Source organism: Vulpes lagopus, chromosome 2 (assembly GCF_018345385.1).
Source record: "Vulpes lagopus strain Blue_001 chromosome 2, ASM1834538v1, whole genome shotgun sequence".
NCBI classification, from domain to species: Eukaryota; Metazoa; Chordata; class Mammalia; order Carnivora; family Canidae; genus Vulpes; species Vulpes lagopus.
Genome location: NC_054825.1, coordinates 141,563,379 through 141,635,467, shown reverse-complemented (window position 1 = coordinate 141,635,467; position 72,089 = coordinate 141,563,379). Strand labels below are relative to the sequence as shown.

The 72,089-nt window shown below is 34.9% G+C and overlaps 1 pseudogene; it reads right to left on the bottom strand.

Moving 5' to 3' along the window:
* Positions 1-19,205: 19,205 nt before the first annotated feature.
* Positions 19,206-61,235, bottom strand: LOC121478377 (annotated as a pseudogene).
* Between the last annotated feature and the right edge of the window lie 10,854 nt (positions 61,236-72,089).

Sequence of the window (72,089 nt, the reverse complement as noted above, 5' to 3'; positions counted from 1 at the left end):
AATAAATAAATAAATAAATAAATAAATAAATACCAAGAATAAAAAGAAGAAGAGGAAGAAAACAGGGAGAAAACTCCTTGGCATTGGTCTTGGCAATAATTTTTTTGATATGACACCAAAACCAAATGCAAATCCAAAGCAAAAATCAACTAGTGGGACACCATCAAACTAAAAAGCTTCTGTGCAGCAAAAGAAATAAACAACATGATAAAGGCAACTTACAGGATGGGAGAAAATATTTGCAAATTGTACAACTAATAAGGGGTTAATATCCAAAATATATAAAGAACTCAAACAACTGAACAGTAAAAAGCAAACAAAAACACAGACAAAAACCCCAACATATTAAAAAACAGGCGAAGGAACTGAATAAACATTTTTCCAAAGAAAATACACATGTAGTCAACAGGTACACCAAAAGATAATTAACATCATTAGTTATCAAAAAAATGCAAATCAAAACCACGATGCAATATCACCTCACATCTGTTAGAATGGTTATCATTAAAACAAAACAAAACAATATTGTAAGTGTTGGTGAGAATTTGAAGAAAAACCTATACACTCTTGGTGGGAATGTAAACTGGTGCAGCCACTGTGAAAAATATTTGGGGGGGGTTCCTCAATAAATCAAAATAGAACTACCATATAATCCAACAATCCCACTTCTGGGTGTATACCCAGTAAAAATGAAATGAGGATCTCAAATAGTTACCTACACTCCCATGTTCACAATAGCTAAGAAATGTACAGAATGTAAGTTTCCATCAATGGGAATGGATAAAATAGAAACAGAGATGACAATATATCAATGTATGTGGTAATATATATTGTATAAATAATAGTAGTATATATTATTATCAATATTAATATATCAATATTTTTCAGCCATGAAAACAAATACAAAAACACTGACTGCCATTTGCAACAACACGGATGGACCTTGAGGGTATTATGCTAAATGAAATAAGTCAGGCAAAGAAAGACAAATACTGTATGATACCAGTTATATGTGGAATCTACAAAAAAACTGGATGTGAAGGAAACAGGGAGATGTTCATGGAGGGGTATAAAGTTCCATTTGCAAGATTTAAATAAGTTCTGGGGACCTAATATATGGCATGGTGATTATAATTAATAATATTGTATTATATGCTTGAAAGTTGAGAAGAGTAGATATTAAATGTTCTCACCACAAAAAAAAGAAAAAGAAACTAATTATGTGATCTGAAGGAAGTCTGTGGTGGTAATCACTTTGCAATACTTTGTGTATTAAAACAATAGATTGTACATCTTAAACTTACACAATGTTATATATTAATTATATCTCAATATAACTGGAAAAAATTAATTTCCGTATGAATTTCAGAATCAGCCCATGACTTTCCAAAGGAAAAAAATGTCTGTTAGAATTTTGATTAAAATTTCACTATGAATAAAACTAATATCTTAATATTATTGAATCTTCCAATACACCATCGAAGCTAATCCTCATTTTTCTTCTGTTTAGAGATTTTTTTAAATTACTGATTTCATCTTTTTATGTGTGATATTTATGCTCAGATTTTATATTTCAAACTGTGGCAGTTTAGATAATTTGTGTGCTCTAGAAAATTGTTCATCTGATCTGTCATCTAATTTGTTGGTGTACATTTGTTCATAGTATTCTCTTATACACCTTTTACTTCTGTAACATCTATGTTAATGCCATCACTTTCATTTCCAAATTTAGTAACTTAAGGCTTCTCTTTTTTTCTTGGTCAGTCTAGATAAAAGTTTGAGAATTTCATTGATCTTTTAGAAGAGGTAAACTTTGGTCTTGTTGATTTTTCTCTACTGAGATAAAATTGAGGAGTGCTTAGTGAGACTAGAAGAAAGAGAGAAGACTCAAATAAGTAAAATCAAAATCAGAAGAAGAAATAAAATCAGAAAATAATAAATAAAATCAGAACTGATGCTGCATAAACTATTCGTCTTTATGTCAGTAGTATAATGTTTTGTATGCCATAGTTTTTAATATATTTTGAAATCAGAAACTGTGATGCCTCCGGATAGATTTGGCCTTTTATGGTCTTTTGTGGTTCCATAAAAATGACAGATTATTTTTCCTATTTCTGCAAAAAAAAGGAATTAGGTGTTGATAGGGATTGCATTAAATCTGAGATCACTTTGGGTATTGCAATAATATTATGCCTTCTAATGCATGAATACAAGATATCCTTCCATTTGTTTCAATCCTCTTTCATCATCGTTGTATAATTTTCAGTGTACAAGTCTTTTGGTTCATTAGTTCAGTTTACTTATAAATACTTTATCCCTTTTAATGCTATTGTACATGGGATTGTTTTCCTATTTCTTTTTCAGATATCTCACTGTTAGTGTATAGAAACACAACTAATTTTTTTAAAAATATTTAAGATTTTATTTCTTTGTTTGAGAGAGAAAAAGAGGATAAGAGAGAGAGCGTAAATGGAGGAAGGGACAAAGGGAGAGGGAGATCATACTCCCCACTGAGCAGGAAGCTCAACTCTTGCTTGATCCCAGATCCCCAAGACCATGACCTAGGCAAAGGCAGATGCTTAAACCACTGAGCCACCTAGGCGCCCTGAAAGACAACTGGTTTCTGCATGTTGATTTTGAATCTTACAACTTGTTGCTATAATTTTTATTAGATTCTAGATTTCCAAAAAAGTTGACCTTGTAATTTTATATCAACTTAATGGTTGCTTCATGGAGGAGAGGCTTCTGAGAGCATCCTATTCTAGCATTTCCATGACATAATCCTTTCCAAACCATACTTTTTTGTGTCATACTTTCTTTTTTATCTAATTCAAAATATTTTCTAATTTTCCCTATAATTTCTTTTTGGACTCATGCTTTATTTAAAATTATGCTGTTTATATTTCAAAAACTACTTTTCCATATATTTTCTTATTACTAATTCCCAGTTCAATTCTGTTTCAGTCAAGGAAAATATTCCATCTGCGCCCTTTTTAATTTATTCTTATTTTTTAAAATAATTTTTTAAAGGATTTTATTTATTTATTCATGAGGGACACAGAGAGAGAAGGAGAGAGAGAGGGGAGGAGAGAGAGAGGCAGAGACACAGGCAGAGGGAGAAGCAGGCTCCATGCAGGCAGCCTGGTATGGGACTCAATCCCAGGTTTTCAGGATCACCCCTGGGCTGAAGGTGGCGCTACACCGCTGAGCCACCTGGGCTGCCCTTATTCTTATTTTTTAAAGATGTATTCATTTTAGAGAGAGGGGGAAAAGAGAGAAAGTGGGGAGAGGGAGTAGAGGGAGAGAGAGAGTCCTAAGTGTACTCCATGCTGAGCACAGAGCCCATGCAGGGCTCAATCTCAAGACCCTCTGATCACTACCTGAACTGAAACTAAGGGCTGGGTGCTTAACTGACTAGGACACCCAGGCACCCATGAACCATTTTAATATTTATTGAGACTTGTTTTATGGTCTTGAATGTGGTTTATCTCAATGACTATTTGAATGTGGTTTATCTCAATGACTATTTCCTGTGCACTTCTGTATTCTGCTGTTGTTGGGCATTGTATTCAATGAGTGCCAAATAGGTCAAGTAGGTTGAATGGATTTTTAGGTCTATTTACTTCCCATTTTTCTATCTGTTTGTTCTATTAATTATTGACAGATGAGTGCTGAATTCTTCAAATTTAATTGTGGATTTATCTATTACTTTTTAAGTATGTTTTGCTTCATTTATTTTGAAGCTTTCTAATCAGATGCACACCTTTATGGTTGCTGTGTCTTCTTTATAAGTTGATCCTTTTGTTATTATGAATTGTCTTCTTTCTGTTAATTAGACTTGTTATTTTATATTGCCTATTGTCAATACATTAATATGTATTGTTCAGTCTTTTATGATTAGTATGTGTATGGTATAGCCTTTTTATACTTTCACTTTTAACATAATCTATATTATCATGTGCATCCTTATATTTAAAGTTTATTTCTCACTGACATATTTAGATCTTTTACTTAAATAGAATATTAATAGTTTATTTTATTTTTTAAAATATTTTTTTATCTATTGAGAGACACAGATAGAGAAGCAGAGACATAGACAGAAGCAGGTTCCTCACAGGGAGCCCAATCCGGGACTTGATCTCAGGACCCCAAGATCACTCCCTGAGCTGAAGGCAGACTCTCAACTGCTGAGCCACCCACGTGTCCCTAATAGTTTATTTTATTATTTTTTTCCTAATAGTTTATTTTTTTTCTAATAGTTTATTTTAAGGCAATTATTGAATTGTTTGAACCTACTGTCTTGCTAGTTATATTCTACTTTTCCCATCTGTTACTTATTTGCTTTTTAACTGCCTTTTATTTTATTTCTATTTTATTTCTATCATTGGCTGTGGTATAGGCAGTGAGATAGTAGATAATTTTGACTCTTTCTAGAATTGTTTTTAAACTTTAGGGAATTCTTAGAGTAACCTTTATTTTAGTGAAAATTTAGTCCCACTACTAATTCCTGATCCTTATTGGGTCTCTACTGAATATTCTGACCTATCGAAAAGAACTCTTTACTATGGCTGGTTGTAACTCAAATGACTTCTAGCTCTGTGCAAGTCTTGGAGACCATCAGATTCAGTTCCAGTTACTCTTTGTTGGATCCTGTGCAGTTTTATCTTCTATGTACACTGCTGAATATTTAGCAAGGACTCAAGAGGGCTCCAGTGGATATTTCTGGAGCTTGTCTTCTACATGACTTCCTTCTTCTGGAACCCATGAGTTTTTCATCACTTCAGCCTTCCTGAACTCCAGATAAAGTCACACTCTGAGGTGCTGGGGTTGAGGACTGGGACATAGTTTCGTATGTATTATAAACTATTCTTTTTGCCAATAAAACATTTGTCATTTGTTTAGAATCTCAGTCTTCCATCCTTTTGGTACAAGGTTATCTGCAGCTTTCAGTGCCTACTGAACCATCTACCACCTCTACCCCCATAAGTCTCCATGAAGGCTGTTGTTAATTAACTAAAGTTGTATGCCATCTTTGAAAAACAGTTTGCATTCTTTTTAGAGTTCACAGTCATATTTTTTGGTATTTAATATGCTTCTGTGCTGAACAAGGTTTCTTTCATCCCATTCTTTCCTTCTGAATGTGTTTCTTTTTGTTAGCATACATTCTCCAGTGTTCTAAAACAAGGATCTATAAAAGTTAACTGATTATTCTTTGTACTTCTGAAAACATGTTTTTTTTTTTTTTTTTTTCAAATCTGAATGTACTTTAAGGGACTACAAATTTTGAGGCTAACAGTAGCCTTTATCAGCATCTTGAAGATATAAGAGAAAAAAAGTATTTTAAAATATTTTATTTATTTCTTCATGAGAGACACAGAAAGAGGCAGAGACATAGGCAGAAGGAGAAGCAGGCTCCATGCAGGAAGTCAGATGTGGGACTCGATCCTGGGACTCCAGGATCACACCCTGAGCCAAAGGCAGATGTGCTTAACTGCTGAGCCACCCAGATGTCCCCCCAAAAAAAATTTTTTTAAAAAAGGTATAAAAAGTGATGAAATACAGAAAAAATTCCGAGATAATTGACAAAAATTTAATGGTTCAGTAATTTTATGAAATATAAATAGGTTAAATACTCCAATTAAAAGATTAAATTTATTAGGTTGCATAAATACATACACACATACATCATGATATACTACTTACAAGAGAAACATAATAAGCTCACCTATGCAGAAATAAAATTTTGTAAAATTGAACACCTAATCTACAAACCTAGAAGTGGAGTTCCTAGACAGAGTAATAAGTTCTGGAGGGAAAATTAATATAACAACTGGATAAAATAAGTAAAATTTATATAGAAAGATAACTTAAAAGAATGTACAAAGTATTAGAGGCAATAGTAAATTAATCAAAGTCATAGGATACAAGTTAAAAATTAAGAAAAATTTATTGAAATTCTGTGAACTACTAACAAAGATTGAAAATAATATTTATTAGAGCCTCAAAATTAGGAATTAATCCATCAAAAGACTTTTTATACACTCTCTACACAGAAAGTCTCCATACAGAAAACTATAAAATATTACCAAGGGGAACTTACGATCTAAATAAATGGAATATTAAATGTGCTAATACGTTAAATATGTTAATGTAACATGTTCACAGATTAGAAAAAGCAGTATTGTAAAGTTTCATTTTTTCCCCAACTTGATTTATAGATTCAATGCAATACCAGTTTAAATTCCAGCAAGTGTATGTGTACATTTATAAGCCAATTCTTCTATTTATATGGAAATGAAAAGGACCAGTAAAAGCCCAGGAAATTTGAAGAATAAAGTTAGAGCAAGAGTAAAGGGGAAAGAGAGAAGAATATAATGGGACTTGATTTATTATAAAAAGACCATTGAAATGACCAGAGGAAAAAAAAAAGGAGCCAGACTTTTATGAAGTAGTTAGGGTAGTTGCATATCCATATGGAACAAAATAGCACAAAAGTCAATTCCAGATTGATGTAGGCTAAATATAAAAGATAACATCACAAATTTCCTAGAAGGTAAAATAAGATAATATTTTTATGATCTGGGGAAAGATGGCAAAGATTCGTTGAAAGAGATACCAAAAACATTTAGCATAAGAGAAAAGATTGATAAGTAGTACTCTACTCATTAAAAGGGAAAAAAAAATCCTTGCCCATCAAATGACAAGATTAAAACCATGACAGGCTATTATTTATATACCAATTCATTAACTGTATGCAAAACTATATAGGATCACTATAAACCTATAAGAGAAAGTTAGGTAACTTAAAAACAATGAAAATATTCCAAAGAAAATGAACATCAGCCAATAAGCACATGAAAGATGCATAACATCCTCAGTGACCATGGAAGAGCAGATTAAAACATTGTGTGAGTATTAACACATATGGTAAACAAAAATAAAAATTTTGATTAATAAAATGTATTTAATATGTAATGTAGTAATTACTGATTATTTAAGTAGATACATACAATGAAAATTTATACATGATAGTTCAAAATATTTAATAGTATTCCTACATTACAAAGTAAAATTTAAGATTTATTTTAAAGGCCAAATTTTCTGAGTGTTTTGCAATGAAATAGAAATAAATAACTCTAGGTTGACCAAAATATTATTGAGTTAGAAAATAAGAAATGCACAGAAGGAAAAGCCTTGTGTCTAAGATAATAACAATAGTGAATACTTTATGCCTATTAACTCACTTAGATTATACATAAACAAGGAGGTAGATGCTATAATTATTCCTTGGAAACTGAGGCGACAGGTAAGTTAAGGGAACTACTTGATGTGCTTCTTTTATTCATCAAAGTATGACGGCTGCTCTGGAGTTAACAGATCAGTGATCTGTTCTCCTGATCTCAGCCCCCTGCACCTTCAAACAGGTTCATTTGGAAGACCTCAATGTCATCACCAGATGTTACAATGTGTAGTCACTTTTTATATTTTCTTTAGCTTTGTTCTGTTTTCTACCAGTTTGAACCTATTATTACCTGTACACAGCATTTTCTTAAACATTCTATTCCAAGGCTTGTTCCCTTTCTCCTTTATGGGACTAAGGTTTTTTCCTTCCAATTTGGGGAGGCATATTTTCTGTAATTCTAAAAGAATTAGTGGAAGATTAGGTATCTCAATATGTTCATTCTTCCATTATGCGTCCTGAGGTAGAAAACACCAGAAGTATTTAAAACAGAGATGTATAGGGTATATACATCTATGCCAACAAGACTATTCAGTTTAGTTTTTTTTTTAAGCCAGTCAAAGCAGACATTTTTAATTATGTACTTGAGAAAACGGTTGTGTCTATAACTGATAGATTTTCTTCTCAATTGTAGGTGAAAACAAACAAAAAAATACACAATTTTCTTGGTGACTACTCCAATCTCTACCTCATCTAAAGCATGTTTAAAAAACAACTTTATCAGCAACCCATGTTCACACTTGTTAAATGAAATATCATTAATGGGATCTCAAGTGTGACAAAACAGCCAATAACTGCTTGGTTTTTAAGAAATGCCACCTCACAGGCTGAAATGGAGTTGTGAAGAGAAGTGTTTGTTGAGTACCTGCTATACATACTAAATTTAATAACTTTTTGAAAACATATTATGTGTTAGGTACTATGATAAGTGTGTTATATTTATTATTAGTTCACTTGCTTTTCAGAATAATCCTAAAATGAGTTTCCCCATTTTAAAAGTGGTAAGACCAAGGCTCATAAGATAAGGAGTAAACAACCTAAAAGAACTGTCTAGTCATTAATTATATAAAAGTTGGAGGGTAAATTATTCATACAGCTAGAAATGGTAAAATCAGGCAAAATATCATGTTTCTCAATCTGTTTTTTCCCATAACTGGGTTTTCTTACAATGCCAATGTCAGATTGTTGACCATGTAAACTTATTTTTCTCAGTCTTATCATTTTGATAGTTCTTCTGGAAAACTGCAAACTGCATACAGTATTTGCAACTTTGTTAAGACACTAGTTAAAGTAGAATTGGAATACATGGTTCCTAATTCTCAGGGGATTGTCTCATCATTTGACCGCATATGTTCATGATCCAATTTTAGAAACTTGGCCAACTCAAATTAAAACATTCCAGTTTGCTAATCACCCTCCAGGACTGACTGCCCAAGAGATGAGAGAACATATGTTGGTAACTGATTCAGCCTTATCTTGTTCCAACTACATTTTATTATAAACAAAATAATTTATGTGCGACAATTACAATGATTCCAACCATTATTTTCAGAACAGCTTTTCATCCACTAGGTATGAGGAATTTAATCACTTACTTTATCAAAATTACATGTCACTGGTACAGAGCTAATCTCACTTTGTAAACTCACTTGTCAGACAGTTTGCAGGTTTGATGTGTTCTGAGTGTAGAATGTGCAATCAAATAAACTAATTTGCATTTTAAAATGCACTTTTTGTTTATTTTAATTTTCTTCATGTTAATAATATTGTATTTCCTTATGGCTGATGTACCACAGGCAGTATAGAAATTACTGGATTTTATGAATATTTAACACTATGTTCTTTTTGGATGATGTAGTCTTTGTTTGATATAACAAGGGATTGCATTTGTAGACAGCATTTTTTTTGGAAATTTGTAGAGTTTTAAGTAGGTGGCTTGTACTGATTATAAGCATCTAAATGTTTGAAGGGACCTTAAAAGAATTTTATTTTCTTTAAGATACAAAACATGATATTTCCCCCTCATTTTTGAATAGAATTGCCAAATGTGTAAAAGGTCAGATAGTTGTCCAAAGTCATAAAAGAATTTTAGTCACAGAAAGTAGATGAGAACACAGGTTCCCTCTTTTCTTGTATATTTACTTATTATATTTTAAAAGTCTGATAAAGTCTTCTCCTAGTAATCTGTAGTATGATTATTTAGGATTAAATGGTGTGGAGGGGGCAACTCTGGGTATTTCTATATCATTCTTACCTAGGAGCATATAGTACAATTTACATATATAATTTTGAGGATGAACTGCTAAACACTGGATGATAAATACAAAACAATATCAAGTTTTCGGATACTGAACATTTGGAAGACATCAGTTCACTGTGCCACATAAAGCCACTAGCTTCTCATGTATATCAAAATGTCATTCTAGGACCAAAAATGATCTTAACAGAAACTTTTAATTCTATGTGTCTTAAAACAAATATAAAATTTTTGTACAATACTTATCAGTAAATTCTATTTGAAATTTTCTATGCTAGACATTTTCATAGACATTTGGTCCTTGCAACACCTTTTTCATTAAGTGAAACAATTATTACCACATTTCCATTTTATTATTTTATTTTACTCTTTCTATTTTAAAAATTAAAAAAAAAAAAAGCTGAAGGTAATTTAGTTTAAATCACTTCCTCCAAATTTTCTGCATTTGAAGCGTCAGATTTGGAAGCATCTCCCAGGTCTTAACTCAGATTATGGTTGTAATTCACCATATTCTTATGCTAATACACTTTTTATACAATGTCCTGCTTGCAAGTCAGCTGTTCTTGACTAAATTTTGTTACCTGTAGCAGGAAGAGAGCCAAATTAATTTGCTGTCAAAAACAGTGAAACTGGAACGTCCTATCAGTGAGTTATATATTGTTATCCCAAATAGTGAACCACTTGACTTGTAGCAGACAGGACTTCCAAATAGTTAGGGATGATTTAAACTCAGGCTGTGTTAATTTTTAAATAGAGAGAATAAATATAAAAAAATAAGTAAATAAATAAAAACAAAATAAATAGTGATACAGTAAACTCAGTATTATATAAAAATGGATTATTATTTTAAATTCATAATCTTGGTGAAGAAACAGGTGGTTGTAAATGATACTTGAAGGCCTGTGCAGAGTTCTGATTTATATTATGGTGATTGAAATAGAATAGCTATTTGATATAATTTTAGAAGACAGTTATTTTTCAAACGTGTAGTGTTCTTACATTTTATAAAGGTAAAAACACCAATTTTGCTTTCAAATAAAAATTTTGAAATTTCATTCATATGTAGTACCATTGTACAATATCCAGTGTTCCTCTCATTCTTTTTAACTTTTACTTGTTTTTTAGAAGATATCATAAGAAGGCTAGAACAATATTCACCTAAATAATAAATCATTATCATTTATATATTAGCTCATTTTTTTTTTACTGCAATATCAGTAAAGATTTAGTGTTTTGTATTTTCAGGAAACTTTCATTTTAAATTAAATATTTTATTCTAAATTAAAGAAAAAGGAAAGTGTTACTATAATCTCACTCAATTCCCTAGAATCCATTCTTCCAAATGTAAACTGAATGTTTGGATATGTAAATGTTCTTGTTTGTACTTGTTTGTTTTCAAAAAGGAAAAAAAAATTATTGTGTGTTATTTTTTTTAAATGACTCATTGAATGAGTGAGTCTAGTCTTTTCATTCACAAAAGGCTGATTTTCACAATTTTGGACATGGGATAAACTATTAATTTAATATTGGACTCTGAAAATTCATCATGCCTCTGCTTTTCTAGTTTTGTCCAAAGCAGCAGAGGTGGTCATTTCTGTGAGATCCTGCCACTGTCCATTAGTGATATATCTTTCTTATTCTCTAATTTCCAATCTATGTAATTAGCGACTGAATCCCTCCCCAACCCCAAATACATAAATTGAAGCCTTAAACCTACTGTGACTAACTTCTAAGGACTTCAGAAGGTAATTAAGGTTAAATGAGGTCATGAGGGTGGAACTCTAATCCAAGAGAACTGATGTCCTTATAAGAGGAAGAGACATCACAGAACTCACTCCCTGAAGCACAGAGGAAAGGTCATGTGAGGACACAGAAGAAGGCATCTTTCTGAAAATCAGTAAGAGAACTTATCTACAACCAATCCTGAAGGTGCCTTGATTTTGAACTTCTAGAAATACGAGAAAATATGTTTCTACTGTTTAAGCCATGCAGCCCGTGATATTTTGTTATGGCAGCCTGAGCACACTAATACATATTTTTAAAGAATTTTCTTAATTTTTATGACTTGTAGATTAAGCTTTTTATTTTTCTCTTTATGCTAATCTTCTCAGAAGTGCTTTTTTTGCTGCCTGGTAGCATCTTTAACATTCTACCTCCCACAGAGAGATAATATCTAAACTTATAAAATTAGAAATGACTCTAAATTCTAGGAACTATATTGGAATAAGAGTAGAAAAACTATCCATCAAAAAGTAGACTTACATGATCTCTATGAAAATCCCAATGCTATTTTTTTTGCAGAAATAAAAATAGCTATTCCAAAACTCATAAGGAATCTCAAGAGAACCAGGATAGCCAAGACAATTTTGAAAAAGAAGAATGAAGTTGGAGTTCTCACACTCCAACTTCACACACATTACTGATGACAGTAATCAAAACATTGTAGTACTGAAATAAAGACAGACATATAGATCAATGGGAAAGAACAAAGAATCCAGTAATAAACTCTCTTCTAAATAGTCAAATGATTATTTGGCAAAGGTGCCACAATCATTCAATGGGAAAAGGAGAGATTTTTAAACAAATGATATTAAGGAAATAGCCTATTCACAAGTAACATAATGAAATGGTACACTTACCTTACACCATACATAAAACTTAACTCAAAATGAATCAAAGACTTAAATGTACGAAATAATACTATAAAATTTTTAGAAGAAAAGGGGAAAATCTTCGTGATACAAGACTTGGAAATGACTCCTTTGATATGACATGAAAAGCAAGGCAACAAAAATTAAAATAGATAAGGTGAATTTTATCAAAAGTGAACATTTCTGTACATCAAAGGACATAATCAATAGAGTGAAAAGGCAGCCTACAGAAGGGAAAAATATTTGCATATCATATATTTGATAAGTGTTTAATATCCAGAATACAAAAAGAACTACAATTCAACAACAAAACAATCTAATTTAAAAAATGGTCGAAGAGTTGAATAGACATTTCTCTTTTTTTAAAAAAGATTTTATTTATTTATTTATGAGAAACACAGAGAGAGAGAGGCAGAGACATAGACAGAGGGAGAAGCAGACTCCTCACAGGGAGCCCGATCCGGGACTCTATCTCCAGACCCAGGATTATTCCCTGAGCTGAGGGTAAGACACTCAACTGCTAAGCTACCCAGGCATCCTTGAATAGACATCTCTGAGAAGATACAGAAATGGTCTGTCCTATAAGTTCATGAAAAGATGGTCAACGTTAGGAAAATGCAATTCAAAACCATGGTGAGCTACCACCTCACACCCATTATGATGGCTACTGTAAAAAAAAAATAAGTTACAAGTGTTGTGAGGGATGTGGAGAATAGAGATTCTTATGCACTATTGTTGGATGTATAAAAAGGTGCAGTTACTATGAAAAACAGTATAGAGTTTCCTCAAAAAATAAAAATAGAATTACCATATGATATAGGAATTTCACTTTTGGTTTTATACCTATTATAAATAGAATTGTGTCTCAAAATTCCTAACCCCTAGAACCTCAGAAAGTGATTATATTTGGATTTAATCTTTTTTTAAAAGATTTTATTTATTTATTTATTCATGAGAGACACACAGAGAGAGAGAGAGAGGCAGGGACAGAGGCAGGGGGAGAAGCAGGCTCCATGTAGGAGCCCAATGTGGAACTTGATCCCGGACCCCTGGATCCCGGACCTTTGGATCAAGCTCTGAGCCAAAGGCAGAGGCTCAACCACTGAGCCACCCAGATGTCCCTGGATTTAATCTTTAAAGAGATAATTAAATTTAAATAAGTTTGGCCCTAACTTAATATGACTGGTGTTTTCATAAGAAAAGAAAATTAGGGTACAAATTTACCCAGGTGAAAGACCATGTGACAACACAGGGAGAAAACGGCCATTTACAAGATAAAAAGAAGATCCTAAGAAATCAACTGCTATGGTCTAAATTATTTCGATCTTCCAATATTCAAATGTTAGAATTCTAATGCCCAATGTGATGATGTTAGGAGATGAGTTCTTCGGCAGGTGAATAGATTAAGGTTGGATCTTCATGAATGGGATTAGTGGTCTTATAAAAAAGATCCCACAGTAATGCTCAGTTCCTTTTAGAGGAGGGCACATGAGAAGTCTGCCTCTTGGAAGAACCCTCACCCAACCAACTGTGAGAAATACATTTCTGTTCTTTATAAGCTACCCAGGTAGTGGATCTTTGTTATTGCAGCTTGAAGAGATTAAGACACTAACTCTGAAGCATTTTTTGTAATAATCAAAAAAGGTGAAAGCAACGCAAGTATCCATTGACAGGTGAATAGAAAACAGAAGTGGAATACTATTCAGCCTTTTAAAAAGGTAGGAAATTCTGAAACTTGCTACATGGATAAATCTTGAGGATACTCTGGTTAGTGAAATAAGCCAATAACATAAAACCCCAAATACTGCATGATTCCATTTATAAGAGGTCTCTAGAGTAGTCAAATTCAGAGACAGGAGTAGAATGCTGATTGACAAGGGCTAGAGTGAAGGGGAAATGACAAGTTATTCAATGGGTATGGAACTTCAGTTTTGCAAGATGAAGAGTTCTGGAGATTGGTGGCACAACGGGAATGCACTTAACACTACTGAACTATATACTTAAAAACGATTAAGGCAATTGGGATCCTTGGGTGGCTCGGTGGTTTAGTGCCTGCCTTTCGCCCAGGGTGTGATCCTGGAGTCCTGGGATCGAGTCCCACATTGGGCTCCTTGCATGGAGCCTGCTTCTCCCTCTGCCTGTGTCTCTGCCTCTCTCTATTTGTGTGTGTCTCTCATGAATAAATAAAAAAATCTTAAAAAAATGATTAAGGCAGTAAATTTTATGTTATATGAGTTTTATCACAATATTAAAAACACATCAATGAAATGTGATGATTCTGTGTAGCTGTTAGTGGTTGTTACTGCTTTGAATATCAATATGAAAATTGATTTGGCTATTGTATTAGATACACAAAAATTAGTTGCCAGGTAAAGCGCAAGATACCTAGTTAAATTTGAAGTCAGATAAAAATAGATAATTGTTAGTATATATGTATCCCAAGTATTGCAAGGCACATACTTCTACTAAAAACAGTATTTGCTCTTTACCTGAAAAGTAAATATAACTGGGTACTCTTTGTTTTTATTTGCTATATCTGGTGACTCTAATACAAATGTACATTTTCATGTTGCCTTCCTATAAAGAGTACATACTAATCTATGTAGAAGAAATTCAGTATTTAGTATTTGAGTATTTAGATTATAAAGTAAGGGTACATCTGAAATGTCAAGTGACACTCTGAGTACCATAGGTGGCCCTGGTAAAGGAGTTCCTTTTATAAATAATTCCAACCTCTAATTTTTACTCTAGTTTTTTAGTCACTGTGGTATGGCACTTGAAATATTTCTACATTTACACCTATTTGTCTCATTTTGAAATATGATTTTTTTTTGGTAGGGGTAATATCAAAAGCATATGCTGAAAAAAAATTCCTAAGATGTAAAGTAATTACTTTACACACACACATACATGTACACACATATTTATTTCTGTGACCAAATAAATCTATTAAGTGGTGAGTCAAATCAGTTAAACCATGAAAAATTCTCTATTGATTCTTAATCATTGTCATCCTAACTCAGATTAGTCAATCAAACAAAACAGTCATATACAAATAAGGGACAGCAGAAAAAAACATGAAATTTATAATTATTAAGTCTGTGTTTGAATATAGGATGTGCTATTTTTTGGCTTGGTTCCTGGACAGATCATATAGCATCTTTAGTAACACAGATGTAATAATAATACCTATTTCTCAGGGTCATTGTGAAAATTGAAATAGTAGCAACCTATCTCAGGATAGGTAAACATGTAGAAAGGTATCAGGACATGACTTATTTGAGAGGAGTAAATAAAGGTGGGGTTGACAAGAGGCTGAAGTGATGCCACTGGAGAATTGGAAGAAGTAGAGAGAGGGTTCTCAGGAAGCAAAGAAGAGAAATAGACATTAAAAGGTAGAAATGCATGAAAGTGATGATCCAGACAAATCATGGACTTCCTACATATTTCTTGGTCTTTCTCACTATTGACAAAACACGTTAACAGAGGAAAAAGAACCAGTTGTTGTGAATAAAGGAATTGAGGGGTGCCTGGGTGGCTCAGTCAGTTAAGCATCACATTCTTTATTTCTGCTGAAGTCATGATCTTAGGGTCCTGAGGTTGAGCCCCCATGCTAGGCTCCATGCTTAAGTGTAGAATCTTCTTGAGATTCTCTCTCTCCCTCTCTCTCTGCTGATCCCCACTCCTTGTGGGCTCTCTAAATAAATAAATAAATAAATATATTTTTTAAAAAACCAAAAGAATAAAGGAATTGAGTAGAGGAGAGATTCTGGATTTCTTTCCTTTTCTTATTTTACAGATTAATATCCTGAATATACTCTGGAACAAAATGGAAAAAAAGGAAATAATATATAGAACAATTAATAGTAGCCATGTATTTTATTAAATTTTTAACACACTAACACTATTGAGTACTTAAAATGATACAGCTATTGTTATATCTTTCTTAGAGATAAGGAAATTCAGATGCAATGCACTTAAGAAGCCTAAGACCATACAGCTCATTAAGTGACACAACATAGATTCAAATCTAGACTATCTAAACAAAGTGCATGCTTTTATGTATGACACACATAACCATCCTGAATTTTATGTTCTTTCTTTCTATTGTGTCCAAAGAACAAGTAGACATACACATTTAATAAGCTCAAATTTCACAAAGCTCATTGGTGCCTAGCCCTGGGAGACACAGAAGAATATTACACAACATACACACACACGCACACACACATACAAATATATAAAAATATGTATGCATACATAATACACACATATAAAAACACACCTATATATGGCAAGGATAGTTAAAATACTGGTGGAAATGAGTGATTTCATGGTTTTTTAAAGGATGAAATACAGATATGGCTGACATACTGATAAGTTCATTTTCCATACACATCAAAATCAGAAGAAATCTAGTCATAAAGCAAGGAGACAGAATTCATGACTCCATCTTCACACTTATTTGCTTTAGTACATTAGAGAACAAGCAAATTTAAATGAACAAATACTTTAAAAACTTTTTAAGCATTGTGTTTTTGGGTGCTATAGTATCTTGAATACCTTGTCAAAATAATAAAGTTAATTCAACAATTGTGGTAGAAGTAGTCAATGAGTAAATACTAACATATTTAATATTCAGTGCTGAAATAGCAATGCATGTATCTAGGAGGAATTAAAAATGGATCCCTGTCTTACACTACTCACAAAAATTAACACCAGTTGAATTAAAATGCTGATTGTATTCTTGCCATAGTGCAAGAAAGTCTAGACAGTTCATGTACAATGTTAAACACCTAGAGTATTTAGAAACTCAGAATTTACCAAATGAAATTTAAACCATTTGTATGCAAATATATATATATATATATATATATATATATATATATATATATATATCAAGCAAGACCAATAGATATACAATACATCTGGGAAAAATGAAAATGCGTAACATGCCATGAGTTCATTTCAGTAATACACAAAAAGTTCTTACAAATTGACAGGAAAAATACAAAACACACAGTATAAAAATGAACAAAGATATGAATATACAATGCACCAAGAGCCAATCCAAATGACTAACACACTTGGGAAAAAGGAAGTTGACTAGTTATTAGGGAAACAGAAATCAATATGATTTAACCTTGAGAGAAAGTTTAAATGCTCTAAAACCTAGTGTTGATGTGGACATGAGAAGAAAGGGTAGTCTCAGATTCCTGGTTGAAATGTACTGTGATTTAACTTTGTTCAGCCTTCTGATGCAGGAGCCTCAGTATTATTAACCTGTAAAATGAAAATATGACAATATCTACTAAGAAAAAAAAATCTTATTGTGCCCAAGATTGCGAATCCGAGAAACCACCAAGGAGCCAACACCGATGCAAGCGCACAAGGGTTTATTAGCAAGCTCGAGCTTGGGTCCGAGTATACCTGACACAGTGGAGCAGGGACTTGGACCCCGAAGTGGGTTACAGCTGGGTTTTTTATAGGCTGGTCTAGGGGATTTTCAGAAGGGGTGGAGGAATTTCTCAAGTTCTGTTTACATTCTGATATGGGGCTTTCAAGGACATTGAGCTCTGTTCTCATTCTAATATGGGACTTTCTACCATGGGTGTGGGTTCTGTTGTCTTTCTGATATGGGATCCCCTGCCGAGGACATTCTGCAGTTTTTCCTGTAAAGTTCAGCTCTTATTCACAGGGGCCTAAGATGGCTGTACTTGTGCTAATGCTAAACTTGAGGTGGAATGGCCTTAGTTTTTCTCGGCCTCCACATTTCCCCCTCTCAGAGGAACCTAAGGAAGGACCCAATCATGGGTCCAGATTGGTCTCAGAGTGAGCCAGTGGGAATGACTAAACCATGATTCAAACCAACCTTGTTGCTGTTCTCGCTCCCGTTTACGTCTAGCCAAACCTTTTCTGACTTTTGCCATAGATTCCCGGACTATTCCTGAGTGATCAGTAAAGAAGCAACACTCCTCATTTGGGGCAACACATAACCTCCCCCCCCCCCCACTTGCTTGCAAAAGCCTCTCTACAGTTAAGATGGTCCCATCTTTTTAAACCTTAAAAGACTTTAAAAGCAAGGCTGAATTGGGTGCACATTTTAAAATGGCTAATGGGGATTGGTTCTGGCATGAAGAGGACAGAGCATAAGCAACATTAGTGGGGTAAGTGAGAACGGCGCAGTCTTAACAAAGTCCTTGAGAACAGCATGTGGGTCTGCTGGCTGGACATGGGTGTAGTGGACCCAGGGAGTAATCCTGCTGAACTTGAGAGCGGTGGGAGTGGTCAGGATCACGATGTAGGGTCCCTTCCAGCGAGATTGAAGTGTCTGGTGTTGGTATCTCTGCACGTGCACCCAGTCACCTGGCTGGTATCAATGGGGGCCTGGGGGTGGCCCAGTCTCTTAGAGGGCCCTCAGCTTAGGCCACACCTGCTCATGGGTTTGTTTTAACATTTGGAGGGAGAAAAGGAGTTGGTAATCATCAAACTCAGCAAGCACCTCAGGTTTTAAATTGGGGATAATAGGTGGAGGAATACCAACCATGATCTCGTAGGGAGTCGGTCCATCTTATATGGGAAGTTCCTCACCCTATAAAGGGCGAAGGGGAGGAGAGTCACCCAGTCCCCACCAGTCTCCAGGGCTAATTTAGTTAAGGTCTCCTTTAATGTTCTGTTCATCCTCTCTACCTGTCCTGAGCTTTGAGGCCTATATGCACAAGGTAATTTCCAATCTGTCCCAAGTACTAGTGCCACTCCCTGTGTTACCTTAGAGACGAATCCTGGGCCATTGTCTGATCCAGTCTTAACAGGAAAACCATACCTCGGTAAGATGTCTTCCAGCAGTTTCTTGGTCACGGTCTGTGCTGTTTCATGTTTGGTGGGAAATGCCTCTGTCCATCCTGGAGGACAGTTTGCGACTGTGGGATCCTTAAGACGGTTTCTTTCCGTGCATCTGTCAACCATCTTTGTCCATCCTTTAATTTGTACCCAAGGTAGCTCACCTCTGCTCTGCAGATCTGGGCTCTTTTAGCTGAGGCCCGGTATCCTAGAGCCGCTATGGTTTGGAGCAAGTCCCTGGTGCTTCGCAGGCATGTGTCCTGGCCCTCCACCACCAACAGGATATCAAATGAGCGTGCTCGGAACGGAACTCACCCAAGTCGTCATGTAAGGCCTCATCAAAGATGGTCGGTGAATTTTTGAATCTTTGTGGTAGTCGAGTTCAGGTGAGCTGGCCATTAATGCCTTTCTCAGGGTTCGTTCATTCAAAGGTGAAGAGGTCTCGGCTCTTGGGTGCTAAAGGCAGGCTGAAAAAGGCATCTTTTAAATAGAGGAGGGTGTATGGGTTTGGAACCGTAGGGTGCATATCCTCTACTCGCCGGTTGACTTCCCTTAAGTCCTGGATTGGCCTGTAATCGTTAGAGTGCGGTTTCCGAACCGACAGCAAGTTGTGTTCCATGCCAATTGGCAAGGCCTCAATATGCCCGAGTCCAGTAGTTGCTGTATGTGGGGTGTGATTCCTGTACGCGCTACGAGAGGCATGGGGTATTGGCGAACCCTGAAAGGGTGTGCCCCCGGCTTTAGTTCTATGTATATGGCTGGTTGGTGCCGGGCCTGCCCAATTCCCCCAGTTTTTGCCCACACTTGGGGAAATTCCCGCAGCCAATGGTCAATGTCAGTCATTGGGGCTGAGGGCAATTTGATGGAGATGATATTCGTTTTCTAAACTCAGGACAAGCACCTGAATAGGGTGCCCCTCCTTGTTTAGGATTTTTGCCCCTTTGGGGTGGAAGCGAATTTGTGCCCCCATCTTGGTGAGCAAGTCCCGACCTAACAACGGGTAGGGACACTCAGGGATGACCATGAAGGAATGGGATACCCGGCCCATGCCGAGATCCGCAGTTCTTCAGGTAGTCCAGGAGTACTATTTGGTGCCCGTGGCCCTTTGCACCCATGATGTCTTGTTTCCCAATTTCTCTTGGGGTTGTAATAAAACCGAATGTTGTGCCCCAGTGTCCACTAGGAATTCAACAGGTTGCCCCTCCACTCTGAGAGTTACCCTGGGCTCGGGGAGGGGTGTCGAACCCCGACTTCCCTAGTCCTCCAGATCCTCCATCTCCAAGATCTTGGCAGGGGCCTTAGGTCTTTTGTTAAGACAGTCTTTCACCCAGTGGCCCTCTTCTTTGCAATAAGCACATTGGTTTTTGTTCAGCTTGGGGCGCTCCCGACGGGGACCAGGGAGCCTCTTTACCTGTCCCTGAAGCCAGATTCTTGAGGTGCCTCCATCTTTCCTGTGGGTCATCCATGGTTGTGGCCAGCAGGATCTTGGCCAGGTTTTGGGTCTGCCAGTCACTTAGTTTGGTTTGTTGCTCTTCCTGACTTTATTATTATAGACTCTTTCTGCTACTATAAATCCTGCAAGCTCTTCTCTCCTAGTATTCTCTCTAAGAAGGCTGCTGGACTCTCATCCTTACCCTGTCTTACATAACCGTACCTCGGCCAGATTGGTAGGCTTGCATGCGGCAGCCTGGAGACCTGCCATTGGAGTCTGGAGGTGGACCCGGAGTCTCTCCTTACCTTCAGCCAAGTTCAGCTTTGGGGGGTAAAAATGGTTTTAACCAAGGAGGGGAATTCTCAATCGTGTCCTGCCAGACCAGGATGTAGGCACCTGGTCAGGGTGGCCGTTCGGTTTGTCCCTTTAGATCATGGCCTTAACCTATAAGATAATAGGTAAGTGGAGAGCTCCTTCTTGGGGCCATCCCACGCCAAAGGTTGGCCATTTTGACATGCAGTAAGTTTGAAATTTCCCTCTCCTTATGTAAACAGTTATGACAGTTAACAAAGATACAGTAATACAGACAAATGCACAGTTAACAAGGACATAGTAACACAGACAAATGTTCCCGTGCAGCTGCATAGACAAAACAGAAAGTAACTCGAAGGGCTGGCAGCCGGTCCTCCTTACAGATGAGGACCTCCGTCCCCCTTACAGATGAGGACCCTGTCCTCCTTACAGATGAGGACCCCCATCCTCCTTACAGATGAAGACCTCCATCCCCCTTACAGATGAGGACCCCCGTCCCCCTTACAGATGAGGACCCCATCCCCCTTACAGATGAGGACCCCGTCCTCCTTACAGATGAGGACCTCCGTCCTTCTTACAGATGAGGACCTTGTCCTCCAGGTGGGGGCAAGGGACGTCTCCTCAAGACCCCCGGTCAACGGCCCGCCAGTACATCCGCCTAAGCCAATACAGATTGGAATTCCTACAGGTAAAAGTACAGTTTAGAGCTCTCAGAGAATATGCGCGCAAAAGGTGGAAAAAGTTGAGTGCACTCACCACGCATGAAAACCTCTGGATAGGGTCCTGGAGGTCTCGGATTCCGGACGAGCCCCCAAATGTTGTGCCCAAGATTGCGTATCCGAGAAACCACCAAGGAGCCAACACCGATGCAAGCACATGAGGGTTTATTAGCAAGCTCGAGCTTGGGTCAAGTATACTCCATACAGCAGAGCCCAAAGTGGGTTACAGCTGGGTTTTTTTATAGGCTGGTCTAGGGGATTTTCAGAAGGGGTGGAGGAATTTCTCAAGTTCTGTTTACATTCTGATATGGGGCTTTCAAGGGCATTGAGCTCTGTTCTCATTCTAATATGGGACTTTCTGTCACTAGCTTGGGCTCTGTTCTTATTCTGATATGGGATTCTCTGCCGAGGGCAATTCTGAGCTCTGCTGTCTTTCTGATATGGGATTCCCTGCCGAGGACATTCTACAGGTTTTCCTGTAAAGTTCAGCTCTTATTCACAGGGGCCTAAGATGGCTGTACTTGTGCTAATGCTAAACTTGAGGTGGAATGGCCTTAATTTTTCTCAGCCTCCACAATCTATTACTTTCCTAGAAAGCTATTCTGTAGAGCCAAAGGTACCAATTTATAAGAGCTTATATATAACGATAACTTTTATAGAGTTGTTCAAGGTAATGAAAAACAAAAATAATAACAGGAACAAAAACCCAACTCTCATATGTGTGTATGAATACATATATTAATACTTATCTACATATTTTTATGTAGTCTATAAAAGATTATTAAAATGTGGAGGAAAATATGTACAAATACACACTGAGTTTTTAATATTGAGTTATCTAAGGGAGAGGGGTTGTTGCAATCAGAGAAAAGAAAGGGAGGAATGAAAAAAAGGTGTCTTTCCTAAAACAATGTATGTCATTCCACTTACAAGGAAGAAAAAATCATGTGATTAAATATACTCCTCATTATAGCAGTGGGAATTAAGTTTTTTTTTGTTTTGTATTATTTTGTTTTTACCTATTTTGGGTCAAGTAGAAAGATAATAGATCAGTATTTAGAGAATTCCTATTTCTGATATGATAATGAACTAAAAATCAAATTAATGAAGCCACATCATAATTAGGTTATTTAATAAAAAAAAATACACTGCATGTAGAATCAGTGAGCTAGAAATGTTTTTTTTTTTTTTAAAGCTCATTAAAAAGAAGTCCAACTATATTGAATAAAATAAATGTAATAATGTTTTTGGAAATTAAGTTAGCCACTTATATCTTCTCATAATGGAGCCTTTACATTATTTGAAATAGGATGAAAGCCAGGAAACTTTCTAGTCAAAAATTAATCTATTGATAGTGAATGATTTAGAAATCTGTTCATTTAAATTAGTCTGTGATAAGTCTTAAAAGAAAACTAGAAACTTGAAGTAAAATTGTTTTTAAAGTTATTCTTTTTTCTTCTTTCTTTCTTTCTTTCTTTCTTTCTTTCTTTCTTTCTTTCTTTCTTTCTTTCTTTCTCTTGATAGTTTGCTTCACTTCAGTTCAAACTGCTGGAAGCTGATCCTTTTTATGTCCATGTTTTAGGAAGTGCTGAAGGTCAGATCACTCAAAGCCAACCCCATCAGACATCCTACCAAGATAATCTCTAAAGAGGTCAGAGGTGGGAATGACACAGAGAAGTGGCAGATATTACCAGTCCAGTTCAAGGGATTTCTCACTGTTCTCATAGGGGACCTTGTTTCAGTGGAAAGATAAAGGGTTGCAATGAGAAAGTAATGGAAGTTCCTCCATTTTATGCAGATTTGTTTTTTCATTAGATAAAAGTAAGAAAACATTTATGTTACTTGTAGAGAATATAGTGTTTTGCCAAAGGCAGATTATTTATTTGGGGTTTATAGTGCTCCACTGAATTGTGCCTCAATTCATATGTTCAAGCCCTAACCCCCAGAGTGACTGTACTTGGAGATAGGGCTAGTGACAATGTGATAAAGGTTAAATAAGACCATAAGAGTAAGGTCTTAATTCAGCAGGGATGGTGTCCTTTTAAAAGAAGAGATACCCCCTGTGAAGAGAAGGTTGCCATGTGCAAGCCAGCAAGAGAACTCCCACCAGAAACTGAATGTTGCTGGCACCTTGATCTTGAACTTGCAGTCATCAGAACTGTGAGAAAATTTCTCTTGTTATTTTTATTATGGCAACTTGAGCAGACTAAAACAACTAACTAATAAAACAATGTGCTTGTTTGTTTTCAGTTTCATCTATGGTTGCCTTGATCCTTTTGATCTCTGACAAAGGTGATGAATATTCATTTCAGTCAACAGTTTCATTATAATCATTTTTTTTTAAACAAGAGTGCACTTACTATCAAATTCATTGTGTTTGAAAGCTCCCATAATTTTATGTAACAATTTATTTTCACGTGGTTAGTATTTGGGAAATAAATTTGTCATTTTCAGTTTTTTATATTTAAACATCATATTTACACAATTTTTCCAATGTGGGATTTGAGATGATGATGGATAAAGCTTACCCGATACAAAATTCAGTTCCTTCATTATGCTTAAAATTAGATGTTTAAAATTTAGTACCTGGGCTTCAGTACTTCAGACTTATAAGTATAAAGAGTTTGTTGAATATCTACTGCAATATATTTACTATACAAATGAAAGCACTGACTAAAGGGAATTTAAAGAACATACCCTCAATTGTAAATTTTATCAGTAGCGAGAAAGGAAAAAAATTGCTGGCATAGTGGCAGTGAAAATTGAAACACAGACCACAACTTACAAAGTGTACCCTGAATCACAAAATAGATAAAAGGTGCCAGAGAAAGTATGTTTATCACACACTAAACTCATTCTTTTAGCACCAGTTTATTTAGACCAATCTGGTTTAGATAAGACCACACACAAAAGTGATTTCATATGGACTCACAAATCCTAAAGATAAAGACCTCTGACAGTTCCAGCAACCTTTGCATTTACATAGTCTGATGACATCCTATGACTCCAGCACCCAAAACTCCATTTCTCCTTCCCTGACTACACTCTCTTTCTTTCTTCTTTTCTTTTTTTTTTTTTTTTAATTTTTATTTATTTATGATAGTCACAGAGAGAGATAAAGAGAGGCAGAGACACAGGCAGAGGGAGAAGGCAGGCTCCATGCACCGGGAGCCTGATGTGGGATTTGATCCGGGGTCTCCAGGATCTGCCCTGGAGGCCGGCGCCAAACCGCTGTGCCACCCAGGGATCCCCTCTTTCTTTTGAGGTACCCTATGAATTCCCATGGTGTGAAGTCTCTCTGGCTGCATCAAGTAATAACTTTTGATCACAGGTGTGTACTTGGTGGCCTTTGGTTGATGGAAATTAATATTAGTCAAACCAAGAGTAAGAAATCATAGAATTCTTTGTATTGTATATCAGAAAGACTTCCACTTCCTCTTTTCCATTTTATCCTGGCAAAAGCCCACTCCATTTTTTCAAATCAGATTTCTGGTTAAAAGAAATCCTATCTTTCTACTTTGGCCTTTATTTATTTCCCATTTTGAAGATTATAGTGGGAGAGCATCTTAAAGAATATTAGTTTCTGAATTCAGTACCAATGGCAAAAATTATATATAATCAAAATACTCTAGAAAAGCTATCTTAAATTTTTAACTAAAAATAATATATATTGTTTTGTACAGGCACATTTATTTAATACAGTAAAATTATATTTGATATAATTATATATCATATTGTAATATAATGGACAAAATTACACTTCGCACATACTGATGATATTCATGTTAAAATTTGATAGGGGAATTTAAATTGTTATTGTTAATTCTTTTTCTATTTGATTTTCATAAGCTTCCATAGATGTATTCTCATTATTTAAAATTCACAAGTGATATAACTATACTGTAACACTGACAATCCAGAGCCTACTTATATATTTCAATATATGTGTTTGTTTCATTTGAAATCATAATAGTTTTCAGGCAATATGTAGTTATTTTTTTAAAGGTTATACCACGTGAGAATGTGAAAGATCTATAAAAGCTACAATGCTGGGTAAGTCCAGTCACTACTAGCAAGTAACCAACTAGTTAGCTTTAAAGAACTCCAAATATGGGGATCCCTAGGTGGCTCAGCGGTTTAGCACCTACCTTTGGCCCAGGGTGCGATCCTGGAGTCCCAGGATCGAGTCCCGCGTCGGGCTACCGCATGGAGCCTGCTTCTCCCTCCTCCTGTGTCTCTGCCTCTCTCTCTCTCTCTCTATGTCTATCATGAATAAATAAATAAATATTAAAAAAAAAAAAAGAACTCTAAATATGGGGCAGCCCCTATGGCCCAGTGGTTTGGTGCTGCCTTCAGCCTGCGGTATGATCCTGGAGACCCAGGATGGAGTCTCATGTCAGGCTCCCTACAGGGAGTCTGATTCTCTCTCTGCCTCTTTTTTTCTCTGTGTCTGTCATGAATAAATAAATAAAATCATAAGACAAAATAAAGAACTCCAAATATGTATTTTCAAATTATCTTGAAATCACATAAAAATTAGAAATAATTTTTTAAAAAGTGTACAATAAAAATTAGAAAAGCATAAAACAAAATGTACATTACTTATATACTTGGGAACATTAGATTTTTCTCAAAATGTAAATATCAGAAGAGATATTTAGTATATACTTGGTTATCTAATGAAAATACCTAACAATATAGTAGAATAACATCTGATGTTTGAATCTGAAAATAGTTATTTGAATTTCCCTATTTCAGATATTTGAAGTATTATTATGGGTAAGTCATTTAAACTCTCTGAGATGATGTTTTATCATATAATAGATGCTCTGTCTGCCTTTCAGGTTTATTCTGAAGTTCAACAGGAATGATGCAGACATGGAATATTGAACCTACATATATATTCCGTTAAAGTTAGAGGTTCTAAAATCACATAACAAAATAAGTGATATATTTTTAAGAATGAAAATATTTCATGAAAGAAGTGTCTTTTTCATGAAAATAATTTTTTTTGTCATTTCTTCACTATTATGTCAGATTAAAATTGCTTGGCAAAATATAATGAAAAACACATTTCTACCACATGGGAGCTAAACGACCTTAATATAACCACTTAGCTTCTCTGAGCCTTAGTTTTCTCATCTGCAAGTTTGAGATAGAGAAATAAAGAGCAGAAAATTGCAATCAGATTAGGGTAAGGTTCATGGTTACTGAAATGGCAAAATAGTGCCCGATCCCTTCTATTTTTCCATTCGGCTAGTTTATCAATGTTTCCCCATTCTGTATTTTTTTTTTTTTAATGATTTTGTTTATTTTTTTGAGAGGAACAAAGAGAGAGTGTGTGTATGAGCCTGGGGGAGGGGCAGAGACGTAGACGCCCCGCTGAGCAGGGATCCAGAAATGGAGCTCCATCCCAAAACCCTTGGATCTTGACCTGAACCTAAGGCAGATGCTTAACTGCCTGAGCCTCCTAGGTACCCAATCCCAATTCTCTTCCTGTGCCTTCCCTCTTTTCCGCATGAATCACCCCCCCCCCCCCCCCCACTTTTCCATGTCAAGGCTAGAACTCAAAACAAAACAAAACAAAAAATCAAGTTACTCCCTGGGATTCTAGGTGAATTCTCATTACTCTTTCAATATAGTTCAGCCTGGGCATATTTATGTTCCTATATAATCTGTTCCATCTAATAAAGAATTATCATCAGCCTTTACTTGCTATGTAAACTAATTAAAGGTAGAAAAACAGAGGACATAAAGAGATGACTTAACTTTAAAAAATAGAATCTTGGGCAGCCCTGGTGGCTCAGTGGTTTAGTGCAGCCTACAGCCCAGGGTGTGATCCTGTAGACCTGGGATCGAGTCCCATGTCGGGCTCCCTGCATGGAGCCTGCTTCTCCCTCTGCCTGGGTCTCTGCCTCTCTCTCTCGATCTCTCTCTGTGTGTATCTCTCATGAATAAATAAATAAAATCTTTAAAAAAAAATAAAATCTTCCCTTGATTTTTTTTTTTTTTTTTTAATTTATGATAGTCACACACAGAGAGAGAGGCAGAAACACAGGCAGAGGGAGGAGCAGGCTCCATGCACCGGGAGCCCGATGTGGGATTCGATCCCGGGTCTCCAGGATCGGGCCCTGGGCCAAAGGCAGGCGCTAAACCGCTGCACCACCCAGGGATCCCTTCCCTTGATTTTTAATACATGCCTCTCACCAAATGTTTTTGTTTATTCCTGGGACGATTATAAGATGCTATGACTATGTCTTTTCACAATAACTTTCTATTCATTTTTATTCAAATGAGATGTTCCTTCTACTTAATGTGATGTTGACTTTTGGAAGGTAACTCAATGTGATAAACCAGGGTAAGCACGTTGTTTCCTTACCTGAGAGTCAAATGAATTTTCTGCATCATTGTTGATTTTTTTTTAAGATTTCATTTATTTATTCATGAGAGACACAGAGAGGAAGAGAGGCAGAGACAGAGGCAGAGGGAGAAGCAGGCTCTCTGCAGGGACCCTTGGATCACTCCCTGAGCCAAAGGCAGATGCTCAACTGCAGAGCCACCCAGGCGTCCCATCATTGTTGATATAATGGAGATTTTTGTATTGCCATGTTTTACTCAGAAATCAGGTGTGTTATCATCACACAGGACAAACTAACATTTAGTATGAAATTACAAATTGTAGGGCATCCCGGGTGGCTCAGTGGTTTAGCACTGCTTTCAGCCCAGGGCGTGATCCTAGAGACCCGGGATTGAGTCCACATCAGGCTCCCTGCATGGAGCCTGCTTCTCCCTCTGCCTGTGTCTCTGTCTCTCTCTTTCTCTCTGTCTTTCATGAATAAATAAATAAAATAAAATAAAATAAAATAAAATAAAATAAAATAATAAAATAAAATAATAAAATAAAAAGAAATTACAAATTGTAAAAACATGCCTTTTAGTTTTTTAAAAAATTATGGCTAGTATGAAGTACTTTTACTTTTCTTTAATAAATTTTAATAAAACTGACCGAAACATGTCTTAATAACTTACCTATTTTAAAAAATACCCAATTAAAAAGAGTTAAGAAGCATAAGCCCTGAGTTGACAAAAATAAAGCCAGAGAATATTTAATTATATGATGAATTCAGATTATGTAGGCAATATTGAAAATTATGAGAAAGAAATCCTAAAATATTTTTCCCCTTTTAGTGGCAGAATTTTTAAGTTGTGAATTAATGAGATTGTGTTTTTAGCTTTCTACTTCATATTGCCTTATTTTAAATCTCCATAAAGCATGTCTAATTTTTTAGCCAAAAATGAATGAAATGACAAAAGCTTTTAATAATTCATAAAGCAGTAAAAGAAACAACCTAAAATTGTGTTCAGAAAGCAAAGACAGAAACTCTGTGATTTTTTTTATTGATACGCACATTTTCATAGTAATTATAAAATAAAACATATCTCTATTTTACTTAGATTATTTGGCATCAAGTATTTCATACAGACTGATTCTGTGCAGACATGTAGAACTGAAGTTCAGATTTGTACTAGGAAAAATCTAACAGTACTGCATGTTTTGATTGGAATGAGTGGTTGAATTTTAATAATTTTGGTTTATTTATATTTATATTTTATGAATACAATGAAGATTTTTGGGGAATTCATTTACTCCTTGGTTTCAAGTGAAACTGTAAGAATATTTGTATAGTCATTACTTTTGAATCTTAAAAACAGGCTATGCCATGTTTAGCCTTAGAACTACAGGAAAGTAATTAAGAAATTGTACTAGTTTTAAGGAAAACTGCATATCAGTCTCCTAACCCAGGGTTGTTGTTGATGGCTCCCTAAGTCTAACTGAATTAAATCCGAAATCTCTTACTGCATTGACAGTTTTCCACTTTGGGAATTGTTACAGACTAAACTGTCTACCTTCAAAATCCATATGTTGAAGCCCTAAGCCCATGTGACTATATTTAGAAATAAAGCCTTAAAGGTGGTAATTAAAGTTAAATGTTATCGTAAGTGGGGCCCTAACCCTATAGAATAGGTACCATTATAAGAAGAGATAGAATCACCAGAGCTTTCTCCCTCCCCACGTGTGCATAAGGACATAGAAAGGAAGGAGGTCCATCAACAGACTAGTAAGAGAGGTCTCAGTAGAAGCTAACCTTAATGGAGACCTTGATCTTGGTTTTCTAGCCTCTAGAAGTGTGAAAAAATCAGTTATACTTTAAGAAAAGCCATTGCAGGTATTTTGTTATGGCAGCCCAAACTGACTAATACAGGGATCTAGTCTCCCTTTTGAGTCTTATCTCTTCCTTCTGTTGCAACTATATTCATTTTAACAGCTTTCACTTATCATCTTTTTCTTCTTACTTATGTCTCATATTTACCTGATAGGATTCTACCTAAATGCTGAAGTCTGTGTCAAATCCACCTTGAAAATAGTTTTCTTCTTTCCCATATGTTCCTCTCCCCCAACCGTTTGGAGTCCCATTAACACTTTGCATATCTCCAGTGTAAACATGATATATTGTCTCATATTTTATCTCTTTGGTCATCTGTCTTACCTTCTCTAACGTATAAAGTAGTTAACATATATAAAGTAGTTATATATGTTAACAACATATAAAGTAGTTAACTCTTTTGGAGTGCCTGAGAACCTAGTATGTTCCAATTTATGATTACCACTTGCTAGGTGTTTTTTATTGTTGCTATTGTTAAATGAAAACTAGAAAAAGGAAAATAATAATAATAATAATAATAATAATAATAATAATAAATAGAGAAAGGCAAATTTAAAGTCAATATAAGTTCTTTCTCACAATCATAGGTGTTAGAAAGTAAGCAATAGTATCTCAGCATCACAATAGGATTTCAAACAGGATATTTAAGATAGAAGTGTTTTATGAGGAAAGATGGGATCAGATTACCTCCATATTTCCTTTAAATTATTGTATACAGGGACTTGAATACAGATGTATTAAGTAATTTTTTTAAAAGTAATTTTTAGTTCTATTTATTTGAGTTCGTTGTGTATCAGGTTAGGTAACTAGCTGCAATCCCTATGCAGTTATCAACAAAAAGCAAGATATGTAACTAAACAAAGGTAAGCAACACAAACTAATTTATATCTCACTACAGTGTATGGCTTACTTTATGCTGGAATCCTTTATGTGGAACTCATTTGAGTTCACTATTGAATTTGTGGGGATAAGAATCAATTCTTTCATTTAGAAAGAAGAAGCTATGTAAAATTTTGCCCCAGATTCTTGACTTAAAATAGTTCCCAGTACAGAACATTTTCTTTCTATTTTTCTTCTCACTCCAGCTGCCTAAAAATCTTTTTTTTCTCTCTTGCTATCATTTTATGAATTATTCTGTATCTGGCCTTAACATAAGATTTCATGAAAAAAATAGAGATATCTCTGTCTCTGTAGGTATACCTATATTCTGATGGAGATTTTGGAATGCAGAGTAAAACAGAAGTAGGCTGAGAAGTACTGTCCTGAAGATAATTTTTATGGTATTTATTTTAAAAATTAAGTTGAAACATAACATACATTTCAGGTAACCTACTTGACATATCATTTTAAGTTAATAACTAGTTATTTTTATCTTTTAAAGCATATGTAAAAAAAAATCACAACATTTTATAAAGCTATTTTTCCCCTACATGAGGTTTGCATCTTCATTTATTTGGTTTTTTAAAGATTTATTTATTTATTTTAGAAAGAGAGATTGCATGAGTAGGAGGGGCAGAGGGACAGAGTGAAGGAGAGAAGCAGACTCCCCAGTGAGTGTGGAGCCTGATGCAGGGCTTGATCTCACAACCCTGAGATCATGACCTAAGCCGAAATCAAGAGTCAGATGCTCAAACAACCGAGTCACCCAGATGCCCCTAGGTTTGCATCTTTAAGAGAAAATATATTTTGAAGGGTGCCTGGGTGGCTCAGTAGATTAAGCATCTGCCTTCAGCTCAGGTCATGATCCCAGGACCCTAGGATGGAGCCCCTGTTTGGCTCCCTGCTCAGCGGGAATCTGCTTTTCCCTCTCCCTCTGCCTCACCCTCTGTGCTTTCTCTCAAATAAACAAAATCTTTTAAAAAAATAAAATACATTTTGACAATTCTCTATTTCAGAATATATATATCAAATCATATCAGGTTTCTTCCAAATTAACCTAGAGCCTGAGAATTTTCTGATTATTATAGTAAAACTTTCAAATTTATTCACTCCCTCCTTTGAAAGATATCAATGACTTTTGCCATGTAATTTGTCTGCCTTGTACAAAAGCAGTATACTTCTCCATTCAATTGACTTTCAGCTTGGCCATATTACTTGCCTTGGCCAAGAAAACATGAGCTAAAGCAACAGCATATCAGTTCTGAGCAGAAACTTTAATAGTCATTGCATATGTTTGTTAGTTTTTTTATTCCTGACCTTTCCATGAAAGAACAGCATATATTCAGAGAATTTCTCTGTTAGCCTTAGTTCCAGAATGAGAAAACATCAGGAGCAGACCTACAGTCCTAAATCAGAAAATCCGAGTTTGATACACAGCCTTAAGTAGAACTATAGATGACCTGAAGACCATTTTGAAGGAGAGACAGAAGTTTGCTACTATAAACCACTGCAATTTGGGATTATTTGACTAATACAAAGAATTTAGATTAAAATGGCCTTATTAAGTATCTACCAAAGATAATCTTCACTACCTAAGACCTGGCAAATAACTGACTGGGGTTCAAAAGACATCCAAGTATAGCTTATATTGATAAATTTTTCTCTGGTTAGAATATTTAAAAAACCAACAGCCTATGTTTTTAGGCTTATAGACTTTAAAATTTCCCTGGGGACTTCCAGGAATGGAATGACATGAAGATGGAATAGACATACTTCTCTCCATTTTTCCCATTAAATACAACTGAAAAGCCTGCCATTCTATATGAAACAAATATATGAAGATTCTAAAAGATGGAAAGAAAAAGGTAAGATTGTTTAGGGGGCTCAGAAACCGATGATCAACAGTGTTTAGTACTCTAGGTTTCCCTTTTTGCCTCATATATTCCATACTTTGAAGCTAAGGAGATAGCCAACGAGGAAATACTAAAGAGCACAGGCAAAAAAATTCACAATTAATGACTCTTTTCTCCAGTCAAAGGTACAGCCTAGCAAGACTGAACTTTTACATAATAACTGCTTTAATCCAGCTAAACACCACATAAAAATTGTGGCCCTACTCCAACCTCACCAGTAAATGCTAAGTGGGGAACCTAGATGTCTACACCTGAAGCTGTCATGAAACAACCCAACATGTCCAATGGGATGATGTCAGACTGCCAAACAGGGAGGTGGAAGTTTCCCTGCTCCTGGATGGTAACAAAGAGGCCACTTTGCCACTTCTCTACTAGAATAGTGTCTCTCTAGAGGAGAGTCAAAAGGTTTACCATTACCCATTGTAATGAGGTCACTTTCACCAGTGTCAGTGGAGCCCACAAGAAGATCACCATGCCTAGCAGTAACAAAAAATACCATCCCTGCCCTAAATGCCATCACAAATATAACAGTATAAGGTGGTTGAAATTGGAATAGGAAAAAGACATTCAATGAAAACACTTAGCAAAGGAAAGCAGGAGTGACTATATTAATATTGTATAAAATAGACTTTAGATCAAAGAAAATTACAAGAGACAGACAAGGATATTATATAATGATAAAAGTTTCTATCTACTGCAGCAAGAAGATACAGCCATCATAATTGTGCGTGCACCAAACTGTTTTTTGAGCTGCAAAATATGTAAAACAAAACCTTAGAGAACTAAAAGGAAGAAACAGAGATGTTCACAATTCTAATTGGAGACCTCAACACCCCCTTTTCAACTACAACTAGAAAGAAAATCAGCAGTTAGAAGATTTTAATAACACCATTAATAGAATCTAATTGGCATTTATAGAACATTCCACCTGATAATAGTAGAGAACATGTGCCTTCAAGTTTCCATGAAATATATACCAAATATACCACTATCTTGGGTCATGAAATGAATCTCAACAAATTTTAAAACTTGAAATCCTACAGAGTGTTCTCTCTAACCACAATAGAATCAAACTAGAAATAACAGAAAGATAATAAAACTTGAAACATTTGAAAATTAAATCACACATTTTAAATAATCCATAAACTAAAAAAGAAATTTTAAAGGAAATTTTAAAAAGCTCATTGAATTAAATGAAAATACAACACATCAAATTTTGTGACTCACAGGTAAAGCAGTGCCAATAGGAAAATTTATAGCACTAAAAATACACATTAGAGAAGAACAAAAATCTCAATACAACAATCTGAGCATCCACCTCAAGAACATAGAAAAAGAAGAGCAAAATAAACTTGATGACAACTGAAAAATATTTTTTAATGAAGGTAAGAGAATAAATCAATAAAGTGAAAACAAGAAAATTGAGAAAAATCAATGAAACTATAGGCTAGATCTTTCTAAAGTCCAATCAAATCAACAGATCTCTAGCAATAATAACAAAGAGAAAAATAGAGATGACATGCAATTAAATATTATAGGATATTATTACAGACTTGTAGACTTCAAAAGGATAAAGGGAGTATATTTGGAGTATGACAATCTACATAAATGTAATATGTGTGACAATGAAATGACGATTTACACAAAATGGACCAATTCCTCAAAGAACATAAATGTTCTTGAGAACATAACAATTCACCTGATATGAAATAGATAAATTGAATATCCTTATAACTACTGAGAAAATTTAAATTATAATTTAAAAACTCCCAGAAAAGAAATTTCAAGGCCAGACAGCTTTATTGGAAAACTCCACAAACATTTAAAGAAGAATTAACATGAATTCTACAATCTTTTTATAGAAAATAGAAAAAAAAAAAGAACACTTCCTATTCTTTTCATGATACTGGTGTTACCCTGATACCAAAACCAGACAAAGAAAGTAGACAGACAACAGGGCAGAATTAGGAGAACTAAAGACCAATAGGTCTCATAAATATAAACACAAAAATCTTTAAAATATTAGCAAATAAAATTGAGAAAATATAAAAAAGCATTATACGCCATGGCCAAGTATCATAGGATAGCAGTCTAGTTCCGTATTTGAAAATCAATCAACACAATCCATCATATTCCCAGGCTAGGGAAGACAAATTGCAACATCATATCATCCAATCCAGAAACAAAAAGACAAATTGTAACACCTATGCATAATAAAAGCTCTCAGAAAACTAGAAATGGAAGGGGAAATTCCTCAATTGGTTAAAAAAGAAACACAGCTATCATTATACTTAATGGTGAAAGATAATGTTTTCTTCCTAAAATTTGGAACAAAGTGAGGATTTCTGCTCTCACCATTTTCTTTCAGCACTACTGGAAGTTCTAACAAGTACAAAAAAGGCAAAAAATGGAAATAAAAACAGAAAAGGAAGAAACAAAACTGACCTTATTTGCAGATGACATGATTTGCCCCATAAAAATCTTAAGGAATCTAAATTTTACTCTACAATGAATACTTTATTATCTTATTGGTCCTATAACAATAGGTTTCATGAGAATATGCTATGAAAATGTTAACAAAAGCCATGGTACTTCAAAGGTTTCAATTATCTTCACTGTTTTGTTCCTACCATATTCAATCCTATTTGGATAGGATATGTAATGTTATAGTTCTTTGAAATTATAAGAGATTATTTAGATCCCTCCACTGTTGAGTGTCGGGGTTGAGTTCCTGTGCTTAAGACCAGACAGTGATCCACAGAAAGGGTAAGAAAAAGAAGGATGGATGGTTGGACGCATTCAAGACAACTTTCTAAGAATTGAAAGACCACCCAATGAGAAATGTATGTAAAGTCTGGGCTGTGAAATTTGAGCATCTCTTGAAACCCAAGCTTGTTTATTATCAGCTATTCATTTTACCTGATAGCTGATTATCTTGGCACACCCTTTGAGATGCTGTTCAGAACAGTGCAAGATCGTAAAAATAAAACTTTAAGAAATATAGAATGGGAGTTAAATTTTGCTGCTTCCCATCCTTTCATTCCAAAGAAAAATTTCATCCCATAGCTTCAAACTTTGACATTCTGACTTAACTTACTTTCTTTTGACTGAAGTTATGATGTTCTCTTAAGTTATATCCCTGGGATATATCGTCTGGGAGTAGGACTTGTTTTCTTTCTTCCAACTAACATTATGCTGGGCCAAAAGTATACTGTGTAAATAAAACAAGTTTCTGCTTATAACATGTAAAAAAGGTTTTATACAAAAGTGCTCTGCCCAAATCTAGAATGTCCATTTCTTTCTTATTACACATTTGTACCTAAAAAACAACTTAGACACTTAGTGTGATTTGAATATATTTAGAAATCACATTTATATATTCTCACTGTGATATCTATGACTATTGGTTGAGTATAAGTCTAAGGTGGGGAACGAAATTATTTAGTATGCTACATCAATTAGCCAAGGCTAATTAAAAAAAAAAAAGTTTGTTTTAGATAATGTCCAAAGTAAATGGGAAATGATAACTCATTAATTGAAGTCCCCTTGGAATCTTGGTAATAATCTCTTCATTAAAGAGCTGTTTTATATCATACGTACATACATATATATGTATATTTATATAAGGCGAGATAGAGCAAATGAGAGAAAGAGAATACCAACAACCATTTTACTTTATTTTTTTTTTTTTTTAAGATTTTGCTTATTTCCTTGAGAGAGAGAGTGTATGTGAGAGAGAGCATGAGCCGAGGGAAGGGGCAGAGGAAGAAGCAGACTCTCCGCCAAGCAAAGAGCCCAATGCAGGACTCAATCCCAAGACCTTGGAATCCTGACCTGAGCTAAAGGCAGCCTTTTAACCAACTAAGCCACCTATGGGTGCCCACCAACAACACTTTTAAATATAAAATGAGGGGACCTCTGGGTGTCTCAGTGGTTTCGCGCCTGCCTTTGGCCCAGGGCGCGATCCTGGAGTCCCGGGATTGAGTCCTGCCTCGGGCTCCCAACACGGAGCCTGCTTCTCCCTCTGTCTGTGTCTCTGCCTCTCTCTCTCTCTCTCTCTGTCTATCATAAATAAATAAAAATAAATCTTTAAAAAATATATATAAAATAATAATATTTAAAATCATCTTGGTAAAATGTTGGTGAAGGGTACATGGAAAAGTCCCTTCTACTACATTTGCAAATTTTAAGTTTAAAGTTATTTATTGAAAATAAAACTTCATGAAACTTCTCCCAAATTTATTCAGGGACAAAGGTGATAGTAGCTATCACTAATGGTGCATAAATAAATAGACTACTGTTTATGTTGTTAATACTTATTCACATTTAAAGATAGTTTCATAAATATTAAACTTTGAAGCATTTTACTGGTAGGGACAATCTTCCCTATAGATTACCAAAAAACAATAGAATTACTAGCAGAGTAGAAATATCATGCTTAAGAATAATACAAGATACATTAAAAAGCTGGGGAACAAAGGTAGTGTTGCAATGGCATTTCATCCTTTCTATCCATTCAAGAACAGAGAATATATGAATCACTTTGACATAACATCAAGTCTTTTTGTCTTCTGCAGTGACTTTCTCACATGTGTATAAGTAATGCTATTTTTGTAAGGAGAAAATGGATATCCCAATAAATAAAAACCGGGTTATAAAATGCATAATGCATAACTGACATTGATTTAAAAAAAATAGGTATCTATAACATGTGTCCTGAAAATGAGAAATCTTAGTTCCTAAACCAGTTCAGGAAAATTTTAACAAATGAAAACAATAATTAATTCTATGGGCTTGTCCATTTTAAAATTCAAATATAAGCCAAATAAGGAAAAATGAAATGTAAGGGTTGGGATTTTTATAGATTCTGATTTTTAAGGAAAATTTGTGAACTAGTAAACAAATGACCTTTGATTATGTCTCCACAACCTGAACATAGGTCACCAATTTTGTTTTTGGATTTTGGAGAGTAATAGGAAATGCTGGAAAAGTTTCCAATTTGTTTTAGTTGGTTTACTTTTTATCACAACTCCCTACTGTATTCAGAAAATTAAGATCATTAACTCCAAGAAGTTCAAAAGAGATTAGAATTAAATGAATTATCAGAATGAAATAAACACTTTCCACAGAACAGTTACTCTATTATGTAAGGTTTAGACCCTGAACACAATAGGTAGAAGCGTAAACTGAAACCTGCAAATAAGAATCATTTTAATAATGTTTTAGTCTCTTACATACTGATTGAGTTTGGAGCATTTTAATTTAATTTTTAACAGTTTTCTTGTTTTTCTAAAATTTATCTTACCAGCAATTAAATCTGTCCCTCTTCATCTTTATCAGAAGCCATTTCCATGTTAAACTGGTTAAATTATTTCCATTCCAGACTTTAATATGTAGCTTTGTTCCAACTTAAAAAAAAAAAAAATCCTAACCTACAATAAACTGGACCACCCCATAACCTTGATTTATGTTTCAAGCTTTAAACAAAAAGTTTGCATCTGTTACCCTTAAAGTCTGTAATTAGTAGTTGAACCACCACAAAGAATTAACATGATGTCATGTCTAGACAACATGTAAATTAATATGAAAGCAATTGATTTACAAACTCTATACTAATACAAATTAATCTGAATTAAGTTTAATCCCCAGTTATTAACTGATTAAGTGTGGCTGTTGGTAGCTACAGAATGGTGATTTCCATCTGTGAATTTTAGGGACACAACTTAATCATTGATTCTGTATGGAGAAATAAAGCATAGACCATGACTGCTCCTAGCACAGAAGAGCTAGAGAAGCAAAACTGAAATATACAATTTAAAAACATGTAGGAAGCTTTTCTTAAGTGTCATAATTAACTTTTGGCAAAGGGGATGTTTCAGGCGTGTTGACTCTGGCTGTGACTGGCACACCATCCCTCTTATAAAGTGCATTCATCTGTTCTGAAGGAGAATTTGCTCTTGCTTTGAGCAAACATGAAATCAAAATTGCCAATATGTTCTTTCTTTTTTAGCAGAATTATTACAATTTACTGTGGACAGAAAACACATCATTATTAAGTACTGATCCCTGTGAAAGATATTTGGTCTTTGGGATAATCATAATCCCAAGTCTTTAGAGCAAATCAACAGGTGTGTACTCTCAAACCAGAGGAGGTTATTATTCAACCATCTAATATGTTTTGGGAGTGCCAGAAAAATGTTTTATTTGTCCTATTTACCAAAAACATTTATTTTTCTTTACATATTATGGATCTTCCTCCAGTTTTTTTTTTTAAGAATTGCTTTTGTTTTGTTTAGTTTTGCTATTTTGTTAAAGAAATATCTGTTCAAGTAAAATTAGCTTTTACTCATTTAGGAGTGCTAAAAATTCAACATGATTATCAGAATATAACAAAAATGTTGGTTTTTGCTTCCATTAGCCAGTTCCCATAATTGCATTCATAGTATTTTTCAGATAATTGGAAGCCAAGAACAATCCTATCAAATTATGAAAAATATTTTCCTCTTTTTGATTTGGTGGTCATTCACTTAGTTTGTCAGAAAACTCTCCAGCTTATGTTGGAACAAAATTCAGGAGTATTTTATGACTATAATATATATGTTTGATAATTAAAAAGCAACTATGTAATATCAAAACGAGGGTCATTGTATTTATATAGACTCTTTTATAGACATCCTACTCATTGTCATAATAACTGAGGCTGTCATGACCATAGTCTGTGCCTCACATGAAGCCCTAAACAATTCTGACAGGCTGCAGCTCATTAAGGGACAGTCATTTTGTTGAAATGTCTATCAGCTCGCAGGGATGCACCAAGATGAATAGGCCCAAAACAACAGGCCCATTTGTTAGAGCAGTAGCTTCTCTAATACATGATGAGACAATCAAGCCAAGCTGCCTTCGGCACAAAGACATAATTAATCAAATGGACAAATGGTTCAAAAATTGCTCTAGTATATTCTGTAGTGGACAGAGGTTTCCATGGAAACATTGGCGTTTGCATCACAGTTAATGACCATTCTGTACAATGAAGGCTCCCCCTTCACACACACTTCTTTACTCCCTCTCCACTACGCCTGCTCTCCCCACTGTTCCAACCATTAAGAAACACAACCTGGAGAAAAACAAACAAAACAGGGAGAACGAAGAAGCATAAAGGAGAACCTTGAGTACCTGATTTTCCTATCAGAAAATCTAATAGTTCTATTTCAGGATTTATAAAAGTAATTGTGAATTTACTATCATGATTTCATTACTTCGACATATAAATATATAGGAAACCAACTTTAAACCATGACTTTTAATGGTATTAAATAACATTAGTGGTTTCATTGTAGTGTTTATAGATACAGCTTAGGTTATGGCAGTGACTTAAACTGTATTTAAAAAAATTACATTGCAACATCTCTAAAATGTTAAATGAAAATTTAGGAAACTCTTGTGAGAAAGGAAGATTTTATCTTCAATCTCTGGAGAATGACACATAAGTATTAGGTATAAGTGTGATTGCTCTTTACGATGTGTTCTGAAACATCATTGAGTAATATCTAATCAGGCTATGGGCAACCACTACTTTGTACCTAAAACATATTCTCTATAGGTAACTGAATCAATTTGTTTTTGAAGGTAGTTTCTTGTTATTTTATGGTGGCTTTTGAGTTTTTAATCATTGCTCTCCATTTTCCCCCCAAAAAGATAGCTTATCAAAATATTCTTTCCAATCACAAAAAGTACAGTCTTTCAGAAGTGTCCTGATAAATGCAATATTCTTAATCTTGATAGTTTAAAAAGCACAAAAATAGCTAATTTCACGTGTGTTAGAGGGTCCAGTGAAGTACTTGAAATAAGAGTTTGATTCTTTGGAAAATATATAACAGGTAATTTATTGAATTTTTTTCCTCTAATGTAGTTTTCCCTTTCTCTTATATATATATATTTTTTTAAATCTCTGTACAGGAGCTGGATACCTTTGTAGTGTCCCTTGAAGACATGTTCTTTTCCTGATATTTAAGTTTTTATTTTTAAAAGCCTATGACAATGGAATCCTTTGCTGGTGAGAAGCATGAAGAGAGAATTTCAAGGCTTTTGGAGTGATGGTGGCCTAGGGGACAAGCACAGCAAGAGAGCTGGTGATATATTTAAGACTTGAAAGGAGAAAGTAGTTTCCCAGGCCTGAAAAATTGAAGAGCCCAGACCAATATACTGGAAGTGATGGTTAGTTTTATGTGTCAACTTAACTGGGCTAAGAAATGCCCAGTTATCTGAGAGTTAGTAAGACATTATATCTGAGTGCATCTGTTAGAGGTTCTTGAACAGATTAGCTTTTGAATTGGTGGCCCGAATGAAAAAGATCCCCCTTACCAATGCAGATGGGCATCATTCAATTTCCTATGAGCCTGGATAGAAATAAAGGCAGAGTGGTTACTTTAGGTGGAGTAATAATTGGCAGAGTGAGATAGGAAGCTCTTTATTCTTGAGCTGCTGGGACATCCATTTTTTTTTCCTGTCTTCAGACATGGGCACTCCTTGTTCTCAGACCTTCTGGTTCTCAGGCCTTTGTGTATGGACTGAATTATACAAGTGGCTTCCTTGGTTCTCTAGCCTGCAGAGAGCAGATCATGGGACTTCTCAGGCTCCTGAATTGTGTGAGCCAACTCCCATATTAAATCTCAACCTCTCTCTCTCTCTTTCTTCTCTAGATAGATAAATAGATGATAGATAGATAGATAGATACATACATACATACATACATACACACATACATATACTATTATATCTATACAGAGTTATATAAATATATATTTCCTGTCATAAATATATCCTATTAGTTCTGTTTATCTAGATAACACTGACATACACTGGACAACACAGAAAGAAAACTGCCAAACTCAAAGAAGACTGGCTATATGGTACACTTAGGGAGGTTGTAACTAAAGACAACCTGTCTGGGTACAGATTTCTTTGTGCAGACTCTGTCGGAAGCCTACTTTCAGAGAGCTATGTAAGGTTGAACCCTGAGCATGTCTGTAGTTACCAAGATGTATGGAAGGAAGCCCATGGACCTTAACATGACTTTCCTGTATCAAATTGGTATTCCATATTCTTGTACCATCCTAGAATCAAAAGAAATCAAATCACTACCTAACTTATATACCAAAAATTGGTATCTCTTGCACATCTAAGTTTGTAAATTTTATTTTTGTGCCAAGGGTTTTTTTTTTAAGATTTTATTTCTTTATTCAGAAGAGATACACAGAGAGAGACAGAGACATAGGCAGAGAGAGAAGTAGGCTTCTAGCAGGGAGTCGGATGTGGGACTCGATCCCAGGACTCTGGGATCGTGACCTGGGCCAAAGGCAGATGTTCAACCACTGAGCCATGCTGGAGTCCCGTGTGCCAAGGTTTGGCTATAGAGAAGAATGAATGAGAACACTCTTCTTGTTACTTACTAAGGTAAAGAAAAGGACATGGACATGGACAGGTGTTCAGTTAAACTATCCAGTAAGGGTTTAAGCCATGTAATATTTTTCTGTAAACATTTTATTGAATTCTAAGATACACACAGAAAAAGTACACAACACATACATAGAATCCAGCTCAAGAAACAGAACACTAAAAAAAATAAAAATTAAAAAAAAAGAAACAACATTACCAATATTCTGGAAACTTCCTGTTTCACACTGCCGATTATTACTCAAACAAGGGTAACCACTATTTAGACTTCTACTGCCAAAATTTTTTTTAAGATTTTATTTATTCATGAAAGACACACACATATTGAGAGAGAGAGAGAGAGAGAAAGGCAGAGACACAGGCAGAGGAAGAAGCAGGCTCCATGCAGGGAGCCCGATACAGGACTCAATCCCAGGTCTCCAGGATCACACCCTGGGCCAAAGGCAGGTGCTAAACCGCTGAGCCACCCAGGGATCCCCTACTGCCAGAATTTAATTCTGCCTGTTTCAAGTTGTGGATACTATATTTTTGAGTTGATAGGTACTCTAGGCATTCAGGCTGGAATGACTACGTAAATACAAAATTAATAAAGTGATAACAGAAATAAATGAAAAGAACAGGAAAATACATAAATTTGGAGAGTTACTTGACATTACATGGCCAGTTTCTGTCAGTGAAGCAATTTGATACAATATCTACCCAGTTTGCTTACATGAAGCAGTGCCCTGGTTCACCTTACTCCATAGCAACAAGACTACCTCTATATATGGATTCATCACTGAATGGTGCTATTTATATGAGGAAGACAGTCTCTTTAGGACCCAATTTCTTTAACTGTAAGAGGAATGGTAACATGATAATGTTATTAGAAAAATAATAAAATGACCTATCACAAAATACTTTGAAAATTTTAGGATCCTCACAGTGAAGCTATGAATAAACAGGTGTCCATTATATTTTTGGTGGGAATGAAAAATAATCCTACCATTGTGCTAAGGAGGGTGGAAATATCCACCACAATTACAGTTGTATTCACTCTTTGATCCAGCAGTCCTAATTCAGGAAATATATCCCAAAGAAATACTTTCCCATGCATGAGATAACATATACTATATATAAGGTTATCCACAGCATATTATTTTTATTAGATTAGAAATTCAACAGTCCAAAGGATTAAGCTACCCACGAGTCCAAATTTTTGCTTGAATAAACTATGGTGTATCCACACAGTGGAATTCTATGCAATTGTGAGAATGAATGAGAAGACTTCAATGAAGCAATTTCTAGGATATATTTTAAGTAAATAAACTGATATTTAGGATTGTATATATAGTATGCTACTGGCATGTAAGAAAGGCAAAATAAGCATACATTGACATTTCTTTGCATTTGCATAAATCATCACTGAAACGATAAACATAAAGCTGAGAATGAGGGAAGAATAGAGTTGATAGAAATGGAGCTGAGGTGGACTTTTTAAATATCTTTTAACAAATTATTTTGAAATAACTTAGGCTTACAGAAAAGTTGAAAAATAATAAACAGAGTACCATATACCTTTCTCCATGCTTCCTTAAATCTCAGCATCTCATATAGCTAAAAAAATAAATAAATACATTAGTAAATACTATTCATTGAAATACAGATTTTATTCAGATGATTTTATTCAGTATTTCAAATCTTCATTTTCTGTTTTAGAATCCAACCAAGAATTCTCTTGCATGTATTTGTTATGATCCTCAGTCTTTCCTAGAAGTCTGACAGTTCTTCATTATTCCCCTGATTTGATGACACTTTGAAAGGTATTTTGAAGAATGTACCTTAACTGGGTTTGCATTATGTTTTCTCACAATGATCTTGAGGGTATGCATGTTGGGGAAGAAGATCACGGACAATGGACCTTCTCTACTGCATGATGATCAGGGGGCTCATGTGATGTCTCATTTCCATTGGTATTAATCTTGATCACTAAAATAAGGTGGTGTCTGAAGGTTTCTTCATTGTAAAGTCGCTATTTTTCCTTTGTAAATACTGTTTTGAGAAATATAATCTGAGATGAGACTATGTAAAAATCTGTCTCTTCTTATACTTTGCCAAACAATTTTAGCATTCACCCATCAATCTTAACCACAGCAATTATTACTGTGGTTTTCTAATGGTGGCTTTTAATTTCCCTCAGTCATTCTGTGTTTATTAATTCAAATTCTCTTATTAGGAGGAGTTGTCCCTTCTCAGCCTCTTACTTATTTGATAACTTATTTATATCAGTATAAACTCACTGTATTTTGTATGATTTAATTTTAATTCCTTTTTGTTCTATCATTTAAACTTCCTCTTCAAAAAAAAAACCCCTTTTTTTAGTGGTTTTACTAGTGTTTACAATATACATGTTAAAATTGTCTAAGTACATCTTTACATAACAATATACTGTTTTATGTATAGTACAAATACACTATAACCTAGTATCCCAAATCTTCCCTTTCTCTTGTGACATTGCTGTTATTTGTTTCATTTATCCACATAAAGATAAAATATTACTATCATTGCCCCAAATCATTGTCCTTTAGGTCAGTTAAGAATAAGACAAATGAAAGAATTTCTTTTACCTTCATTTATTCCTTCTCTGATGCTCTCCTTTCTTTTATGTAAATGCAAGTGTCTGATCTATATCTCTTTCCTTATGCTTGAAAATCTTCTTTTAACATTTCTTGCAGGGCAAGTCTGCTGTCTGGGAATTCTCCCAGTTTTTGTTTATCTGAGAAAGTATTTCTTTTTTACTTTGGAAGGATAATCTCAATGGATATAGAATTCATGGATGCAGTCTTTGTTTTCAACATTTTAAAGATCTCACTCCACTCTGGCTTGCTTTTTTTTTTTTTTTTTTTTTTTTAATGAGAAGTCTGCTGTAATTTTTATCTTGTTCTTTCGCATGGAAAGTATTCCCCAATCCTTGGATTCCATCAATATTTTCTCTTTATCTTCATTTTTCTGCAGTTTAACTCTGTGATGTGTCTATGCATATTTTGAGTATCCTATTCTCTAAACTTCTGGTTCTATGGCTTGGTATCTATCATTAATTTGGAAAGCTCTCAACCATTATTATTTCTGCAAACATTTCTTCTGTTCCTTTCTCTCTTTCTTCTCTGATATTCTAGTTACACGCATTTCACAACTTTTTATATTGTCCTCCAGTTCTTGGATGTTCTACTCTATTCCACTCCATTTCATTCCATCCTATACTTTTTCCCCCATTTTTTTTGTCCTTTAGCATTGTAGTATGAGAATTTTCTATTTACTTATGTTCAAGTTCAGGGATTCTTTCCTCAGCCGTGTCAAGTCTACTGACTGATGCACCCATCAAAAGCAGTCTTCATTTCCAAATCTGTTTTTCATTTCTAGCATTTCTTTTTTCTCCTTTCTTATAGTTCCCATCTCTCTGCTGACATTCCATCTGGTCTTGCACATTGTCTACTTTTTCCTGAAGAGCTATGACCATATTAGTCATTGTTACTTAAAATTTCCTGAGATAATTCCAACATCTTTTTTATATTTGAGTCTGGTTCTGATACGGCTTTGTCTCTTCAGATGGTGTTTATTCCTGCCTTTTGGCATGCCTTGTGAATTTTGTTGAGACCAGACACATTACACAAAGTAATAGTAACTGAGGTAAATAGGCCATTAGCATGAGGATGTGTGTTAATCTGTCTAGGAGTTTAGGTACACTTAATGTTCATTTTAACTTGTAAGCACCAGAGGCTTTGCATTTCTCTAGCGATCTTGTTTTTCACTCCTCTTGGCTTTCAGTTTCCTTTTGTCCTGTTTTTAGAGAGAGTGCATGTCTTGAAGCCCTTTTTCTATAGTCCACCTTTATTACTTCTGGAGGTTTGTTAGTTTTATGATAGGTTATGGAGAAAAAAGGGTGTACTCTAATCTTCTGATTAAATGTGCATCTTTTAAAAAAATATTTTATTTATTTATTCATGAGAGACACACAGAGAGAGAAGCAGAGACATAGGCAGAGAGAGAAGCAGGCTCCATGCAGGGAGCCTGATGCAGGACTGGATCCTGGGACTCCAGGATCACACCCTGGGCCGAAGGCAGGTGCTCAACCACTGAGCCACCCAGGTGTCCCAAGTGTGCTTCGTTTAATAGGCCATCTTGGGGATTTGGCCAATGAAGTATTTCTGCTTCTCTTCAAAGGGTAGAGCTTTGGTCACTCGTATCCACTAGTCTCTCTGGCCCTAGTATTTCTAGTATATTTTCTTGAAGCCATCTTCCTTGTTGACTAGGGCTCCCCCCATCCCACACCTTAGGTGACATGGGAAGATAGAATCTCTCTAGAGTGTATTTTCTTTCCCCAAATTGGGATATGTTTCCAGATTCATCCTCAAGTGATGTCTTCCATCCTAGAGATTAGGAAGGGTCTGTGAGAGTTTCACAATACCTACTGCTCTCTTTTCCTATCAGAACCAGGGAAATGAATGGAATGGAATGGAATGGAATGGAATGGAATGGAATAGAATGGAATGGGTTAGAGGAAAATATCTAAGAACAGTGGAAGAACCAGGACCAGCTCCTTAGGAGCTTTCTCAGATCTCCCAGTGAAAACCTGACGGTGTTCCTGGAGGAAAAGCCTGGGAAGAGGATCCCGTCTACATGCAACCTCTAGGAGCTTCTCACAGCCCATAGTCTCTATGCAACCTGGTAATTCCTAATGTACACTGCACAAATGATCCTTGATTGGCAATTCTTGCTCCAGGTAAGCCAATCTCAGGAACTTTCTCTCCCTGGATGCACCTGACTCTCCAGTTTTTGGGAATGTAGTTTGTCCTGCAACCTTAGTTCTCTTGCCTAAGAAAGTCATTGATTTTCGGTTTGTCTAGCTTTGTCTTCTCAATTTAAGGTTAAGAGTATTGATTTCCAATCATTTTACATGTTGGGCTAAAAACTGAAGTCTTCAGATTCATGGATATATATTTTATTTGGGGGTTATAATCTAATATCATTACTATTTATTTTGTTGCTCAAATTATTCCAGCCCTTGGTCACTGAGAGCTGTTTAATTTGACCTTTGTGTCCCCCTTTCTTTCTCTAATAGTGAGATCCTGACTCATTATCTAAAACTTATTTATTTATTTTAAAGATTTTGTTTATTAATTCGTGAGAGATACAGAGAGAGGCAGAGACATAGAGGGAGAAGCAGATTCCCGTCAGGGAGCCTGATGTGGGACTCCATCCCAGGACCTCAGGATCACGACCGAGCCAAAGGTAGACACTCAACCACTGAGCCAGCCAGGTACCCCTAAAATGTATTTATTTGTTCAAGCCTAGTATTCATATAAAGCAGTTTGATAATATGTCCCATAGGTGCATGTGAAATAAGTCTACCAACTAAAATGCAATATCCCTCTAGTTCTTTTAGCCTTAAGCCTTGTACGATCCAGTCAAAACACTATTTTCTGGTTACTTAGGTTGGCTTTTTCTTCCCCACTCACTTCATTGTGTTTTTTTCATTCATCTGTAGGCTCCTTAATCACAGTCTGCATTCTGTCCTGGGTGACTTCTGTACACCTGTCTTCCAGTAAATGGATTCTGTCCTTGGCTGTACCCAGTTTACTATTGAGCCTATTGAAGACATTTTTTTGTGACTGTGTGATGCATTTTTGGGATTTTCATCTGAATCTTTATTATAATTTCTAAATTTAACCACCTGTCTTGCATGCTGTCTACTTTTTCCTTAAGAGCCTTTTACATTATAATCATAGTTATTTTAAATTCCTTCTCAGGTACTTTTAACATCTCTATCATATTTGAGTTTGGTTTTAATGACTGCTCTGTTTTTTAGGAATGTGCTGGTTTTTCTTACTTTTTTGGTATGCTTTCTAGTTTATTCCTGAATATTTTCTTGAAGCCATCTTCCTTGTTGACTATGGCTCCCCCCTACCTGCTGCCTTAGGGGAGCAATTTGTTTAACCCATTAAACCTGTTTTTTTTTTTCAGATTTGCTGTTGCTATGGTTACTCTCAGGTTACCACAGGTTTCAAATTCTAATACTACCATGTGTTTAGGGTAGGGGTTTTCAGAAGGCTTTTTATTTCAGTGCTTGCTCCATGCCAATCTTACTAGTTCTCTTCATATTGGACCTCAGTGAAGGTCTGTCTTTTACAAATTACTTATTACTTAATGATTCTTTTCCTGGGGTGTGTGCTTGAGAATGGGGGCCACAGGTGTAGTTGGTCTCTATTCTGATTAACTGTTTGACATAGGCACTATATATCTGCTTCTTTGTCCTGGAGCTTGCTTTGGAGTTCTGAGTCCATTAGACCTTTATGCCCATCCTCCAGGTTTCAAGTTTCTTTTTTCCTATTTCCTTCTCCTAGCTGCAGTGGGTTTTCACCAGTGACCCATGAGCACCAGTGTGCTGACCATCCCCCCTACAGGTTTAGGTTTTTTAGTTTTATAGGGGAGATAGAGGAGAAATGTCTCCGTTGAAACTTGTATGTCTCCCCCACCTCTATAGAAGCTACTGACTGTTTCCCTCCTCTAGTTCTGTACCACAAGGGAGACTTTCTCAGAAACTGACCAACACTTTCTATGAGGTCTCAGTTGCCAGACCTCCTGGTATTTGCAGTTCCCAGGGTTTTCACCACTTCCCATGCACATTCATTCTCCACCAATTTTCCAATAACCCCAGCTGATTTGCCAATAAGGAGCATATAACCCCTTCTTGCTGTCCAGCTGCATCCTGTCCTGGTAAGCCACGTTCTTATCTTGTGTTTTCCTGAAGGCTCCAGTCTTTTCTTAGATTTTTTTTGGACCAGTTGACTGCCTTGCAACTTCAGCACTCCAATGGATTCCAGAAAAGTTGTGAACTTGCTGTTGTGTGTATACCTTTTTATATCACTGTGAATTTTGAATCATGTAAATGTATATTCACAAATTTTAAAAAGAAAGAAGTGCAAAACAAAGTAGTACCTACTCAAAACTCTTGCATGTGAGAAGCAATCTGTTCAAAAAAGTTTAGTAGTAGATCTTGATAGATTATTAATATATGTAACCACGCCTAACTATAGAGGAAAAACTAATACTAAAATTCTCCATGCCTGAACTCAAACTCTAAAAACCTTACTTTTGCTAAAAGTAAGAACAACAAATAATCAGTGGAGCCCATATTCAGATTAAAAGAGATGCAATGATACAATTGTTGCCATGTACTAATGGAATTTTATGATGGCCTTTGCTTTCAAATTTGAATTAAGCTGCACTTCTGTACTGAAACTTCATTTTTATTTATGACATAGTTATGCACTAATAGCCTTCCTACCTTTGGTGGTAATCTTATTTGCCTGGCTATATAAATTGTTCTGTTTATTTTTTGATTTTTATTACTTTGAAGATCCTTTCATTCAACTTAGTAACTATTTTATTTATAACAAATTTGTTTTCCTACTAGGAATTTATTCTTCTCTATACACATTCACACACAATTGCAGATGCTTTTATTGAAATGAGTTTATATCTGTATATATATTTATATATATGTAAAATATATTGCATATTTTTCCTACTTATGATACATTTTAGCCACCCTGAAATGAACATCTATATATTTTAATATATTTATATATATCCCTTAATAAAATTGATTGTGCTCAACTCATTGTAGATGCTGGAAATTTGATAAATTTCTCTTATTTTATAAATGGTAAACATAAGTTTACCGTAAGTTAGGTATGAAGGAAGTATTTTATTCCATATTTACTCATTTGATTGCTTGGGAGCTAAAATTAGAATACAAACATTTAATGAATAACTTCTGCAGTTTTCCTCTTGTCAAGGAACCAAGTGACACACATTCTGAAAAGCACCCTTCTCTGAGCTCTACTAATTTACCTTTTGTGTTAGACTAATATATTTAATTCATAATAAAAGAAATTTTGTTAGCCCTGTGACATCCAGGATACTGTTTAATTCCTATATAAAAAAACAAACATGCAAGATAGAATTAGCAGTCCTTGTCTATCAAGAGCTTACAATCAAGTGGGCGAAGCCTAACAAGAGCAACATCCTGTGTATCAGACCTGTTTGTGACTCCTTGTGACATTCTAACTTCTGAAATTGCCTGGAGTAGAACAAAATTCTTTTCAATGGGCTGAAGATTCTGTATTGTTAGGCAAGCCTGGTATGAGTAAAATTTACGCTGTCACTAAGAAGAAAGTGAGCTTATTTCCAGATTCCATGGAATACTCTACAGTCTCTTTGACCTTGGCTCTTAGACATCAAGCACAAACAAGTCTCAGAGCTTACCAGCTGATGAGGAAATAGTCACCTGGGGGCACCTGGGTGGCTCACTTGGTCGGACAACTGCCTTCTGCTCAAGTCATGATCCCAGAGGCCTGAGTCTGAGCCCCATGTTGGGTTTCCTACTCAGCGGGGGGCCTGTTTCTCCCTCTCCTTCTGCTGCTCTCTCTCCCTCTCAAATAAATAAAATCTTAAAAAAAAAAAAAGAATAGAACCTTTCAAGATGGGGCTCCTTTATGTACAAGCCAGAAAATGAGAGTTAAACACTACTGAGAGATGGTTTAAATAGGAAGTTAAAGAAATATAAACATTGCTTTGTTGAACACTTAGATGATTTTTTTTTGAGGTATAAGAGAAAGCAAAAAACAAAACAAAAGTAACATTCACAGAGGGATAGAAAGATCAAACTAGCTTAGGTATGTCAAGAAGGGAAGTTTCAACTAGAAAACAATATTCAGTATTACAAACAGAGCAGAATGATTGGGATAGATAGATAATATAAAAGGGCCTTTCTATTGTAGTAGCATGGTATAGATTCCAAATTTTAAATGAATAGAGTTCTCTTCCAATTTACTGATAAGGGGCAAGGTACAGTTACCTTAGGGTTGAGTAGGGTTGACAAGAAAATATTGCCCACCCTTCCACTCCCCACCATTAGTGAAAGAAGCAATAGACAGTGAGCTTTGGACCCAAGTCGCCAGGGTTAAAGCTCAGTTCAGCTACCTATAAGCTGTGTATCCTTAAATATTTAACCTCTCTACCACTCACTGTTAAATGGTAATAATATGAGTATCTATCTCATAGTACTATTTTGAAGATTATAAAAAAAATACTATTAATAAGTGTTTACTTTAATAGGTTCTTTATATGAAATCCTGAGTCATAGATACCATGGAATTCAGAATTTGAAGTAACAATGATCATATACTTTATGTCACATAATACCTATCATGGGTTCTGAGGAAGCACACATGAATAATTCTGCGGCAAAAATATATGAATTTTAATACTAAATGGAATAAAGAATATAAACAGATTCTTATGAGTCCATTTCAGGTGTTGATGACAAATGAAATCAACCACAATTAAAGTTCTCCCAAACGTTTAGTTTTTTAGAATTTTCTAGATAGAAGATTCGTCTATAAAAGATCATAAGCAGCAGAAGCAACATCACTATCTAAAACTATAGGATGGTATCAGGTGTCAAGTTTACTCTTGACAAGAAAGTGTCTTTACTTAGACACCTGAAAGCATTTGGAGTCATCACAATGATGTGGAGACCCCCTGCTTTGGTACGTTTTATTTTTGTATCTTGTAATGTTAGCCAAGACTTCTAATACAAGGTTAATAATTGTTGGTAATAGCAGCATCTGTCTTTTTCCAGATCTTAGGAGGAATATGTGAACTGGTTAAAGTTCCAGAAAGCTTGATACAAATTCAGCATATTAGGTAATTTGGTTTATAAGAATCACAAAATACCCATTCAAGTACCTTTTTTTCTATTAGTGGCTCTATATAATTTTGACAAGCTTATAACTATTTCTGTGTTTTCTGAATTATTTTATACAAGAAACTAGGTGGACTTCTGGTTTTTCAGTTGTACATGAAAGGAGCATGGAAGTTGCCACTCCTTGCTAACAACCACAAAGAGAACAGACTGAGAACCTAACCAATCTTAAATCTGTAAGAGTGAGGAGGACACAGGGCAAATCATTGCTGTCCAGACTGAAGAGGCAGACAGGTGAATACAGGGAGGTGGGTGTTACTAGAGCAGAGATTAGGAGAGGAATAGCCCTCGATACTTGTGCTGGGATAGGAAAATATGAAACATAATTGAGGAATTGCTAGAGGCTCAGTGTAGACAAGTCTGAGAGTTAAAATCTTCATGGGAAGATGGGGAAATAGAGAGGTCCCTACAGTTTTGTGAGATTGACCAGAATCTCACAATAAATGTCAGAGAAAATTCCCCTTGTGCTTCTGGCAGTGAGAAGGAAAAGTTTGAAATACTCCAAGACATTCTGGTCTTTGAATGAGGCCTTTCCATAGGGCAAGCTGGTTAACTGAAGCCTAAGATCCCAGTTTGTTATCAGCCTAACTGACCTGGGGATGGGAAATACCAAAATCCAGCTCACTCTGCTAGCCTCTCCCACGTTAGGGGTGAGAAAAACCTGAGAAACACTCATGACGTTCACATTCCCGAGGCACAGACTCACTAAAAGACTAGAACCTAACCATGGAGTATGCTTCCATTCCCCCTACCTAACCACCATATTGTCAATGGCCTATTTTCAGCAGTTCATTCAACCTGTTACATCATGGAGAGTTATCAAAAAAAAAAAAAAAAAAAAAAAAAAAGAAAAAGATAATAATGTATACCTAATGGTAAAAACACCATTTGAAGTTACAGAGCAAGCATAAGAACCAGACATGGCAAGGATGTTGGAATTATCAGATCAGGAATTTAAAACAACTAATTAATATGTTAAGGGCTCTATGGATAAAGTAAACCATATGTAAGAACAGATGGGCAATGTAAACTGAGATTTGGAAATTTTAAGAAAGAATCAAAAAGCGATGCTAGAGATAAAACAACAAAAACAACAACAACAAAACCCAAAAACCTCTCTAACAGAAATACAGAATGACTTTGATGAGCTTATTATAGACAAGACACTAATACATCTGACTAAAGAATCTCTGAGTTTGAGGATAACAGAATAAAAACTTCCAAAACTGAAAAAGCAAAGAGAAAAAGACTGAAAACAAACAAATAAACAAACCGACAAACAAAAAAACACACATCAGAATATCTACAGACTGTGGAATAAATTACAAGAGGTATACCATATAAGTACTGGAAATACCAGAAGAGACAGGAATAGAAGAAATACTTGAAACCATGAAAACTTCCCCAAATTAATGCCAGATACCAAATCACAAATCTAGAAAGCTCAAAGAACATGAAGCAGGGGAACCTGAGTCGCGCAGTCAGTTAAGCAGCCAACTCTTGGTTTTGGCTCAGGTCATGATCTCAAGACTGTGAGATTGAGCCCTTCCTCAGGCTCTCCACTCAGCATGGAGTCTGCTTGAGATTCTCTCTTCCTCTCCTTCTGCCCCTCTCACTCATGTTCTCTATTTCTCTCTCAAATAAATAAATCTTAAAAAAAAAAAAAAGAACATGAAGCAGGATAAATGCCAAAAAACTACATCAAAGCATATCATATTCAAATTACAGAAAATCAAAGATATAGAAAAAGTTCTGAAAAGAGCCAGAAGGAAAAAAAAAATCTTAACCCATAGAGAGAAAAGATAAGAATTACATGTAAGTTCTCAGAAAACCATGCTAATAAGAGAGGGAACGAAATGTTTCAAGTATTGTGGGGGAGAAAAAAACCATCAATCTATAATTCTGTTCCCTACAAAATTATATCTTAAATGTGAAGAAATACTTTATCAAACAAAAATTAAAGAAATTCTTTGCCAGCGAACCTGCTTGGCAAGAAATAGTAAAAGTTTTTTTAGGGAACTTGGTATTTCCCCAAACAAGTTTTAAACAAGTTTAAAACAATGCCTACAGAACAACTTATATACAAATGTATAGCAGTATTGTTCATAATTATCAGACTTGATAGCAACTAAGATATCCTTCAGAAGGTGAATAGATAAACTGTGATACAACCAGAGACCAGAATATTTACTAGAAAAAGATCAGTGGCTTCTAGAAGTTAGGGGGGAGGGAAAGGTAAATACACACAACAGGGATTATTTTAGGCAGTGAAACTATTTTGTATGATACTATAATGGTGGATATATACATACACCTACATAAGTATAACAGTGGATATTATACATTAGTACAAAATCACAGAATACACAATACCAAGAGTGAACCATAAAGGGTGGACTTTGAGTGATAGTGATGTGCCGATGTAGATTCATAGATTGAAACAAATATACCACTCCAGTGGGCAAATGCTTATAACGAGGGAGGGGATGAGGGTATGTGGGAAATCTGTACCACTCCTCAATTTTGCTATGAACCTAAACTGCTCTGTATTACAAAGTTTAATTTTAAAAAGCACAAAGTATTTTTTTTTAAACTGTCAAGTTCAACACTTTCAAGATCAGGAACTATTGTTCTGAAAAATACACTGATAAGAAAATAAAAGGCTAACCACAGTTTGGAAGAAAATATTTGCAAACCATATATCCAAAGAGGATTCATATCTAGAATATGTAAAGAATCCTTCTAACACAATATTAAGATAACACAATTTAAATTGGTCAGAAGACTTGAAAGACAAAAATATGCGGATGATAAAATATGCTCAACAGTATTAGTAATTAGGGAAATGCAAATTTAAATCATGAGACAATACCACAAAATTGCTAGAATGATTAAAGTTTAAAAGAATGATAACATGAAGTGAGAATGTGGATCTATAGGAAATCTCAAACATTATTGATGGGAATATAAAATGATGCCATCATTTATGAAAAAAATTGTTTTTGATAGTTTAATTTGTATGTAACACATATAAGTAATTTAAAAAAATAAAAAAATATACTTTCATCCAACATCTTCTCTCTGAAGTTTTAAAGAACTTTATTCATAATAGCTCAAACTAAAAATACCCCAAATGCTCATTAAATATTTAATGGATTAACAAATTGTGGCATATTCATACAGCAAATACTACTTGTAGTAAAAGAATACAAACATAAGGGAATGATATATCTACTGATATATACAATATTACAAATTAATTATTTTTAGATTTTTATTTATTTATTCATATGAGAGAAACAGAAACATAGAGAGAAAAGCAGGCTCCCTGAGGGGAGCGTGATGCAGGACTCTATTCCAGGACCCCAGGATCATGACCTGAGCCAAAGACAGATGCTGAACAGGTGCCAAAGAAGGTGCCAAAGACAGGAGCCACTCAGGTGCCCCCACAAATTAATTTTAAAGCATTATGCTAAATAAAAGAAGCAGCTATAAAGCTGGTTTCACACATATTGTATGATTCCATGAACTACGGGGTAATATGTCAAAAGAAATGACTATCTAAGGGCTGAACTGAAGCAAAAGCAGGTAGATATTATAGATAAGTCAATATTTGGTAAAAGATCTAAGACTTCTGAAGACTGAAGCAAAGCAAGCAGTTGTTATAGATAAGTCAATATTTGGTAGAAGATCCATTTCAAAAAAAATATTTGGTAGAAGAGGACAATCGTAGGTAAGCTTCCTGGTTTTATCACTCATAGCCTGAAGGCAGACATCATTAGTGCAATGCTGTACAAGTAACATATGAAAGTGATAAAACTTTCTCATTGGACTGATGAGCAAAAAAGGCAGAATCTGGGACAACTACATAGCTGGAAAATTAAGAGGGGTCAGAGTCAAATGGGGAGAGGATCTTTAAAAAGAGATAAGGTAAAAACACATTATACCTAAATATCTGACTGAACTTGCCATGCACCACCTAGAAAAAATGGCAATTTAGTTCTGCCAAGATAACCACTCAAAAAAAAAAAAAAATCAATCAATCAATCAATCAATCAATCAATCTTCTTTGGAAGTATATAACATAATCTAGAATCTCAACAATGTATAATTCACAACATCCAGAACCAAAATCCAAATTATTCAAATTTCAGAGAAACAGAAAAATACCACACTCAATGGAAAAAATAATCCATGAGGACAAAACTAAAGCTGATCAATAGTTTGGAATCAAGACAGATTTTAAAGCAACGGCTGTAATTATCTCCATGGATATGGAGATACATTGATGATGAATATAAGAAATCTCAGCAAAGGAATAGAAGCTATTGGAGAATATAAAAGAAAAAAGTGAAAAATGCAATCCAAAATAAAAAGTGCATCTAATGGGATTAACAGCATATTGAATATAAAGTGAATGAAATCTAAGACAGATCAATATAAATTAGCTACACTGGATAACAGAGACAATAAGATGCAAAATATGAACAGACTCAGAGAGACTACGACAACTGAAGATGGTCTAACATATATGCAATTACAGTTCCAGGAAAGAAAAAGATAAAGGGACAAAATAAATATATGAAGAAATGTAGCGTAAAATTTCTCTAATTTGGTGAGAAACATAAATTTCAGATTCAAAGTTATTGGAACACAAGGATGGTAAATGCAAAGTAAATAGCACCTAGGGACATACAGTCAAATTTATGATTAATTTGAAAGTTTTGAAAGCAGCTAGAAAAAAACAACATATTACATGCAGAAGAACAAAATTTACTTGAGTTCAGTCAAGGTAACTCTTACATCTCTACTAAGTAACACAGAGATATTAGGAATATTAGAAATTTAGTAGATATTTAATAAACAAATAAGAGATTTATTGAGATGTCCAAATGAAGCAATAATTATTTGAGCGAGCGAGTGGAAAAATACTATACTTGGGGTAGAAAAGAGCATTTAAAGTTCACATCGACCATCAATTTGCTGAGATTCTGAACAAGTTCCTTAGTCTCTATAAATCTAATCTTTACAAAGTAATTTTGAAGATGACATTAAGACAATCCATGTGAAAATGTCTGTTTCTTAACATATAGAAAATGTAATACTTAGTTGAATCTAAATGATGTTTCATGTTTTAATGTTTCTTACAAAGATACTGTTGATTTTCTGCAAGGAAAGGCCATATTTGTTGTGCTTTCTTCTGTACAAATGGTTTATGGACTAAAAATAATTGCCAGTCATAAAGGCAAATTACTTGTTGACATCTGAAAAACTACTTCAATCTTTTAAAATCTTGTCCATATATCCTCTTGAGCCCTAGTATGATGATAGAAATTTTAACTTAACGCTTCTAGTTATTGATTTTCTACAACTGGCCATCCTCCAGAATTGCCTTAAGTGAGTTTTAAAAAATATTTGTTATATTAAGATTTCTAATAAATAAACTGAAATTAAAGAATTTTCCTAAAAATTATTTATTAAAATTTTATTTTGTACTTGCCAATGAATCTCATTAAATACTACTATCTAATATCTATCTCCAAATAGCTACTAATATTTTTAACATTTGCACCACAATAAAGTTTGATGGTTTAACAGCTGTAAAAGTATACTGCACTGTTTAGCTGCACTCTCATTGCATATACAATCAGGACTTATTTAAAGCATATCAAATATACATAAATGTAAGTTTTTTATCTAGTAAAATTGAACTTGCCCAAGGTTGGCTGATATGTATACCTCAAACATATAGGAATGTGCTTTCCTTTTTTATGGACTAATGTTTCCCAAAGAAATTTCTTTGACAAGGTTTCTGAAACAAACTATGATCTCCTACAAAACTGAAGAAGTGGTGAAAATGAGAAAATATTACTAAATCATGGACAATACTATGTTTTTACTTCCCTGGAATCTGGAGATTAAGAAAAAAATATGCTCTACTCCAAACCATGTTAGGTTGGGATTATTATCCTAATACTATGAAGACAATTTTTCATTAAGTCACAGATTTTTATGTGTGAAGTACAAGCAGAGAATTATCTTTATGAAATGGGAGAAAATTGCAACTACTTTTCAAATGTAACCTTGACATTTTGAAAAGTGCAGTAATGGATCTGTCCCCATGGAGACAAATATTTTACTCTTCATTTCTGCGCCAAAATTCAGCACATTATACCCAGATTTGATCTAGTCTCTATGGTCCGTCTTGGGGGGTTATATAGTTATGAAGACATATCTGAATTAACAGCAAAGATTCACTGAATATTTCTGTTCTTCAGAAATTGATATTGACGTTGTCTTTTTTTTAAACTTCCAAGTTTTTCAAGATAAAATCTGTTTTTATGCAGTAAAATAGATGATGCAATCAAAAGAAGAAGTTTGTCAGAACTTAAAATGGGACTGAGAACTGGATCCTATGGCCCCATTGTCCCAGTAGGACACATTTATAGAAATAAGTGTCACTTAAAAACACCCAGATTTTGCCTTCATTTTACTCCTTATTAATACTAAGTGGAAGAAATGCTTAGATTTACAAAAATTCACTGATATGTGTGCTATTATTTTATTTTTTCTCCTCTTTGCATTGAGGTAATATGCAAAAGTGGTTTACCTGGTACCTAAAAAAATTAGTTGTCCAATAATGTGTTCATTTTGGTCTTTTAGTTGTTTTGTTTCATTCATTTTCCCCTTCATACTTGAAAACATACTAATTAAAACATTCTAATCAATACAAACAGCAGACCTCATGTTTATTATTTGCAGAACTTCCTAATCTTTAGAACAAAAATAAAACTTTTTAATGAATCTCATAATTAGCCTATTTTTATTAGTAATTTCATACATGTGGCTCATCAAAATGTTGACTCTGTGTGTGTGTGTGTGTGTGTGTGTGTGTGTGTTGAGGAATAGGAGAACTTAGATTTTTGTCATCACACCAATGTGCTTGACTTGGCATTATCTCTTCTTATATTTCAATGTTGTTGTCTATCTCGGTGTCTAAGGACCTAGCCTTTGAAAACTCTATAGAACTTGCTAAGATTTCAATGCAAACACAGTAATTTCACTTGAACACCCTATCACAAGATATCTAAAATCACATAGTTAACCCAATTTACTTCAATGGCTTACTTATTTCAGGGTTTTGTTTTTTCTTAGTCACTTTATGTTTTTACTCTCCAAATGGAATTTTGCCTTTGTGCACCTTCATTTCCATAGGCATATCAAACTTAACATAGTTCATTTGCAAAGGCAGAACTTCATAATTCATTTCATGCATTATTGTTTTTAACTTAATTGATTTTTCCTCATGGAAAACTTTAACATGTAAAATTACTTAATGAATTTCTTTGTTTACCTATTTGCTGTCTCTCTTCTACACTAGAATATCAAGTCTATGAGGACAAGAACTGTATTTCTTTGCTGCTATATCTTCACTCAATGTAGTACCTACCATACATCAGATATACAATAAATATTTGTTGAATGAATGAGCAAATAAAAGTATGGTAAATATCCACCTGTACTTGTTCAATCCTATGGAGGGTCAGATATTTATAATTTTAGGTGGGACAGGATGGCTCGAATGGAATGGAATTAAGTATTTTGCTTCCCTGATGTCATTTAGGCTCTGTTAAAAGCCCAGAAGATTAGGCTGTGGTTAAATCCTCCTGAGGGCTGATATTAAAAACAATGCACTGATGTATTTCAAAATAATTTCTGTGAGAACCTGGTAAAACTTCGAGATAAAACACGTAAAATGTATGTGGCTGGTGGCGGTGGGGGGGTTGCTGTGACTGGTCCCTATGGGGTTTTTGCCTCTTAGACTTGTCCACATTGAGCTTCCAGAACGTTGTCAAAGTTCACTTTTCCCTCCCCCAGAACTGCTCCTGCAGAGTGTTCTGCTAGTGGATTTCCATCACTCGAATTCATCTGTCTTTCCAATTCTAGGGATAGTAGTTTTCATGTAACCTCACTTCTCTTAAAGATCTGAGAAGAGCTGTTGACTTTTTAGTTTGTTCACTTTTTACTTGTTAGAATACAGTGGTGACTTCCAAACTTTTTATATGGTGGACTGGAAATTGGAAGTCCAATTCTGTGTGTTCTTTGTCCTCTTTAAGAAATCTTTGCCAAACTGAAAATCAATTTCTCCTAATTTTTTTTCTAAAAGTTTTATAATTGGGGGTTTACATTTAGGTCTATGATTCATTTTGAGTTAGTTTTTATGATCCCCCTTAAAAATACTTTAAGTGATTTTTTTGTGTTAAAAATTTTTTAAAATCATTTTTGTGCAAAAAGTATGTATGTCCCACCCTCAGAGATAATGCACTTTTAAGTGAGGAAAATGCTACTGCTAGCAGTTTGTTGTAAAAATTAAAGTTCATTTCATTATTTGTATTTGGCTATGCCATATATTTCCAGCACAATTTGTTGAAAAGATTATCTCTACCCCCATTGAATTGCCTTGGTAACTATGTCAAATGGCAATTGGCTTTATGTATATGGTTCTATTTCTGGTCTCTCTAGTCTGGTCCCTTTATATATACGGACCAGTTATATATATATATATATGTCCAGTTTTATATATATATATATATATATATATATATATATATAATTTTTAAATAATCACCACACCCACCATAGGGCTTGAACTCTATGGACCAGTTCAACTGGTCTATATATGGACCAGTTATATATATATATATATATATATATATATATATATATATGTCCAGTTATATATATATATATATATAATTTTTAAATAATCACCAGGCCCACCACAGGGCTTGAACTCAGAACTCTGAGGTCAAGAGTCACATGATCCACAGACCAAGCCCGCCTTGGACCCCTCATTCACTTCTCTTTTATCTTTATGCTAATGCTACATTGTTATGACTTTTGACCTTTATCATGAATCTTGAATTTAAGTGGTGCAAATCTCCAAAGTTGCCCTTATTTTTCAAAATTATTTTGGTTATTCAAAGTTCTTTGCATTTCCACATGTATTTAGAAATGTACTTTTCAGTTCCTACAAAGTGTCTGATGGGAATTTGATTGAGATTGATTTAATCTATAGGTAAATTTGGAGATGATGTACATTTTAGCTTTGATTATCTTGGTCCATTTGTCACTTGTTTTTAGGCTTTGTTAGGGAAGGTCTAAAATAGCCTTTACTCTATGGTAGTTCATCTCTGCTACGAAGCATTTTATAAGTCTGCTCTGAATACTCCAGTTATCCAAATGACTTCTAGACCTGTGTGATCTCTGAATTATCCAGCATAGAGCTTCCTAGAATTTTCACCTGCTTAGCCTGATGGAGGTTACTCCTTTGTGTGCAGTTTAACATGCAGCCAATATTCAAAAGGATCCCTCTGCCTACGTCCATTCTTTACAGTATGCTGCCTTGCATGACCAGCTGGCATAGGCTTCCCCAACAGTAATTTCTGTTTTCTCAATCCAACAAGACAACCCTGCTCCCCTTGGGTTTCTCCTTCCAGCGCCATGGCCCAGGAAGTGCTTTTAGACAGAAAATGAGGTAACCTTGGCTTCCATCTCCATTTTCTTGCCTTAAGTGTCATATTCCAGTGCTGTATGTTCCAATATCTGAAAAACAACTCTTATTTCTGCTATCTAGTTTTTAATAGCAAAAAGAGATATATTTGGTTCCAGTTACTCCAACATGGAGAAAACTTGAACTTGTGAACCTTTTAAACAGAATTCTCTTTTCTGCTTCTTGCTTATACAATAACACATATGAACATTGGTTTGTATGGCGGCTTTGTAAAATATTCATACATGGAAACTTTTTTCTTTTGTTTTTTCTTTTTCTTTCTTTTGTATTTCTCCCACAGAAACAGAAATCTTTTTAAATCATATTCTTCATGCCACCCCATCATCCTCCTGTTGAGAGTAATTATTGCTAGGTACTCTAACGACGTAACATCTCACTAGCTTAACAGCTTAAATGATTATTTCTCACTAGTCAACAGTCCAATGTGATGAGCCAGGCAGACTCTATGTGGTAACTCAGGTATCCAAGATCTTTTCATCTGTGATGCTGCTGAATTCAGAAGAGCAAGAAAAGAGAACAGAGGGTGATTATGTACAAGGTATAATGATCAGGCCTAAAAGTGCTATTTTTCATTTCTACTACATTTCATCATCCGGAACTCACTCTCATGGTTGCAAACTACTCATATGGAGTCTAAAAGATATAGTATTTCATTGCGTTCAGTAGAAGGCAATGGTGTGGGTAAATGACTTGGTCTTTACTACAAATGCTAACTCATACACAATTTCTTTATTATTTTATTTTATGTCATTTCTTCCTCTGTATCTCTGATTCCAAGGCCCATTATCAATCCATCATCATAGGCAATTACTTTGTTAGGTTTTTTTTTTTTTTTAATTTTTATTTATTTATGATAGTCACAGAGAGACAGAGAGAGAGGCAGAGACATAGGCAGAGGGAGAAGCAGGCTCCATGCACCGGGAGCCTGACGTGGGATTCGATCCCGGGTCTCCAGGATCGCGCCCTGGGCCAAAGGCAAGCGCCAAACCACTGCGCCACCCAGGGATCCCTTGTTAGTTTTTTTTATATGATTTTTATTCAAAACTTTGAGTTGTTTAGACATACAAATTTAGATATAATTTATTTAATTTATATTGTGCCTAAGAATTGTTTTGAAATAACATGTTTTAAAACATATTTCTGTCATCATATGTATCTCCATAGAATACTGGAGATTTAAAATTTTTAATCACTTAGTATCATAATTTGAGATTCTGATTTAGTATTTATAAGGCAAGGTATGAACACTCAAAAAAGGAAAGAAATCAAAACACTAAAACAAGCAAAGATAAAATAAAATAAAACAAAACAAAATAAAAAAAAACGCAAAAAAAAAGCTGTCAATAGAACTGAAATTCATAGCCATGATAAAGACATAATGACTTAGTTTTCACAACTTATTAGAAACTATATTAAGAACTGTCATTGTTATTTGTAATCTCAAGGACCCCAAATTATGCTAGTTTCTTCCATTTGTATCTTTCTTCCCCCAAATTGCTTTATAGGGATCTATCTGATCTATTGATCAGAGATGAATACTCTATATCAGAAATATCCTACTAGACTCTATATTCTTAATACTTCTAATAATGCTCTGATAATAAAATAAAAAAGTACTCATAAACAACATTTGAGAATCATATAATTTTATTTTTTTAAAAGATTTTATTTATTCATGAGAGACACAGAGAGAGAGAGGCAGAGACATAGGCAGAAGGACAAGCAGGATCCCTGCAGGGAGCCCAATGTGGGACTTGATTGATTTGATCCCGGGACTCTGGGATCACGCCCTGAGCCAAAGGCAGATGCTCAACTGCTGAGCCACCCAGGCGTCCCAGGAGGTGGTGTCCTTAATCTTAATCTTCTCAGGTCAGTTGTCTCTTTTCTATGATTAATCTCCGCCCCCATCTTTCCATTTCTAAGTTATGCCAAATAATCATTGTAGCATCAGAGAATTAATTTATGGCATGCACAGCTTGTACTGAATTACTTATTTTGCAGATTTTTTTTGTATATTTTTTTTATTGGAGTTCAACATATAGTATAACACCCAGTGCTCATCCCATCAAGTGCCCTGCTCAGTGCCCGTCACCCAGTCACACCATCCCCCTTCCCACCCCCCTTTCCACTACCCTTGGTTCGTTTCCCAGAGTTAGGAGTCTCGCATTTTTTGTCACCCTCTCTGATGAGAATCATATAATTTTGATGCTGAAAAGTGTCTTCCTAGACATTTCCCTATGCACATGATACGTGCACATACACATACAGCACATATTCATATTCTTGTAAAAACAAGAATATAAAATGCATACACAAATTGAGAAACAAACCATGAAGATAGTTTACAAATAAGGAATTGTTCAAATCAATTTAAAATGTTCAGTTTTTCATAAATTTTCTGTAGGCTCATTAGCAAATTGGAGATTATTTTGAATGACTATCTTCTTGGAAAGTATATAACTCTTCTAGCCTCAAAAAGTAACAGACATGACCAAAAGAGGGAATATTATTGATTGAATAGTATCAATGAGTTCTGAGTTCCAAGGCTGGAAAGTAAACTAGAGCGTTCCAAATGTGGAATTCCTGACAAGTCAGAGAAGCAAGTTAAATAAAAAAGCAACCAGCAAGGGATGTAATATCCTAAAATTTGTTCATTACATATATGATATCTTTAAATATACAGGTTTTGTTGTGCTAGAAAAGCACTTCTATGCCTAGTGTTTTAAAAGTTTGTAATCACAGAAATTGTTGAACTTTATAAGTGTTGTTATAGGGCTCTTGGGTGACTCATTAAGTTAAGCATCTGCATTTGACTCAGGTCATGATCTCAGGGTCCTGAGATCGAGCTCTGTGGTGGGTTCTCCACTCAGTGGGGAATAGCTTCTCCATCTACCTCTGCCCCTATTCTGACTTGTGCTCTCTTTTTCTCCCTTTCAAATAAATAAATAAATAAATAAATAAATAAATAAAATCTTTTAAAAAATGTTGTTATGACATCTCTCAAGATATGTGCTTTTTTCTTAAGTACAGTGACACATTGCCTGACATTCTAATGATAAATCATCCTTGAATGTTTGGATTAAATCTTTCTTTAATAGAATGTCATTGTCACGTATTTTACATAGTAAATGTATTATTGAAAGTATTTTACTTACCTTACTTTTCCTTTATTCCAATTTTTTTGGTTACCTTTTTATTGTTGGACTAATTTCATTGTATAGGCTACCTCAAATCATTTTTCAGATCAGGTGGGATATAAATAATCACACATTTACAACACTGAAGTGTAAACAAAAGAGCAACTTCACTTCTCATGTTTCCTTCATTGAAATGATAGTTATATTTGTATATATACATAAATATGTAATTATATATATATTTGTACCCATATGAGATGTTACTATCAGTCTATTGAGCAGCAATTCTCAATCACTCCTTAGGGCATGCCTCCCTGTTCTATTGATGTGACACAATTATGTACTAAGAACACTGAAGGTAAGAAAACACAAAATTGAGAAATACTGGCTTAAAGGTAATTGATCTTCAAGGTTAATGTGAATAGCAAGATGATTTAGTATGAAGGAGGTAGAAGTTGAATGGCTAAGCTCCTCAATTCTCTTTCATGCTATATGCAATGGAGTTTAGTATAATTTCTATTTCAAATTTAATTTCTAAATGCTATCTTTATTAAAATATCAAATAATCAGGGTCACACAAAAAGTGAAAACAGTACAGATACTTAGCTATGTTTTAACTTCTCTATACATATATATTTCTGTTACTAAAGGCTCTAGACTATTGCTTCAGTATAGAGAGACCTAGCCCTAGAAACAGGAGTTGTAACACCAGAATCATACAGTAGCAATGCTATTAAGTAAAAGTGTGGGAAATAATTCTAATTGAGAATATCTTCTACCTTTCTATCAGCTGAAAACCTCAACTGTTAGCCTAGCATCTTACGCACTAAAAACACCAGGTACGCAAGATCAAATAGTATTACTGCTTGTATAATTTTTCTATTCTTATGGCTGCCAATCAGGAAAATAGTTCTCAGCCTATCTGTACATTTTAACACAGATTTAATTCTTAATCTGGGGATAAGATAAATGATTGACCCATCTGACTCAACAGTAGTATCAATTTGTCTCCTAGTAACCATACTCATATATGAGTATATGGGGGGGGGGGGTACCCACTTAAATTATTTTGTATTCTTTGTTATGGACTGAACTTTGTTCCCTACACCCTACAAAAAAAAAAAAAAGTATGTTTAGTCATAATTCTCAGCATCTCAGAATGTGATTCTATTTTAGAAATAGGATCTTTACAGAAAATTAATCAAGTTAAAATGAGACCATTAGGGTGGGCCCTAATTGAATGGAATTGTTATTCATACAAAAAGAGGAAATTTAAATAGAGAAACAGACACACGTAGAGGAAAGACAATATTAAGAGACATAGGGAGAAGACAGCAATTGACAAGCCAAGGAGAGAAGCCTACAACAGATTCTTACCTCATAACCCTTGAAAGGAACCAGTCCTGCCAGCACCTTGATTTTAGACTACCAGTTTAAACTCTGAAACAGTATTTTTCTTTTGTCTAAGCCATGCAATTTGTGGCACTTTGTTCTGGCATCCCTAGCAAGTAATACACCCTTGTATCAATGCCAAGTGGGGTTATTAGTCAGCACAGGAAGTCCAAAGTGAATTCATCCAGTCTTTCCTATTGCCTTTCCATACCAGGAAACCTTATACTCATGACCCTTGATATGGCAATGTGATGGCTTTGGGTGTGGTGGTAGGATCTATGAAATTTTGTCATGTATATGCTCCTTGTCATTGATGTCACTTGCCTATATACTTCTTAATTACCTAAATACTTCTCAAAGTAGTCTATGCCAGGGTGTAAGTTCTAATATGAGCTACTTGAGGCAGTTAGGAGTCATAAACACAGAAGTCTCAGTATTTCAATATGAGAACTTAGCCAATAGAAAGACCAAGTCTGAATAGTAAACCCAGGAAGCAAGTCACTGAGAATAGGCAGCCCTCAAAGTTATGCAGATCTCTATGATGGGTGATGGGAGTTGGATGACAATAGGAAGTGGTTCCAGAGAACAGGGACTAACCCATTTTGTCTCCATGGGTGAAGTTTGATTATGAAACACATCTTTTGTGTCAACATTTGAAAAGCATATGAAAGGTTAAATATCCTCCCCTCAATAAAACACTAGAGAAACACAAAGATAATATTGAATCTGTTGCAAAGAACATCAAAATGGGAAATGAGAAGCTTGAGATTATAGCTTATGTGACTTGGGACTGCCAATGTAAGAATCATCCAGACCCAGGCCTACAGGTGAAGGAAAAACTCTCCAACTGTATTCCATCATCAAGAAGAGTAGTACTCCTACCCCTGAAACTAATAATACACTAAATGCTTACCTACCTGAATTTAAATAAAATAAAAAGACTTCCATTCATGAAAGAAGATGTTAGTTGAAAGATGCTTTCAAAAAAAGGAAGGAAAAAAGAAGAAAGAAAGAAAGAAAGAAAGAAAGAAAGAAAGAAAGAAAGAAAGAAGAAAGAAAGAAAGAAAGAAAGAAAGAAGAAAGAAAGAAGAAAGAAAGAAAGAAAGAAAGAAAGAAAGAAAGAAAGAAAGAAAGAAAGAAAGAAAGAAAGCAAAGAAAAAGAAAGAAGGGTAGCACTGAGAGACTCTATTAAATAATATTCATCAGGCTTAGGGCACTGAGTGTATCTTTTTTGTAGGTAATGCCAGCCAGAAGACCTGGTATGTAAAAGTCTCAGGAAAAGCATCTATGACTCCTGATACTATTAACTCATAATATTCTTTAAATGTTATGACCTTTCAAGTCTGAAGATTCCATAAATGCCTGAGACTGCACCAACCATTCTAGAGTGATCACCAGAACCCTACGAAGAAGACCCGGAGAACCTGCAGTCTTGAGGCTGATAAAGAACTCTCTAAGACCCTCTGAAAGGTTTTTTATTTTTTTCTGACACAGAACACTTGATACCCAGAAAAAAAATCTCATGACTCATATTCTTGTTAAGTTTTTATCCAATACGTCAAGTTATTTGTAAACTAGTTTGAAATGTCAGAATATAAACATGCAGAAGACAGTGTAATGGAGGTCAGTGGTCTAAATTTTCTTCCATTTCTACAGTTTCCTGCCTAATATCAGAAGCCATTATGATCTGTAAAAGGACTGTAGCAATAATAAAGATATAGAACCAGAAGTTTACTTGAGGTTGAGTGGCAGACACAAGATTTGAAACAAGGTCAAGGTTGTTTGGGAGTGAGAACAAACAGCAGGCACAGAGAAATTGAGGCAAGTCCAGGGAATTGCTGTAATCAACCAGGAAAACCTACCCTTTATTTTTCTAATTCACTGTTAAGATATTTGGGGTTCACTTAAACAAATTAGAGTAAGGGCAGACATTTATATAGGATAATATTTCATTTTATGTAGCTTCTCTTGCATTCCCAGTTACTGTGTTTGTATGAGAAGATAGCTGGACTTGATGCTTCTCTAAAGAGTAGTAGGTTCTGGTGAGGGAGGGTAGTTAATAAATACCCTTGTCCATGTATATAACTCCAGAAATAAGTACCTAGGAATTCTATGAAAGACATAGAAATATGGCATAGGATGCAGTCTTCCAGAATTGAGTTTACTGATTCAGTCGACTGTCATTGTGCAGGTGATGGACACAGGTTGGAAGAAGGCAGGTGAGAAAAATTTTTGTATAGTGTTCTTCAGAGTCAGGATATGAACTGAGAGCACTTTCAGAGACTTAGTGTAGTGAAGGCTAAAAGCTCAGTCTGAGAGTAGACTGTCTGTAGTGGAACTCACTACAGAAGAAATTAAACAAATTCAAACAAAAAATAATATTCTGTTGAAAGGAATATAACACAACTTATTTATCTATTACATGTTGATAGGCAAGAGTTGTTTCTAGCTTTTGCAGAGTACTGATATGAACACTAATATATACATAGGCATATGAACGCTTTTGTGTTTAGAAGAGGAATTCTCTTAACTATAGAGAACAAACACTAGAGGATAGGTGGGGAGATGGGTAAAATAGGTAATGGGGATTAAAGAGCATACATATCATGAACACTGAGTAATGTATAGAATGTTGAATCACTATGTTGTATACCTGAAACTAATACAACACTATACATTAACTATACTGAAATTAAAATTAAAACGTAATTTAAAAAAAAGAGGAATTCTATGATAGAGGGTATGTGTGGTTGATGGACATAACTCCAGTGCAGGATTAAAGAATGACTTCATTAAACTATGACATTGGTTGCAAAATCCTATCTCTGTAACTTCTGACTCTGACATAATGTCTTCTTTGCTTAATATTTCATATTTTCAATCCACAGCTCTGGGCTTACTTGTTATTCTTTCTTTCCTAATAATTATCTCTTTTCAAACATGAAAATACTAATGACAAACTCCTTGACTATGTGCTTAATATTTTTTAAAAATATTTTATTTATCTATTCATTAGAGACACACAGAGAGAGAGAAAGGCAGATGCACAGGCAAGGGAGAAGCAGACTCCACATAGGGAGCCCGATGTGGGACTTGATCCCGGGTCTCCAGGATCACGCCCTGGGCTGAAGGCAGCACTAAACCGCTGAGCCACCCGGGCTGCCCTGTGCTTAATATTTTATTGCTCATCTGATCAAGTCCCATTTAACTTTCTTCTTCTTTTTTTTTAATGCTAGCCCCTGATGCAGTTATTCTAAGAAGTTACTACTCCCAACTGTTCTTCATATCCATTTTCTTTTGGCCACTTCATATGTGTCTCCTCATTTTATTATGGTTAGGTATTGTTGTTATTGATTTTACCTCTGCCCTGGCCAACATCTGAGGACCTCAACTCTAGGGCCATAACTAATTAATACATTTTAATATTCCAGTGCCAAGTAGGCAGAGTGTATGACCCACAGCAGATGATAAATAATACTCACAAATATATGAATAAATGAACATATATCTCAATTTGTATTAACTCAGTCTCTTGTTTAGGCACGGAGTCTCCTGTTTTTGCCTATTGTAATTAAATTAATCTTTTTATGTTTGTCTCATATATTTTTTATGCCATACATAGGGCCCACTTTTGTCAATAGTTTTTTTAAAAAGATATTATTCTGTTGATTAGTTATTGAAATACATGCATAGATGAAGAGGTGTTAGTATTATGGTTATGTATTTCTTTTAGAGAGTCCTGAAAGAGATAAAACAGCTCTTCCAGCTTCATAGTGTGTTCCTAGGCTAAATTCTATTGCACCTCCTTTTTCATTCAAATATTAGTTTTTTGTCATATGATTTATTACTACTGTGAAAGCCCTTTTTATTGTATATAATACCAAGATTTCTATATTTGTGATTTAAAAACAATGAAGATAAAAACATTTTCTATCTAATTGATCCATATAATTAATTTAGTTAAGACTTCTAGTTATTGCATGTTATCAGGGAGAGGTCTGAAATTTAAAGTGACAGGAGTACAACATTCTCCCATCCCTCCAGAATCCCAAGTGAGAGCAAAAAATAAAGGCTCAAATTTACTAAGTATATATAAAGATGTAACCCAAAATCTATAAAGAACTTACCAAATCAACATGCACAAAAAAGAAAAAATCCAGTCAAGAAATGGGCAGAAGACATGAACAGACATTTCTCCAAAGAAGGCATACAAATGGCCAAAAGACACATGAAAAAAAAATGATCAACATCACTTAACACCAGGAAAATACAAATAAAAACCACAATACTACCTCACACCAGATAGACTGGCCAAAATTAGCAACTCAGGAAACAACAGATGTTGCTGAGGACGCAGAGAAAGGAGAACCCTCTTATGCTATTGGTGGGAATGCAAACTGATGCAGCCACTCTGGAGGCTCTTAAAAAGGTTAAAAAGAGAACTACCCTACAACCCAGGAATTGCACTACTAGGTATTTATCCAAAGGACACACATATAGTGATTTGAAGGGGCACATGCACCCCAATATTTATAGCAGCCATGTCTATAATAGCCAAACTATGGAAAGAGCCCAGATAGCCATCAATGGATGAATGGATATGGACAACGTGGTATACAATGGAATATTATTCAGTCATCAAGAAGAAGGAAATCTTGCCATTTGCCATGACATGGATGGAACTAGAGGGTATTATGCTAAGCAAAATAAGTCATTCAGAGAAAGACAAATGCCATATGATTTCACTCATATGTGGAATTTAAGGAACAAAACAGATGAACAAAGGGGAAGGGAAGGAACAATAAAACAAGATGAAAACAGAGAGGGAGGCAAACCAGAAGAGACTGTTAACTCTAGGGAACAATCTGAGGGTTGCTGGAGGGGAGGTGGGTGGGGAATGGGATAATTGGTGATGGTCATTAAGGAGGGCATTTGATGGAATGAGCACCAGGTGTTATATGCAACTGATGAATCACTAAATTCTACCTCGGAAACTAATAATACAGTAAATGTTAACTAAATTGAATTTAAATAAAGTTTTTTTTTTTTAAATAAGTAATTCATTGTCTCCTTCTGGATAACCAATTAAGAATAAAGAATAAACAACTATTGGATGGGCATAAAGCAATGGTTATGGAATCAAATACATGTGCAGCAAGCTAGGATCTTTCTTTTCTCATCACTTTAAAAAAGGAATTATTATTTGTGGGTATTTGCCAGGTTAGAGTAAAAGTATATCGTAAAGTCAGGCTTTCTATGAAGAACCTAAATATATTAACTGAGAAATTATGTGTCTTTAACATTTGTTTTTAGAAGTGTGATAATTTGATGTAATTTTTGTCCCTAAAAGACACATTTATTAACTTAATACAATTTTATATTAATTTGAAGGTTGGTGACAACTTATTTTCTGTGCTTGAAGGTTGTTTTTATTGCTTCAAGTATTATTTTGACAACTATAAATGCCAAAGATTTTGAGAAAAGCACTTTTGCACAATCTGTTGGAAAAAAAATGAATCCACTGATACATAAAGCAAATTCTAAACTTCATTTTTTCAAGTATCTTCACAGATGTATGCCTTGATTTTAATTTTCCTCTTCAAAATACTGATAATGATCCCTACCTGCCATCTTCACAAAGCTGTTCTAAGACTCAGTTGAAATGGGTATGAAAGCAATTTGAAAAATCTAAGAGTTCTGAAATTAAGAACTTTCATACAAAAGAGTACTCTACTAGTCTTTCGAGAGTTTACATAATTAAACTAAGTGCTTAATTTTCTAAGTTATGGAAATACTCTGGAGAATAAGCATGATGGGTCACTGGCAGAGTGAGTTTCTACAGTGTGACTAGAATAATAAGTTAGCAGTTTTGTAGGGCTAAAGGCTTCCGTTTCATTCTGTTGAAACAAATTGGTACCTATGTGTCATGTTTCTCTTGAGTTTTTCTTGGCATTTCATTGGTTTGGGAAAGTTTCTGGTTTGCCACTCAGTAGTGATTTGTTTATTTATAATTTGGGAAATGCCTTTTTATTAACTTTAGGAATACTTTAGGAAACAAAGACATTTTTGCTCAAATACAATCCACTTACTAAGTAATATCTGCTTTTAAAAGTGCATTTCAGTTAGATCATATGTATCTCAATAATAACATCTACCAAAAATATTTAAGATCTACTATTCTAAGAGAATGTTAGTCCAGGCAATTTTCATTAACAACAAACACATCAGGCATACAAACATATATCTTTACATACTAT